Source organism: Corvus moneduloides, chromosome 12 (assembly GCF_009650955.1).
Source record: "Corvus moneduloides isolate bCorMon1 chromosome 12, bCorMon1.pri, whole genome shotgun sequence".
NCBI classification, from domain to species: domain Eukaryota; kingdom Metazoa; phylum Chordata; class Aves; order Passeriformes; family Corvidae; genus Corvus; species Corvus moneduloides.
Window position 1 is genome coordinate 21,067,116 of NC_045487.1, and position 68,337 is coordinate 21,135,452.

General features: G+C 51.8%; 4 protein-coding genes and 3 long non-coding RNA genes across 9 annotated transcripts; 4 read left to right on the forward strand and 3 right to left on the reverse strand.

Moving 5' to 3' along the window:
* The first annotated feature begins 11,932 nt into the window (after positions 1-11,932).
* NUDT7 (nudix hydrolase 7) lies at positions 11,933-18,764 on the forward strand. The gene is made up of 3 exons (XM_032121875.1): positions 11,933-12,224; positions 13,654-13,812; positions 15,705-18,764. Exons 1-3 carry the CDS (start codon positions 11,955-11,957, stop codon positions 16,086-16,088), a joined length of 813 nt encoding a protein of 270 aa, XP_031977766.1. The 5' UTR covers positions 11,933-11,954; the 3' UTR covers positions 16,089-18,764.
* A 5,265-nt stretch (positions 18,765-24,029) lies between these two features.
* Positions 24,030-29,753, reverse strand: LOC116449911 (endogenous retrovirus group K member 5 Gag polyprotein-like). Its single transcript, XM_032121874.1, has 2 exons — positions 28,034-29,753; positions 24,030-24,767 (listed from the first exon to the last, which is right to left on the reverse strand). The coding sequence occupies exon 1, from the start codon at positions 29,228-29,230 to the stop codon at positions 28,289-28,291; it is 942 nt and encodes a 313-aa protein (XP_031977765.1). The 5' UTR covers positions 29,231-29,753; the 3' UTR covers positions 24,030-24,767; positions 28,034-28,288.
* Positions 29,754-32,629: 2,876 nt separating this feature from the next.
* LOC116449919 lies at positions 32,630-33,417 on the forward strand. Its single transcript, XR_004242589.1, has 2 exons — positions 32,630-32,677; positions 33,040-33,417. It is a non-coding gene; the product is annotated as an uncharacterized LOC116449919 (long non-coding RNA).
* A 1,392-nt stretch (positions 33,418-34,809) lies between these two features.
* On the reverse strand, positions 34,810-37,880 carry LOC116449917. 2 transcript variants are annotated; one of them, XR_004242586.1, is made up of 2 exons: positions 37,812-37,880; positions 34,810-35,875 (listed from the first exon to the last, which is right to left on the reverse strand). It is a non-coding gene; the product is annotated as an uncharacterized LOC116449917 (long non-coding RNA). The 2 variants fall into 2 exon arrangements; XR_004242587.1 differs by lacking the exon at positions 37,812-37,880 and adding an exon at positions 37,572-37,721.
* Positions 37,881-39,252: 1,372 nt separating this feature from the next.
* Positions 39,253-53,392, reverse strand: LOC116450130 (serine/threonine-protein kinase pim-2-like). The gene is made up of 10 exons (XM_032122208.1): positions 53,210-53,392; positions 52,630-52,745; positions 43,407-43,623; positions 42,706-43,081; positions 42,327-42,548; positions 42,122-42,225; positions 41,980-42,030; positions 41,298-41,664; positions 40,719-40,895; positions 39,253-40,394 (listed from the first exon to the last, which is right to left on the reverse strand). Exons 1-10 carry the CDS (start codon positions 53,390-53,392, stop codon positions 40,291-40,293), a joined length of 1,917 nt encoding a protein of 638 aa, XP_031978099.1. The 3' UTR covers positions 39,253-40,290.
* A 2,707-nt stretch (positions 53,393-56,099) lies between these two features.
* Positions 56,100-60,351, forward strand: LOC116450131 (serine/threonine-protein kinase pim-2-like). Its single transcript, XM_032122209.1, has 8 exons — positions 56,100-56,447; positions 56,730-57,105; positions 57,191-57,484; positions 57,586-57,689; positions 57,781-57,831; positions 58,147-58,513; positions 58,916-59,092; positions 59,417-60,351. Exons 1-8 carry the CDS (start codon positions 56,100-56,102, stop codon positions 59,518-59,520), a joined length of 1,821 nt encoding a protein of 606 aa, XP_031978100.1. The 3' UTR covers positions 59,521-60,351.
* Positions 60,352-61,768: 1,417 nt separating this feature from the next.
* LOC116449916 lies at positions 61,769-65,000 on the forward strand. Of its 2 annotated transcripts, none has more exons than XR_004242584.1 (2): positions 61,769-61,998; positions 63,935-65,000. It is a non-coding gene; the product is annotated as an uncharacterized LOC116449916 (long non-coding RNA). The 2 variants fall into 2 exon arrangements; XR_004242585.1 differs by lacking the exon at positions 61,769-61,998 and adding an exon at positions 62,089-62,238.
* The last annotated feature ends 3,337 nt before the right edge of the window (positions 65,001-68,337 follow it).

The window sequence follows — 68,337 nt, forward strand, 5'->3', positions numbered from 1 at the left end:
GTTTTGCCTTCACCCTCCCTGCTATAAACAGGGAAGGACCTGCCTCTCAATATGAGTGGACAGTGCTTCCCCAAGGAATGAAAAACAGCCCCACCTTGTGTCAGATGTATGTTGATGCTGCACTGAAGCCAGTTCGAATGCAGTGGCCAAAACCCATCATTTATCACTACATGGATGATATCCTCGTCGCTCAGCCAAACCCAATCACCCCCCAACAAGAACTCCTGCTCACCAATCAGCTAAAACAGTATGGCTTGATTGTCGCGCCAGAAAAGGTTCAACGTACACTTGTTTGGAAGTACCTAGGGTGGAACATCACCGAAGCACAAATCAAGCCACAAAAGGTGACAATTCAGACCAATCTCAAGACCCTGCAAGATGCACAGAAACTCATGGGTGACTTGCAGTGGCTGCGACCAGTCGTAGGCATCAGTAATGAAGACCTAGAGATACTGAGACCCTTGCTGAAAGGGACTGATCCCTCTTCGCCAGTTCGGCCCACACCACAGCAAATTAATACTATCCAGTGTATCAGTACTGTTATTGCAGACAGAGCAGTTGATCGTATGGATGCTGATCTTCCAGTCGACTTTACTGTCCTCCACGGAGAGAGTCAACTTATTGGTGCACTGACTCAGTGCAAAAAGAAAAAGGGGGAGCAAGTTAGGGTGCTGGAGTGGATGTTCACAAGCCTACAGCCCAAAACAACATTGCAACAGAAAATCGATAATGTGGCAGAATTGATACAGAAAGGCCGCAATCGTATAATACAAGTCACTGGGCAAGAGCCAGGAACAATCTACTTGCCAATGAAAAGAAATGAGCTTGAGTGGTATCTGCAATATTCTCAAGCCTTGCAAATTAGCTTGTTAAGCAATGCCCAGCAAATTGAAGTACAACCACTCAAGGCCCCAATACTGAAATGGATGACACAGCATACATGGATTCAGATTCCCCAAAGGAGCAAACAACCACTACAAGAGGGAGTAACAGCGTTCACCGACGCCGGAAAGAAGTCCCGACGAGCAGCTGCGACGTGGCAGGTTCAAGGACAATGGTGTCACCAGTTACTAGAGGCTGAACCTGGAGACTCTTTGCAGACCCTTGAATTAGTCGCAGTGGTCTGGGTGTTCAAGCAATGGCTGACCATTAAGCTTAATGTAGTGACAGACTCATTATATATTGCTGGCATTGTAGAATGAATAGAGGATGCTAGGATAAAAGACATAAGCAACAGACAGCTGTTTGAACTACTGCGCCAGCTCCAAGCAGCCATTTGTCAGATATCGTGTGCCTATGCTATAATACACATTAGGAGTCATCAATGGACAGAGGGCCTGGGCGAAGGGAATGCCTATGCAGATCAGTTAGTTTCTGTGACAGTGCCATTAAGTGAATTTGCAAAAGCACGGGAAGCCCATAACACATTCCACCAGAATGCCAGAGGTCTTCATAGACAATTTGGCATCACCATGGAAGAAGCCAAAGGAATAGCACAGGCATGTCCTACATGTAGTCATCATGATCCAGGTCTCGGTGTTGGGGTTAATCCCTGAGGCTTAGGCCCGAATGAACTATGGCAAATGGATGTGACCCATGTTCCTGAGTTTGGCAGATTGAAATATGTGCATGTCACCATAGATGCAGCAAATTTATATGGGCATCAGCGCAGACAGGGGAAAAGGCCTCTCATGTGATTCGACATCTGACCAGCTGCTTCGCCGTGATGGGCGTACCAGAACAAATTAAGACAGACAGTGGTCCCACTTATACTAGTGAGCGGCTCCTCAAGTTCTGCCAGCAATGGAGTGTGCGGCACGTCACCGGAATCCCTCATGTACCCACAGGGCAAGCTATTGTAGAGCGAGCTAATCAAACGCTGAAATTATATCTAGCCAAGTTCAATGACATTCCAGATGTGCAGGAAAAAAATAACAAAAGCTTTGTATGTATTAAATTACTTGTGTTTGTTTGGAGATAGTGACGCTGCACCTGCTTACCTTCACAGTGGTATTGCAGAAGCAAGGAGGAAAGTAACCAAGCCTTTTTATGTGATGTATAGGCATCCAGCTACAGGGATCTGGCAAGGGCCCGCTGAGGTTCAATATTCAGGTAGGGGTTACATGTGTGTGCTTACCCCAGCAGGACCTCTGTGGGTACCCAGCCGTTGGACTCGTGCTGCAACAGAGCCTGCAGTGAACAGCGCCAACCCTGGATCCCGAAGCGCATCAACATGAGGAGGAAAGGCTGAGAAGGGCTGTTGTGCCCTATGTATATAGACTGCAAACCTTACTTGGGATAAGAGCTCACTTTCTATCACCAGAAAGATTAGTAGAGTTGCTTGCATATGATCCATTTGAGCCAGGTATAAATCCTGATCCCCGGTTTAGTAAAAAACAAAGAGATTGTTTTAGCTGTAGTAGTGTGAACTGTAGAGCTTGGGTTAAAATACTTTGTGGTTGTTGTAATAGAAGAATTTGGGTACACCAAAGAACCTTAGTCCCTTGCTGCACCAGCTGCTGGCACAACCGAGAGAATTGGTCCCAAGCCTTGGAAAATTACACTGGCTGCTTGGTCGAACAATCTTTGCCTCTAATTGAAAGCATAGCTACATGACGACGCTTGTTGATTGTGTGGCAGTATCAGCAAGGTATAAGGCAGTTAGAAGAGTTTAAAAGGACCTGCATATTAGACATACAGTGTGGAAAAGAAGTTAGCATTCCTGTCTCACATGAAGTGTTAGAAAATGAGTGGGATGCACAAAACCGCAGGTGGAAAAATATTAAGTTGTCTCGGTCTAATACTCATCATCGCTAATGCTTGCCTGGTACCCAGCTCCCAAGCATGGGTCCCAGTGCAGCCCAAGACTAATATTTGGGTTACTCTGGCTAACCTAACCAGAGTGCTATCTGCCTATCTCTTTCTTCTCCCGGGAATCCATTTTCCACTTGTTTAGTAGGGTTGCCAACAGATGTTTGGCCATGTCCGACCCATACCCCGACCTATAATGTGACTAATTCATTTGTCACAGTCAACAATTGGGATCGGTGGGTACCCTACTTACCTATTGCCCCTGCTGAACCGCAAGAGCTAGAGTTACTAGGATCTGTAAAAGCAGATGCCTGTGTTGTGTTTCATTGGACAAGTGAGTCATGCCAACAAGAAAACTGCAAGATGCCTCCCACTAATGTAAACTCCAGTCTACCAGCAATAGTTCCATTTGGTGCAATTACACTGCTACAAAGCTGTCTGTATCTACTAACTCTCCTTTAGCTTTGCCATCTGGTTGCTTTTTGATTTGCGGTGATCGAGCATGGTCAGGAATTCCTTCTCGCTTAAGAGGTGGACCGTGTACAATTGGCAGATTGTTGTTGCTAACACCAAATACATCAACGATATTGCAAATGACCCAACATCACCGGGTAAAGTGTATGGCTCATCAGTATCTCAGCTGAATGCCGAGATAATGTTAAATTCTGGTCCCCTGGAGCCATAAGTGCGTCTTTTTTAGCACCTGGAGTTGCTTCTGTCGGAGCCCTGAGTATATTAAACAATCTAGGCTGTTGGCTTGCTAAACAAACCAAAGCAACGTCAAAAGCATTATCAGAGCTTTTAGTAGATGTAGATTCAGTGAGGCATGCTACCTTGCAAAACCAAGCTGCAATTGACTTTCTGTTGTTAGCTCATGGTTGCAAAGATTTTGATGGAATGTGCTGTATGAATTTGTCTGATCACTCCCAATCGATTCACAAGCAGATGAGTTACGTCAATTAACCACCCAATTACAGAAAGAAGATGGTCTCGGCTTAGAAGGATGGTTAAAGTCACTAGGTTTAGGACCATGGCTAGTTTCACTTGTGCAGCATTTGATTACCGTAGGACTAGTAATATTATTAATAATAGTGTGCTTACCTTGCCTGTGCCAATGCTTGCAAAAGATGATATACAAAGTTACTACATCTGTAGCCAATCAAGTATTGCTTGTACAAAAAGAAAAAGGGAGAATTGTTGGAGAACAGTTAGAGGATCAGGGACATGGATTATTGATAAAACCAGATCAATAAAAAAGCCTGCAAGCAAAGGCCTGCACGAGAAAAAGCCTACATGAGAAAATGCCTGTGTGAGAAACAGGCCTGAGAACCAAAAAGGGAGTTTTTAGGAGGTACAGTGCTGTTCTGATAAAGATGTGCTGACCATGAGAAGGGAGGAAAATCTTTGATTTCTCAAGACAAAACATAAATAATAGAAGCTGGGCAAATGTAGTCTTTTATCTAACCCAATTATGTAGAAGTAAGAATGCGCTTTTGTAAGTTTAAACTAATTAAAGAACTGATAAGCTTGTATTTTCACACTATATAAGTGCCTCTGTATTGCTAATAAACGAAGCTTGCATTACCAATCACATTGATTGTCTGCATGTCTTCCCCCACTGGAATGTCAGCATTTGGGCATGTTTTATGTGACTTCTATCTCTTCTTTCCCCTTCTAGAATGATTCACCTACAGAAAAAACCCATTTTGTTGGAGAGGAACTATAGGAGAAAGGTTCATGAAGGATATCTGGACTTCAGGCAGCTCTCTTGAAAGCTATTTGTTGCATAGGCGAAGGTACAGCAGCTCAGGGAGTGGGTATCCAGAGCCAGCCCTACAGCTGCCAGCTCCAGGTGTAGGCATACCTGAAGCCACTTTCTGTTCAAGTTACAAAGCATCAGATACTTTTCTTTGCTGAGTATCTTAATACATAAGAACCAATAAGCACCTACACAATACCTTTACATTTGCCTATAGCCTATCATAGCTACTACCATCACCATATTATAGTCATTATTATCCAATCACAAGAGTATGTTACAATTTAAGCTTACAATGGAAAATTCTCAGACCTCTCTTCTTTTTGCTACATCAACATTTCTTGTTTGCCTGCGATAGCTCTTTTTGGTAAAAACATGTTTTCTATTTACTTATGCTCTTCTTGAGACTTACTTACTTGGTGAAAAACGTCTTTGTTTGTAGTCACATACCTTTGTCCATATCATAAAAGTCTCCTTCCAACTCATCTCCAACCTTTGCCTTCTCAGTTACTCAGAAATCAGTGTTTCAGCAAAACATCTTTTACTCTATATCAAAACTTGCTTTCATTTCTATCTCATCCTCAGTTTCTACATTCAGAGATCTTTCTGCCAAGCCTACATATCTGTGAAACTTTCTTACCAAACTTTCATCCTCCCCAACACATGACTTCTTCATTATATTTTTAATAAATTGTTAAGGCATCAAACTAACTGTCAGCTTGTTTTGGTTTGAAAGACAGATGTCTGTGGGAACTCCCTGGAATGGAGGTCCCATTCCCTCCAAATCATTATAACTTTGAAATTAAGAGGTTTTCAGGCAAAGATAAGGAAAAAAGAATACCAGTTCTTTACTAGTATGTGTAACAGTGCAAACAAAGAACAACATGGGCAGCAACAACAAACAGAAGCAGAACCCAGCATCAGCCTCTCCCGGCCGCAGCCCTTTCCCCTGGGTGCAGCTCCGCTCACGGCCGCCAGGGGCGCTGGTGGCTCCTGGCCAGGCAGGGCGGGTGCGATGGTTCCCCCGCGCCTGCAGGGGGCGCTGTGGCGCCAGCTCGGCCATCTTTCTCCTCATGGACAACAGCAGACACGCCAGCAGCAGGGATGGAAAAGGGGCTTGCTTTACAACTCACAGGGCAGCCAGTCCCGGTGCCCCTCCAAATAGCAAAATCAGCTGTAGCAGCAACCTTGGAAGCAGCAAGCTGGAACAGCAGGGACAAGTAAAATCCCAGAGTAGTAAACAAGATACATCAGAAACTCCACAGAAGTGCCACAGCGGTAGCTGGAACGGCAGGGCATGCTGGCAGGCAGGGGCTGCAGGGCCACAGTGTAGCAAAAAATGCCAGAGCAATAGCAGAGGCAGGGCGGGGCTGGGCAGTGGCTGGGAGAGGCTCCCCTGGAGGGGAAAAGGGCCCTGGGTTCCAGGGTTTCCCCCTGAGGCATCTGAGCAGATGGTGAAAGGGCCCCCGCAGTGAGGCGCAGTGTTAGAAAGGCTCCAGTACAATGGCCGCTACCACAAGCAGAGCTTCACCAGTAGTCGGGGTGCCAGGACAAGTTGTGCTTCCGTGCTGATCCCCTCTGAGGCGGCTTTAACTCCTTCATAGGCAGCCAAGATTTCCTTCTCTGTTGGGGTGTAGTTGGCTTCAGACCCTCTGTAGCTTTGGCTCCAGAATCCCAGTGGTTGGCCCCAAGTCTCACCAGGCACCTTCTGCCAGAGGCTCCAGGACAGACCATGGCTCCCGGCTGCAGAGTAGAGCACGTTCTTCACCTCTGGTCCTGTCCTGACTGGGCCAAGGGCTACGGCGTGAGTGCTCTCCTGTTTGATCTGGGCGACGGTTTGTTGCTGTTCGGGGCCCCAGTAGAAATGGTTCTTCTTGCGGGTAACCAGGTAGAGAGGACTCACGATCTGGCTGTACTCGGGAATGTGCATTCTCCAAAAACCTATGACACCTACGAAAGCTTGCATTTCCTTTTTGCTGGTTGGTGGAGACATCACAGTGATGTTATTGATGACCTCGGTGGGAATCTGACACCGTCAGTCTTGCCACTTTACCCCCAAGAACTGGATCTCTCGGGCAGGTCCCTTGACTCTGCTCTTTTTGATGGCAAAGCCAGTTTCCAGGAGAATCTGGATGATTTTCTCTCCCTTCTCAAATACCTCCGATGCTGTGTTCCCCCACACAATGACATCGTCGATGTACTGCAGATGTTCTGGAGCCTCACCCTTTTCCAGTGCAGTCTGGATCAGTCCATGGCAGATGGTGGGACTGTGCTTCCATCCCTGGGGCAGTCGGTTCCAGGTGTACTGCACGCCCCTCCAGGTGAAGGCAAACTGGGGCCTGCACTCTGCTGCCAGAGGAATGGAGAAGAATGCATTAGCAATGTCAGTAGTGGCGTACCACTTCGCTGCTTTGGACTCCAGCTCGTACTGGAGCTCCAGCATGTCCGGCATGGCAGCACTCAGCGGTGGAGTTACTTTCATTCAAGCCACAATAGTCCACAGTCAATCTCCATTTCCCGTCAGACTTCTGCAGAGACCAAATGGGGCTGTTGAAGGGTGAGTGGGTCTTGCTGACCACCCCTTGGCTCTCTAGCTCACAGATCATCTTGTAGATGGGGATCACAGGATCTCGATTAGTCTGATACTGCCAGCAGTGCACCATCGAGGTGGCAACTGGGACACATTGCTCTTCCACCTTCAGGAGCCCAACTGCAGTAGGATTTTCTGATAGTCCAGGCAAGGTCTTAATTGTCTAATGCCCTCTGCCTCCACAACAGTTATCCCAAACACCCGAGTCCTTTTGCATCTTGGTAATAGCCGTTCCAAAGGAAGTCTATGCCCAGAATACAAGAGGCCTCTGGGCCAGTCACAATCGGATGCTTTTGCCACTCCTTCCTAGTCAGGCTCACCTCAGCTTCCAACAGGGTCAACTGCTGCAATCCCTCTGTCACCCCAGCAGTGGTGCCCAGAAACAGGTTCTGCCCCCACATGTCCCGATGGCATTTGGGTAGACTGTGCACCAGTGTCGACTAAGGCTTCATATTTTTGTGACTCTGATGTGCCAGGCCATCGGATCCACACTGTCCAAAAGACCTGATTCTCCCGTGCCTCTTCCTGGCTAGAGGCAGGGCCCCTCTAGCCCTGGTTAGCATTCCCTCCCTGGGCGTACATTCTAGAGGTTCCTGCAAGGGGATCTGATGTATCATCCTCCCTTCTGTGATACCTGGCAGCTCGGTCACAGGAGGCTGAGGCTACCTTCACTTTAGCATAACTCCCTCGGTTACTTTTTACCTCCTTGAGGTCATGCACCTGTGCTGCCAGGACAGAAGTGGGTTTCCCATCCCACCTTCTCATGTTTTCCCCATGGTCACACAGGAAGAACAACAGGTCAGCTTGTCGGGTGTAGCTGGGGGATGTCGGGCTCTGACTTGGGGGCCTGTGACTTGCACTGCTGCCACACTGTTTGTCCTCACCTCCCCAATCTCCTCTTTAAACTCCTCTTTGAGGTCCCTAAACACAGCAGAGACATGAGCCTGCATCAGGCCATTGATCATACTCTCATAATTCCTGAGCCTGTTGGCGACGGAACCCGCTGTCTCTCAGTTGTCTTTGGCATTAATCATCGCAGTGAAGGTGGTGTATTTGGGTGGCCCTAGCTTTGCCAGGTTCCACAACATCTGCCCTGTGCACCTGACCTTGTCAGGGTCATTATCATGCTGTCTGCCCCTTCTGAAGAACGCCTCTAATTCTGCCACTTCTCTCAGCTTTTGGATCCCCTCCTCAAGTGTCTTCCAGCACATTCTATGATGGTACTCCTGCATTCTCTGTGAACAAACCTCTCTCTTACATTCATTAAAAGCCACTCCTAGAGAGAAAGGGGCCCTGGCTCCCTCACGAATATCTGATCCACACCTGGGTCCTGGGTCAAGGATCCCAGATACCTTGCCTCGCCACTATCCAGTTGCACACCTGTACCCATAAGGTCCCAAACCCAAAGTAACCACGTTGCAAAGCACCCCCACTGCTCCTTTCACCGATTATGGAGACTGTCGCACGACAGGGACTTGGTGATGATTTCAGGCTCCGGCTCCCCTCCTGGTTGTGACGGCCCTGGCTCCCCAGAATCATTAACTGGGCCTATTGATTTGGTCTTATACTTCCTCCTCTGCACAGGGGCGAGGGACTTAAGAGCTCCACTCCAAGCATACCTCCAGACAGTCCCTTAAGGAGGATACTCAGGGACAGGAGACAAGAGGAGCTGTCTTTCACCCAGGGGAAGGATCACAAAAAGATAATCCAGTGGGGCTGGTCCCCCTAAAATGGTGGATCCACATCGCAGGGCAGGTCCCTATGAAATGGCGGATCTGTGTGGTGGTCCCCACGAAATGGCAGGCCCATGCCGCGGCGTGGAGTGGTGGTGAGTTGCCACAGCCTTCCAGAAGCGTCCCCAGATTAGGGGAAGCCGCTTCAGCACAGGGCGCTAGGACGAAGGTGCAGCCACACACACTCTGGATGGAGCGGGGTGCACACACACACACATAGAAGCACAGTGACAGCTGGTTCATGGTGGCAAGAAGGGTCCTTCGTATGGGGTCTAGCTACGAGGTTTATTGAAGAGGGTCCAGGGATGAAGAACCAAGATGGAGGGCAGGGTACAGGCTTAAGTATGGGGTCTGGAGGGCGGGCAGAGCAACAGAGCCAATGGGCTGATTGCCAAGGGGCTGAGCAGGGGCAAAGGAGCCAGGAGGGGTACAGAGGAGGAAGGATTAAGGGAAGGGAGCCAATGGGGTGACAATCGAAATTTCTGGAGGGTGTACAAATAAGTAATAAAAGGGGTGGAGAACAACAAGCCAATCCCACAGGGGAAATCCATATAGTAACGTAGTAAGTGCAGGGTCTCCTGGGACCTCACCCTATGCTAGAGGGATGTCTCTGCCTGTGGGCTATCCTACCAACGTCCCTTCTTTGTTTTGGGTTTCACAGACCCATCAGTGGTAACCTCACAGGCCACAACAGGCCCATGTAGTGGAGCTGGTTTTACTGAAAGAAGAAGATGTCAAAATCAGGCAGACCAGCTGTCACACAAGACAAGGACTACAGAGCTAGCACAATTAAAGAGAGATGTCCAAAATTTTCCCTTCCCCCTTTCCAGTACCACCTTGGATCCTAACACAAGTATGTCTGTGTGTACCCTGAGAGAAATACCTATGCATGGAGCACAAGGAGGGGCAGGGTTTGTTAATGGACCTCTAAACAGTATTGAAGGAAGAGAATTTAAAAGGAAAATGAGTCATATACTAGAAGACCTCTTGGCACTAGCAGAATAACTGGATCGATTCTTAGGCCTGCGAAAAACAAGGTTCACTTTCCTGTTAGGATTTAGAAGTTGAATAAAGGACAGCAGGGGACAGAGACAATACAGCAAAATTCATGGTGACAGATGCTTTGGCACTCAGCCAAGAGCACACCTGCTATTGCGCAGACACCCTTTACATACCTGTCCCACTGCATCAACCTAATGCATATTCATAATCAATTATGCATATTCAAACTTCCCCCAAACTAGTTTACATGTTCCAGGAACTGTTCAGCATGGGTCCTCCTTAGATCTGCCTTTTTAGAGCATGCACATTTCTTGGCTGTGGTTTTAGTCAGTTTTTATCATCACCCTCAGCGTGGGCTTTGGTCTATGGTTTCTGCAGACGGTAGTTGCTGATAGTTGGCATGTCAGTAGCAGGGGTCTTCAACACATGTTGGTTGGATGTTATCCAACCAAGCAGACAGTTCAATTACCACAAGCAGAGCTATATTAGCTATTTTACTATTATGTCTAAGTTTAGTTAATGACAGAAATAAAGGCATTCGTTATTGTTACAAAACTACATCTTTGTAACAAAGCTACTTTAACATTATACATATAGCATCTATTTGTAGAAAGCCAATATTATAATATGCATCTATCACAATAACAAAGCTACTTTATACATATTGCATCTATTTTAACATTTGTAGAAAGCCAATATTATAATATGTATCACAATAACAAAGCTACTTTAACGTTGTACATATAGCATTCATTTTAACATTTGCAGAAAGCCAACATTACAATATGTATCTATCACAGGCCCAAGTATTTACACCTGGGAGGAAATGCAATCTATTTTAGGAACTCCATTTACCCCAGAGGAAAGATAAATGAGAAGAATTGCAGGAATAAGAATATGGGAGAGAGAAAATCCACCCAATATTCAAGGGCGAATATCGGTGAACAGAAAATCCCCATAGTAAGACCTAATTGGGATCAGAATATAATCGAGGGAAGGAATAATATGTCCAATGACAGAAGACTGGTGATAAGGGGAATTAAACAGGCAGCACCAAAAGGACAGAATCTTGAAAAGGTGTTTGAAAATAAACAGCAACGTGATGAGCCGCCCACTGCCTGGTTACAAAGGCTCCGGAAGAATACATAGCAGTATTCTGGAATGGATCTTGAAAGTGCTGCAGGCAGAGAACTATTAAAAGTATGTTTTGTAACCAAAGCGTGGCCAGACACAAAGAAGAAATTGGAAAACATAGAGCATTGGAGTGATTAAGAATTAAGTGAATTGTTGAGGGAAGCTCAGGAAGTTGATGTTAGAAGGGATGATGAAAAACAGAAAAATAAGACCAAGTTAATGGTAGCCACTGCAGAGCAAGTACTAAAATGGCAAACTGGAAAATGAGGCCGGGAGAGGCAGAGGAGTGCCCAAGGGAAGACTTCAGCCCAACGTTAGGAGAGCCCAGGGGACAGGGGACGACCACCTGGCAGACAGGTCTCAAGAAATGCCTTTATTGTGGAAAAGTGGGACATTTTAGAAGAGAATGCCCAGAAGTCATAGGTATAAAATGGAGCCATTTCAGTGGAGAACACGTGTGTATTCGGCTCTCAGCTCAGCTGCATCGTTACTAATGTTGTCTTTTGCTTCCACGACTTTGTCGCCATTTAATTGTATCTAAAAGTTAGTTCATTTCTAACACCACGGAGGTAGAACAAGGTGATCTTTAAGGTCCCTTCTATGCGCTACGGTTCTGTGACTGTTTGGGCAGGAATGCAGCACTTTCACGCTCCTTCTCCCACTGGCAGCTGCTTGGATCCCAGAGTTCAGCCGGGACCGGTCGGAATCGATGAAGCCGAGCAGCGCCAGCGCCGCACGTCCGGGGCACTGGGGCCCGGTGTCGGGCAGGCAGCGAGCGGCCCCGCGGCTCCCGGCACAGCGACGCGCCCGGCAGTGGGAAACGGAAAAGGAAAGGAAAATCGAACGAGGTCTGCGCCGATCAGCGGCGCCGCGCGTCGCTGCCGGGGCGGGGCCGAGCGGGGCGCAGCCGCAGCCGCTGACGGAGATGGCGGCGGAGCAGGAGGAGGAGCTGGGCCCTGGGCCCTGTCCCTGCCCGGGGGCCGCGGGGGATGAGCGGGGCACGGCCGGAGGGTGCCGGGGCTCCGCTCTGCCGGCTCCTAGGCAGGGGCTCACGGAGAGCGCCCGGCGCCGCCTGAGGGAGTTCGATGTCGGGGACAAGTTCTCCCGCTTGCCGCTGCCCAGAGCCGCCGTGCTGCTGCCGCTCATGGTGCGGGGGGGGCGGCTGCACCTGCTGCTCACCGTCCGGTCCGTGCAGGTACCGGGGGGGCTCCGAGGGGCGCGATCCTTCCCGGGAAGCCGTGGCTGTGCGCCCTCCCGGGACCTGCGCACCCTCATCCCGACCCTTGTTCCCAAGCGCACGGCCAGGTGTTTTCACACTGCCGTGATTCTGGTGTTCGCGTGCCAGGAACATGCCGGCTCCCCAGAAAGCCGTGACGGGAAATGGTGATTTCCAGAGTCGGCAGCGATTCTTTACTTACATGAGCAAAGTGACGATGCAGTGCAGCTGTTTTAAATGAGATTTTTCAGTCTGCAGTTACCATTACTCTTTTCTCCCTTTAATACCTAAAAGGCAACAACCTAAGGCTCCCAGAACTCTTTTGCCAGCATTTTGTTTCCTTTTACGACTCTTCTTTTCCATCCCTGTCTCCCATCAACTGTCTGTACTCAGAAATTACTTTTTTCTGTTGCTGGGTCTTGCTTTAAAAAAAACAAATAATCACAGTTACATAGCTGATAAGCTGATTGTAAATGTGCTTTTTACTGATCCTTGATGCACAAGCCTATTACTGGAATGAACTTAAAGGTATGTTAGCAATCATTCAGGGTTTGATACAATTAAACGGGGACACAGCCTTCGAAGCAGTGACCAGGAATTTGTAACGAGTCAGCTGAGTCAGGTGCGTGTCTCCCTCCCGCAGGCGAACACGCACACGCGCTTCCACGAAATCGCAATGTGTTACGCCCTCGCTCGGCCGGGGTGCTCCCAGTCCCCGTTCCCGTTGAATGGCTACTCGGGAGCTTACTCAGGCTCTGTCCCGACCGCCAACTCTTCTATCCCCTCCCCTCTCATCCTTCTTCCTGTTTTGGTCCTGTCTTCAACCGTGCCCCTCTGCCGGCTCTCAGCAACGCCCAAGAGATTAAACAAAACACATCCCGACTGTAGATAACAACAAATAGGAAACAGGAACAACAATTTTCATTCTTTTGCTCCATAATCTTTTTGGGCTGAAGCAAAACGTTATTTCATCTCTCACAGCTACATTATTTAATTGTGTCTTTCAGAAGTTTTTGCTCTTAGAGTATATTAATTTTGCTCTACAAGTTGTCCGTCTGCATTCATCTGTCAGTGGTTTACACAAACAAGATGGTGCAGAATGTAAGCTTTGCCGTACTAAAGCAGAAGCTCCAGTGTGAATTACACAAGGCTGTACAGGTGCAGCGTATTTCTGATAGCGAGGCTTTATGCCTTTATGCGAGGGGGATAGGCTCAGCATTCTCTGAGGCAGCTACTCTTGCTAAGGCACATTTCTTTTGGTCTGCAGAAACCTAAACCACCATGTCCGGCTTCTTTGACTGGAAAGATAAACATAAAGGGATGCCGCAATACCAGCCCGCATCTGTGTGGATCCAAGAAGAAACATAAACCTTGTTTCATTTAACAGTAGTACTCCTTTACATTCTAGCTGAGAAGATCACCAGGGGAAGTGTGTTTTCCAGGAGGTAAAAGTGAAGCCACTGATAAAGATGATATTGACACTGCTCTCCGAGAAGCTAAAGAAGAAGTGGGTCTCCAGCCAGAGAGGGTGGAAGTCATCTGTAGGCTGATGCCTGGCATCGATAAAGTAAGTCAGCATATCATTACAAAATAAGTTTGGGTAGTTTTCTTTTGTGAGGCTGGCAGTGACCTTTCCCAACAGATAACTGCCGAGAGGCGCCGCTCTCTCAAGTGCCCATGTGTCCAGCAGAGCCCAGGGAAAGGGTTCTTGCTCTGTGCTTGGCATTTGTGAGACCAGCTTTGGGGCGCCAGTTAGTGACGCTCTGGAGTACCATACAGGCAGTGCTGTGCTGGCGAGAGGTTAGCAGAGAGCCATGGGGATAGTCATGGGGTTACAGTGAGTGGATGACGAGCAAAGAGGCTGAGAGAGGTGCACTTGCTCTGCTCGAAAGCTACCAGGGGGATTTAGCTGCTTTCTTCTCCTGGGTGCTTGTAGAGAGGATACCAGAACTCATCTCGAGGCAATGGACACAGCAGCAACACGGACATTTTGATGAGATGCAGCGAACAAATACTCTTCACCATGAGGTTAGCCCAAAACTGGAGCAGATGTTCCTGACAGGCTGTAGAATCTCCATCCCTGGAGCTGTGCAGAGCTCACTCACCCAGGCAGGGCCCCAGCAGGCTGCTGTAGCCTCACAGGAGTCTCGTTCAGTGTCTGCTGACTCCAGGGCTGTGCAGACACAGAGGGACCGCCAGAGGGGATGTGCACCGGGATTGAGTGGAGACCTCCAGCAGGGAGACTCACAGAGGTGCCTTTGGAGTGTAGATCACCATTTGTAAATTAACAGGTTCTCAATTTCAGTAGCAGCATTCAGTATTACACAGGATCAGTTTTCCCTTAGAACAGAGGAATTGCTGTTTCTGAAGACTGTTTTTGTTCACCAGGTGACAGTTCATTACTGTGCCTCCTGTTTTTCTATCTGGTAGCAATATCCTCTCCCCATTAAAAAATGAAAGAACTACTTTAGAAATTGTATTGCAAAAAGCTTTCTTTAACTTCTTACATGATAATTTCTGCACAGCATGCCTTAAAGCCACGTAGTTCAGAGGCAGTGTGTAAAAAGGATCACATTTTCCATGCTTTTGAGCCAATTACCTCAGTCAGTAGGAAAGATTAACTGGGTTTAATTGGGACCACCAATATTGTACATGTCAGATGTTACTTTGTCTTCTTAATAGATATGTTCCTGGTGCTTCTGACTTGGATGGAGTCTTTCCAGGCTTGCATCAAATACCACAAACACTGCTTTGTTTTTCCTCCTTTTTGCAGAACGGTGGTCTTTGTTAGTGTGAATAAACAGAACTAGCAACGTAGCTTAAAGAATTTTGGCGTTGCCTTGATGCAAACAATGATTTCAGTAGATTTTGCCTTCCTGTGGAAGAAGGGATTACATTTAGAATTAAAATGTCCATAAATAAGGTGTTTCGAGAAGTGTTACATTTTATAGCTAAATGTGTTGCAGTAATATTTCCGTACCTATTCTGGTCCATGCGTCCATATTCTGGAAAATTCCTGTATCCTGGGAAAATAATACAGAAATAGGATGAAGGATGGGTGATATGGAAAATCTGGATTAAAATCAGAATTTTAAAAAGTAAATAAGGAAGACCCATGAGAAAGCATGCATGCTGTTTTACTTCTGTAGCAAACTGACAAGCCTTTCTAACTGCTGTATGATTGATTATACAGGATGAACAGAACATTTGTAAAATCATGTTTGACAAATACAAAAACATGATTTCCAATTTTTCGAGTCAAAGGAAATAGCTTGCCGTTAGGGGGACAAAACTGCATTGCAGTTAAGGATGGGTCATAGGCTTCTTGTACTAATTTTGTAACATCTGAAATGTTTTTTAAATAACAAACATTTTTACTTGGTACAAACGTAAGTGTTTGAGGGTTTTGTTGATTTTTAAAAATTTACTGATTTATTGGCTTTGTTTCTCTCTTTTTAGATGAATAACTTGGTGACACCAGTTGTAGGATTTATAGAGGATACATTCCAGGCCACTCCTAATCCAGATGAAGTGAGCGAGGTTTTTGTTGTGCCTTTGGAGTACTTTGTCAAGCCCTTAAAATACAAGACCTTCTCTTATAGAATGTCCTCGGGTTACTTAACTCGGATACACTGCTTTATATATGATGACCAGGAACATAAAAGGTCATTCAAGATCTGGGGACTGACTGCACACTTTGCTGTATTTCTTGCTCTTGTAATTTCTGGAGAGAGACCTACCTTTGAAGTGGATTATGATCTTGACAACTTAATTTCATCCTCCGAGAATAACTTCATTAATTTGTATGCATCTGTGTATGAAAGAAAGAAGAGTAATCTATGATAAATTGGTCTGGCAATTCATTTCTTTTGAAAGAGGAAAAAGGAGATTTGTTTATTCCCTTTGTACCTATTTTTTGAAAGTTACACTTGAATTCCTTCTGAATTGGGAACTCCAAGCTGGCGGTCCCTAACTAGACTAATAGAATTTTTAATCTGTTAAAAGAGAGTTGCAAAAAGCACACAGTATTTTTGGTGAAACAGACTTTTAAAAGGTCTGTTTCAGTTCCCTTTCGGTTTCAGTGCCCTTGTTCTGTGTGACCGGAGATACTTTCTGGGGTTTGCCTTGTATACAATGAGATAATGCTAGGTCGTATCATTTGTGTCTATTTGAGTTAACCTATGAAAACTTCTGGGGATCTGTCCGTCTCCTGCGTGTGCCACACATGGACAGCGCAATCTGTACAGTCTTGTGCGGTACCTTGAAGCACTTCCAGGAGGCACAATAAAAATACAAAAGGTTTCAGGTGTTTTCACAATCTCATTTTGTTTTGCTTGAGCTTGTGGAGGGAAGAGGGCAGGTTAACATGTGCAATGAATCTTGGTCAATTTAGCATTTCTCACAAGGAAATTCTATAGGCTGTGGAGAACTTAGGATACAGGCAACAGGACTGAACTTTGTCTGTCACCACCTTGTTATCAAACCTTACTCAGCTGCTGGCAGGAGTCCTCTCCAGGAAGGAAAAGTGGAGGTGAGGATTCATGAGGACAGAAGTGCTTATGTGTAGTTGACCAGGCATCCTGGCAATGCCAGACATGTGACGTTCCTTGGGCTGGAAATCCTTGTTCCCTCATTGCTGCTGAACTAGCATCTCATTCACAGTGGTCATGACCGTACTGGCACATGGTGACGTTTTTAAAAGCTCAGGTGATTTAGTCTGGATTTGAGATCTGCTGCACAGCTCCAGGTGTCAGCAGGCCTGAACAGCTGATCTGAATCCCATGGTGAGCTGAAAGCATTCGGTGTCTTGCAATCTTGTGCCCCAGTGCAAGGCTCAAGTAAGACAAAGAAGAACCCTTGGCTGTTCCTGTGGCTATTTGCACTTGTGCTGCCCCTGCTCCAGTCCCTAACAGGTGCAAGTGTGATAAAGAAAAGCTGATGGCAGTTCCTGTGCATGTGCTGTAACTGCCCTCAAACCTTTCTTATTCCTACATTGGCTCTCCTAGTTAATATTTGCTAATTGTTAATATCCTGCATTCCTTATGTTCAATACTAGTTGACTCCTTAAGTTAAAGGAAAGAAGACCTGGTTTTTTTGGCTGGGATGAAATCCTTGGAGAAGTAGCAGCCACATGTAGAAAGAAGAGCTTTATTTTTCAGTATTAAACACTTCTGTGAAATTATTAAAACATTTTTAAAAGCTTGACTTGAAACTCTTCATCGTATGAGGTGCAGGAAGGAAGAACTTTTAAATTAAAATAGAGCAAAGCAATTAGACCTTGGATTGGTAAACAAAACAGGTACCAGGAGACACAATTACTAACTAACAGTCCTCCTCTGCTCCCAGCTTTTCCACCTCTCAACCTGATCTGCACAGATACTGTGCAAACTGTACAGCTTCAAACCGCCGTTTGGTTTTAGTTCTCTGAACATTATTGTGTGGAACTGTAAGCACAGCAGCAGCAGTTCAGCTGTTGCTCCTTTTAGCAAATGTAAATAGTGTTCATTTATGAATCAAACCAAGCATTTGGACCAATTGAAAAACAGAAGTTAACAGAGGTCCAACCACAGAGTGATTTGCAGTAAAGCCACTGGGGCTTCATGCTTCTCTCTGTGCATCCTACACAACTTTATTGACATTAGTTTGGATATTTAGGAAGTACTTTTTTAACTCAAAACACTCATTCTTTATTTAGATATCCATCTGGGATGTGAGTGCCCAAAAAACTACTTTGAGCACAAAAATCGCTTAAGTGCTTGCTAGTAAAACTGCAGTTCTGCAAGTCGCACATTTACTAATGGGCTGTTCTTTCCTTGGGCAATCTTCAGGTAAAATTCTTCCACAGTTTTTGGGGCAGGAACTAGAACATGAATCTTCCAACCTGAGCACCCCTCCTAAGCAAAGTAAACTAAAAAGGGCTCTTTCTTACTAGTCTTGTGTTATACATGAATACTACTGAAATCTGTTTCTGCGCACTTTTATTTTGAATGTAGTGGTTTTAAAGGACTCCTGGACTTTGTATTATTGTTTGCAAAGGCATTTAGAGGTACAGTATGCTGATACAGCTTTACATCTGAAGAAGCCTTTTTTGTACCTATGTGTGTTGGGGTGGCTCAGCCCACTCTTGGGCTGAGACCATTGAATATCAGTCAAACCAGGGCCATCCACTGGGTGGATTTCCCCACCCAAGACAGTGGGTCGGAGGGCGGATCAGAGGATGTCACTGAAGGCTAGGTCGCCTCCCCTTGGGTGGTTCCTGGGTGCAAGTTACCTCCCTCGTTCTGAAAAGTTCTTCGCTGTTTGGTTGTTCATTGGTTCCCTGTTGTGACTCCTGTCTCCCTGTTTTCCCCATTGGTTATGGTCAAGTTGTATCCTCCCCTTTGACTGTACCCCATTGGTTACTTCCCTTTTCCCCGTCTCGTTTCCCCCCTCCCCCCCCCCATAAAAGGCTGTGCACAGTTCCCCTCGGGGCCCTCTGGTCCCTGGACCCTCCTGCTAATAAACTCACTGGAACCCACACCAGAGGCCCCTCGTGCCTTCTTTGCCTCCAGGCTAACGCAAGCCAAATCCAACGGCCACCTGACGTGCCTCCTCCGAAGAGGAGCCAGCACACGCGTCCATCTTGCGCCTTTTCCCACTGCGAAGTCGTCCAGCGAGGACGCTGTGGAGGCTAATGCTGCGTCCCCTCTGCCCGAGGGCACGCTGAAGCTCATGCTTACGAGTCTCAGGTTACGTTATATATGTATTTACGCTTCGCACTTTTTCATACCAACAAATCCCCAGAATTCTCCCCAGTTGAGAAAAGGTAAGAAAAATAAATTCCTGATTCCATTCTCTAGCTATGAAATAAAACATGCTTTTGTGACATCTAAATGCGTGCAAAGGCTTACAGCGAAACAAGAAAATTACTGGTAGAATACAAAACTAAAAGATAAGTAATGTAGTGTGGAATTGAATGGGAGGTTTTAGTCATTCTTTTAGTTAATGTGCAGGGATTCAGCATTTAGCATTTCTGTATTTTTGAGTCCTTGAATAATCAGACCCTTGCTATTTAACACGTGAGCATTTATCACATATACGTGTTTGATAAGTTGCTGGCTTACAATTGTTAGTGGTAGAATGAAAATCACTTCTAAGAGAGTATATATTCTAGTTTGCAGCACACTTGGGTCAGGAGAAACCAAAATGTGCTTTTCATTCCCAGCAGTTCTGTTTTGTGGAGAACTGCTGGAAACCAGCTCGTTTTGTCACTGCTGGAGGGAATGGCGGCGTGTACAGAACAAAAGGAGCAGCTGCCCGACAGTGCAAACTGTGGCAGCATGGAACAAGCCGCAGCTGAAGCGTGCTGCGATGGCCAGCCGCCACCGCCCACTCTGAGGGCGAGGGGCTCCTGCCACGAGCCCTGAAGGACCCGCCGTGCCCAATGGGCCGTTGCCACGGGGCTCGAGCAGGCGCGAAACTGTTGAGTTGCAGCTTAGGGAAGTTAGAGTTCCACCAAGTTCCAGTCCCATCCATGGGCTTGGGTGTACAGTGCTAGAGGGAGTATCAGCCACGTGGACCTACAGACCTTTTTCAGACGCTTCTTTCCTCTAACTGCCCTAATCCTTCAGAACTGTGTTCATCAGAATCTCCCCAGATATCCCCGTACCAGTCCTCTGGATCCACATCTGCTGTCACTATCCAGAAGTGGATAATCCTATTGTTTGGGGGTTTTTTTGGTTGTGACAGCTTTCTTTCAATCCTTTGTTCCAAGAAACATGTTTGCTCTCCTTCCCTGTTCGTTCTTTTAAGACATCTGTCTCCAGCTGTTTCTCTATTTCCAGTCTACTGAAATAAGCACAGTGTGCCTGTGCCTGTACCAGGCACGCTCCCAAGGTGGCACACGCGCTTTCTTTACCATCTCCTCTTCTGCCGTGGCGGCACTGCTGTGTCTCTCTACCACCTCCTCCAGGTCCAAGCCCTTCTCCTTCGCCCATTCCATCCCTAAAGGAGAAGGGGCACAGCCCTGATGTTGCAGTGGGGATCCTGCAACATGCATATATCACACCAGGAGTCCCGTGGAAAGGAAATAGATAGGACAGACAGATTCTTGATAGCTGTTTCAGAGAGATGTTTATTTCTCCAGCCGCATGGCCGGGGCTCTGCCCAGGAACTGTTCCAGTCACCGGGCCAAGGGTCCTTCTGCCCGCGCAGGGAACACAAACCAACCAATGGGAACGAGGCTGAGCAGGGGCAGGGAAACCCCGTGTCTGTCCCCTCAGGGCCCCTCTCCCAGGGCTCCATGGCAGGGGAGAGGAGACCCCAACATCTCACCCGTTTTATTTTAATAAAAGGAGAATGAAAACAACTGGATAAACGTAACAAGAACAGTTTCAAGACAAAACAAGCCACCCTCCTGAGTCTTTAAATGTCCAAACAGATTCTCTGGAACATCTTAGGGCTGACAGAAGGGAGACAGAAATCTCTGAGCATGCTTTGTGGGGAAACTGAGGCAGGAGAGGGTTTAACTTCTTCCCCTTTTCATCCCCCACTCGGCATTGGAAAGGGATTTTTGGGGAAACAATTGGCAAAAGCATGGTTTTGTGAGGGAAACCATGGATGAAAAAACGGATTAGGAATACACTGGGGGTAATAGGACATAGGGTAAAAGGGAAAGGTGGGATTAGGAAAGGGAGACTGTAGGGGGGGTTTACAATGGAGATATTGTCTAACATGACTACGATTTTTTGCATATATACTGCCTTTTACAGGAACACCATCAGGCCCAGTGACCTGCGATGCTTGTAACCCTTTTCTCCCTAGCACAATTTTAAATTCCACCACCTCTCCATCTCCCAAGCTTGGGATGCATTTTTCAGGGTTATTCTTTTTAATAGCAGTTCTATGCACGAATATGTCTTGCTGGTTGTCACACCTTGTTATAAAACCATAATTTTGCTTAACATTATACCATTTTACTATCCCTAAGATCTTAGTTACTATGATCTTTTCCTTTTTCCGAGTGGCTGCTGTTTTCTGTCTCGCTGCGTCTTTGCTCTCTCCTTCGGTCGCTCCCGTGTTGGAATTGTTGGAGCTGCTGGTGCCTGTGCACTCTTCCCGGGGTCGCGTTCGGGGCTGCGCGGGCCGGGCCGGGCCGCGCCGCTCAGTTCTCCGTGCGTCGCCTCCTCTGGTCGCAGCTTCGCTGCCGCTTCCAGGCGCTGTACCCACGTCTCGGCCGGGCCCCCGAGCGATGACCCCCCCGCGCCCTGCTCCAGCGCGCGTCTCAGCTGGGCGCGGCTCCGTTCCACCGCCGCCGCCGCCAGCCGCCGCCCGCGCGCCGCCCCACTCGGCCGGGCGTTCACGGGGCTCGCTCCACCACGCACTGCGCGGGGCCGGGCGGGCACCACCGGGTCCCGCCGCGCCTCGCTCCGCCACCGACACTGCGGCTCGCTTGGCTCCGCCCACACGCGGGAACTGCCTCGCTGCTGCTCGCAGAGCGCTCGGTGCACGTGGCCTGGGCCGCACGGTCCCTGCGCCAGGCTTCCCTTCGCCAGGACACAGCTGACATTGCTCAACAGTCTCGGTAACTAAATAATATTCACGAAAATATTCTTTCATCGGCATATATTTTGACTCCAGTATTAACTGTGTCCAAACGGTTTTCCAAAAGCCCTTGGTAAGAATTAAATCCCAAGAAACATAGAAAAAGTTCTTAAACAACCATGCCAGGAAGTGTTTCAGTTCTTTTTGAGCTTGAATCAAGCTAAAATTTACAAATCGTTGTTCAAGAATCTTTTCAAGTTTACGATAAATGTCCATATGCGGCTCTGAGAGCCAAGAGTCTTCCCACGGTTCCTCCATAGTTTAGATATGGAATAGCAAAGCAAAACCAAGAAGAGGAATCCAAAGTTTCCAGGGTTTACTCACACAAATCAGTCGCTTAGGGATCGGGGATCGTTCTGCTCACAATTCTCCACCATTATGTTGCAGTGGGGATACTACAACACGCATATATCAAACCAGGAGTCCCGTGGCAACGAAGTATATATGGACAGACAGATTCTTGATAGCTGTTTCAGAGAGATGTTTATTTCTCCAGCCGCATGGCCGGAGCTCTGCCCAGGAACTGTTAACAGTCACGGGACCAAGGGTCCTTTGCCCGCGCAGGGAAACACAAACCAACCAACGGGAACGAGGCTGAGCAGGGGCAGGGAAACCCCGTGTCTGTCCCCTCAGGGCCCCTCTCCCAGGGCTACATGGCAGGGGAGGGACCCCAACAGCAGCTGACTGTACTGGTAGCTGAAGTGAGTTTAACTGAGAACGAGTGGCAGAAACAAGCCCATAGCTTGACGTCCCAAGGACAGGCTCAGAGAGCCGATCAGTCCGTTCCGTGGGGTCCGACAGAGGCGGGGGCCCCGCGATGGGCGCCAAGCTGCCTCTGCGTCCCCTTGGAGTGGATCCCACTCAGCCCGGTCAGCTCCGGACGCAGTCGGCTGCGGGGGCCAGCCTCCGGACTCCGGGAGACCAGAGGTCTGGCTCGTGGGTCCTTCCACAGGACCGTGGCGATGGAGGCAAGCGGTGGAGGGAGGAGGCAGACTCAGATCTGGGTTAAATCTGGAAGTTTATTGAGCCCTCGGAGACGAGGTCCCACCTCCCAGGAACACCCAGCTCTGAGCGAGCTCCGAAGGCATCTGCAGGAGGATTTATGGGTGGGTGGTAACATGGGAGGGAACCAATCGGAGAAGGGAAAGGTGTGGTGAACAGGGTGAAAGGCGTATCAGGGAACCAACCATGGGAGAGGAAGGGAGGGATCTTTTTCCCTTAGCCAATCACATGATGCCCCTGCCAGAACTTTCTAGAAGCCTGGGAGGGGTGCCAGCACGATTGGCAAGGGCCAGGGAGGAGACAAAGGTGGGAAATGGGGTAATTGGCAGAAAATTGGGAGGATACAAACTGGGTAGATACAAAGGTACAAAACTCGAGGGGAGACCCGGACTGAACCAAAGCAAAACACACTCCCACATCTCCCCCTTTTTTGTTTTTTATGATGACTCAAATTCGGGTTGGGGACAATATTCAGAGTCTGGATATAAGTCCCCAAACCACTGCGACTCTGGGGCCATGGGCTCGTGCTCTGATTCCGGGAGAGCTTTGGCCTGGCCAATGTCCACGGGGGAGGGGGAGCTCGCAATCAATTTAAACAGCAGTCTTCTGAGAAGTCCGAACATAATCAGGGTAACCAAAAGGACGAAAAACAAAAGCAGTCCGGTCTGGAGAACAGACACTGCCCATCCTGATAGTCCCCATCCGTTGAGGATGCTGCCGAGCCAGTCACCCGTCTCACGTTGGATCTGCGATACCATGGCCTGCATCTTGTCGAGAGTCTTGTGGATGTTCTCCGCTCTAGATGACAAGTTTAGGCAGCACAGCCCTTCAAACTCCTCACACCGGTGGTCATGGAGGAGGAGTAGGAAGTCGATAGTGGCCCTGTTTTATAAGGTGGCTTGTCTGGTTATTTCCTCGTCTTTTAGGAGTTCACTCAGGGCACTTGAAGTAAGGTTCGCTTGTTTGACGACCCAACATTCCAAATGACCTAATGCCCCTAACGCTTTGGCTGCAGCCACCCACGGCAATAATGTGGTGATTGCAACCCCTTTTGGTCTGGCCCAATGAACAACTTCCGAGTCACAATTTTGGTCCAGATTTGAAAGTTCACGTTTTCGAATTGCCAATTCGGAAGTCCTGTTTCTTTTCCTTTCCCAATCATGCACTGGAGTTTGGCTGGGCGTCAACAGCGTCAAGCGGCCAATGGTACAAGGGCCTCCTAACAGGCGAGAAGGGATGCCTACCCACGCCCTGTCACCGCAGATGAGGAATAGTCCTCGGGGTAACCCTTTTGGGTGTGACCTATGTGGGTTGTCGGTGGTCACCCCGCTGACGGCCAGGCACCATTTGTCTGCCCCATAGTCACGACGGTTCGGGGCTATGTTTTTAAAAGCCTCCCGATCCGGGGACAACCCGAATTGAAATTGGACACAGTAGTGAGCCGGAGAGGATCCCAAGAGATCCAGCTCTTGGGGCTCACTACTAGTCTTCGGGAGCAGGGGCAGCCACTTTTCCAGGGGGTTATCGGTGTTGCGTTTCCCCCTGCGGTGCCAGCTGAAAGGAGGCCGTCTCCGATAGGGTACCCGGGGACGGTGCAGGTTGACAGGTGGCTTAGCGACAGTAGCCTTACTTGCGGGCGTCGTCAGAGCCTGCGTGGCTTTGAGCTTTTCAAGGAGAGATGTAAGCTCCTCTTGCCCAAGAGGGATCCCTACCAGACATGTAGCCATCGGGTTTTGGGCCGCGGCTGTGGACAAACATATGTGGTCCTGGCCCATGGTCCGTGCCAGGACCGACCATACGTTTGCTGCCGGCTGGGGAACGATCCACAGCGATACAGGCCAGGGAAGCAGCTGCAAGATGATGACCAGCTGCAGGCTTCTGGTGATGGCTCGGGCGGATGGTGCAGGATCCATCTCCGGTGTCTCCAACTAAAACAAACTTAGAGAGAACATTATTAAAACAAGGACCTATCTGGGGTAAAGTTGGGGTCCAGAGGGCATGGGGTCAGCCTACCCCGGTCTTAGGGGTTGCTTGACTTCCTTTTCCGGCGGGACGGGAGACACACGGTTTCACCCATCTCGATGGGATCCACCTAGGGCCCTTGGGGGTGGATACGCAAGTATATCCCTTCCCCCACGTGATTAACTTATGGGGGCCCTGTATCTCCCGAGTCTCCGGGTCTTTGATCCACACCGGAGACTTCTCCTTCATTTGCAGCTGCCGAGACCCTCCAAAGTGCCGCACAGTCGGTGGGTTCAGGTTCTCAAAGGCACAGTGCCCTTGAGAGCCTGGCAACCAGGGAGTCTAGTTTTTCTGGGGACCTTTGACGCTGTAACATCCTTTTGATGTTTTGATGAGCCCTTTCCACGATGGCTTGGCCTGTTGGGGAATAGGGGATGCCCGTTTTATGTTCTATTCCCCATTGCTGCAGGAAGCCCCTGAACTCCTTGGAGGAATATGCAGGGCCATTGTCTGTTTTAATGACCTTGGGGATGCCCAGGGTAGCGAATGCCTGCACTAAGTGCCTTCTGACATCGCTAACCTTTTCTCCTGCGTGGGCAGAAGCAAAGACGGCTCCGGAGAAGGTGTTCACTGACACATGTACATACTTCATCCTGCCGAATGAAACGACATGCGTCACGTCCATCTGCCACACCTCGCAACTGTTGAGTCCACGGGGATTAACGCCAGTGCCAATGGCGGGAAGAGCTAACTGATGACATTCTGGACTTGTGGCCACAATCGCCCTGGCCTGGTCATGCTTCAGGTTGAACTGCCAGACCAGGGCAGGGGCGCTTTGATGAAACTGCCGATGGCTGATTTTGGCCTGCTCAAATATATCCGGGAGCGGGGCCGTCATGGCTGGCGCAGCGAGGGCATCTGCCCTCCTGTTGCCCTCCGCGATGAACCCGGGCAGGTCCGTGTGTGACCTGACGTGCATCACGTAATAGGGTTGCTCTCGGTGGGAGACTAGATTGACCAATTTTGAGAGCAACTCATATAAAGCTGTGTTGGAGACCTCTTGCAAGATGGCATACTCGGCTCTGGAGACTACTCCTGCAACATACGCGGAGTCGGTAACTAAATTTAGGGGTTCGGGAAACCTTTCAAAAGCCCTGACGACTGCGTCTAACTCAGCGACTTGAGGTGATCCTTCCACCTCTTTAATATCCGCCTCCCACCGCTGAGTCTGGGGGTTTTTCCAAGTCATGACAGACTTGTGAGAAGCCCCAGACGCGTCAGTGAAAACGGTCAAGGCCTTTAAAGGTTCCTTACTCCGAACACTCTTTGTACTCAACTCAAATTGAATTTCCGAATTAAAAATTTTGTGGGCCGGCCTATGTAAAGAAATTTGCCCTGTGTAACCCTCCAGAGCAAATTGCAAGGCTTCACAATCCTGAAGCAGGCTCTCCAACATTGCTTTAGTAATTTGGCCCATCTGCATCCTGATGGGTACGTGGATGCAGTCAAAGTCACATCCCGATAATTCCCTGATCCGGACTCTAGCTTTCCGGATCAGTTCAGCCATCAGCTCTTGTGGCCGCGTCATCCTCTTGGACCTGTTATGACTGAGGAAGACCCACTCTATTATCAGGAGGGGGTCCCCCCGGTCCTGGTCCTTCTTGCTCTTCCTGTTGTCTTCCCATTGGAAGACGACCCCGTGTAGGTGCGGCAGATTGCCCAGGATGATGAATCTAAATGGCAAGTCAGGCCTGTACCTGCTTGCCTGCCTGGTGGACATCAGGTGTTGCACCTTCTCCAAGGCTGTCTGTGCCTCTGGGGTAAGCGTCCGGGGAGAACTAAGCTCCTCTCCCCCTTTCAACAAATCGAAAAGGGGGGCTAGGTCTTCATTAGACAGACCCAGCCACGGCCTTACCCGGTTTAAAGATCCACACAGTTTGTGGACATCCGCCAATGTCTTTATATTTGTTTGGATTGCCAATTTTTGTGGCACAATGGTCCGCTTGGTAATTTCAAGGCCCAGGTATTTCCAAGGTGGCATCCTTTGAATTTTATCTTGCTGGAGCTCGAACCCTGCAGCAACCAATGCTCCGATTGTCAGGTCAAGCACATTCGCCAGCATGTCATCATCAGGGGCACACACGAGGACATCATCCATGTAATGAAGGATGATGGCCTCCTTTGCGGCTGCGCGTACTGGGGCAAGCAAGCAAGAGACATACCATTGGCAGATGGTCGGGCTGTTCTTCATGCCCTGTGGCAGCACCTTCCAATGGTATCTCTTTCTTGGGGCTCCTCGGTTGATGACCGGAACCGAGAAGGCAAAACGTGGGGCATCGTCAGGGTGTAGAGGAATTTGGAAGAAACAATCCTTAATATCAATTACGGCCAAATTCCAGTTTTGGGGAAGCATCGTCGGGGACGGCATCCCTGGTTGGAGAGAGCCCGTGTCCTCAATCTCATTATTAATTTGGCGAAGGTCCTGGAGGAGCCGCCATTTGTCTTTGTTAGGTTTTTTAATTACAAAGACAAGGGAATTCCAAGGGCTGTTGGTCTCCACTATATTCCCCTTCTTAAGCTGCTCCTCCACGAGCTTCTCGAGCGCCTCCAATTTCTCGCCGTAGAGCGGCCACTGTTCTACCCAAACTGGGCAGTCCGTTTTCCAAGTCAATTTCTGGGTAGGGCGCTCCTCAGTGACCGCTGCGGAAAAATTCTGTGGGGGGTCGGGAATGTCAATAGTGACTCCCCACTGCTGCATAAGATCCCTCCCCAAGAGGGGTTCCTTGTAATCAAGTACGAACGGACGTATGTTGGCCAATTGTCCGCTCGGCCCCTTAATTTGTACGATGCTTCTAGATTGTTTTGCCAATTGTATGCCCCCAACACCTTGTACGTGCCCTGCCACGTTCTGCAGTTCCCAATGTGCCAGCCATTCCCGTGTGGGAATGATCGTCACATCCGCCCCTGTGTCCAGAAGCCCCTTGAGGTGAAGGACTTCTTCCCCTCTGTTGATTTTGCAGTCCACCCTCGGCTTCCCTGTTCCTATTACATGGGTGGCACACACTATTGGGTGTGGCCCTCCTGCAGGGATAGCCTGGGCGACCATCTGCCCTCTGGGCAGGAACAGAGGTGGACGGACACAGCGCAGCCAGAGAACGGGTCCTTCGGGACTAGATGTCATTAGCCCCGGAGCGACTTCGATCTCTGGTGGTGTGCAGTTAACATCTCCGACGATGACATACCTGTCTGGGCTCTGGTCTCTCGCCCCCAGCTCACCACCGGTGCTCACCGGTGCGGCGTGCCACTCGCTGTCCTTCAGGAGGAGCGGTGTCAACAGCTGCAACCTGAAAGAGTTGTCGGAGAAAGAAGTCAAGTCAGGCTAAATTGTCACATCCGGTAGATTTGTTTTATCACACCCTGCCCCCTCCCCAGCCCCTCCTCCCCCTCGCGTCCCGTCCCTTTTTCAGCTTCACGCGGGGCGGGCGCGCGCTCCCCACTCAGTTTTTTTGAGACTCGTTTACGAGTCCCCCCAACCCCTGCTCCTTCTTAAACTGATGGAATTCCCGCTTGAGCGGGCAGTCTTTGGTCCAGTGTCCAGGCTGGTTGCAGAGGAAGCAGGTGTTCCGGGTCTGCTGTTGTGGCTGCCTCCGGGCGTTCTTCGATGGAGGTCGGACGCCTTGGCCTGTGGTTCTCCTCTGGTCCGCAGCAGGGCGTGGTGTAGCTGCTCTCACAGAAGCCATTCCTCGGGGTCTTTGCTTGTCCGAGCCGGCAGGTTGCAGGTGCGGCGCTTTCGCAGCGCAGACTTCTAGCATGGCTTGTATTGTTGGCGGAGGGTCCAGAGGAAGGCTCAGGATGGCTGCTTTACATTGGGGGTTCGCGTTGGCCATTGCCATCTCCACGATGACCTCCTCTCTGGCCGCCGGCTGCCTGACCTGCAACTCTACGGCTCGGGTTAGTCTCTCTACAAATCTGAGGAATGATTCCGTGGGCTGCTGTCGGACCCGCGAGTAGCTCTCCACAGGCGCGTCCGGCCTCAGGTCAAGGAATGCCTTACCGGCTAGTTCCTTGACCCGCTGCAGCACCTCTAAAGGCAAACCCTGGGCCTGCTTCGGCACCAAAGCCCATTCCCCCTCGCCGCTCAGATGGTCCATTGTCAATGCCTGATTATCGGCATCAACGGCCGTATCGGATCCCTGCAATAGCACTGGAAGGAGTCGGCGGAGCTCCCTTTCCCATGCCAATTTCCAGAGCAGAAACTCTGCCGAGGAAAGTAAGCATGAGAAAAGTTGACGCAGATCAAAAGGCGTCGTTACCGCTCCGGAGAGATTTGCCTGTAAAAGGCCGCGAAAATATTTGCTCTCCCTCCCAAACTCCTTCTGCGCTTTGCAGAGCTCCTTAACTGTTTGATGGGAGAGGGGTTCCCAACTGGCATGGGTCATTCCCCCTCTCCGGGACCTCTGATAAATAACCGGAGCGACTGAAGGGATGGGGTCCAGTTCCGGGTTCCGGTCCTCAGGCCCCCCCCTTCCAGCCACTCACCATGGGAACCGGAGGGCCAGCCGTGGGAACCGGAGGTAGGGGCGTGGGAACCGGAAGCGGGAAGTGGGTGGCGACCGGACATGGACCTACGACAACCCCCCGGGGCGGAGCAAGGGGGCATACACCGAAGTGGGGTGGGAGGAGTAGCAAGGGCGGACCCAACTTGGGAGTAGGAGGGGTCAGGGTACAGGGAGGAGTTGGGATGGGAGGGGTTAGAAAGTGGGAGGAAAGGGTTTCAGGATGGGGAAGGAGAGGGGGGGCAAGAGGGGGTCTCTGCCATGCGGCGCCCGCCATCTTGTCCTCCTTGGGTAGGGAAGCCATTTTCTAAATCTTCGGTGAAGCTAAAGCGAACTCGGGGTCTTAGAACTGGGGAAGTCGGGGAACGGGGTGAGCCCCAGGCAGTCTGGCCAGGACTGTCCAGGCGGGGGGGACCGGGAATCCCGAGGAGAGCCAGGGAGTCGATAGCAACCCTGCGCAGCGTCGCGGTTTGCTCTCTTCAGGATGCCCGGTTTAGGGGACACGGGCTTAGGAGAAGACTTAGGGGTAGCAACTGGGGAACCCGGGGTTGGCTGTCCTTCCCTCTCCCTTTTTTTGTTTAAAGCAGACCGAATTTGTAAATATAATAAAGAAAACTTATCTAAATCCTTCTCTTTTGCCAATTGTGATTCTGCCAATTTTGCTCCCACGGCGTTCCAAAAGGGAACGCTTAAAACCGAATGTTGGGAGCAGTGAGGGAAGTGCAAGAACAGCCAGCGAACAAACCTTTTTAAACACCCCTTAGAAAAACATTTCCCCCCACCCTCTAGGAGTCCCACAACTTGGATATATACCCCCTTCTGTGCTGTGGACAGTTTAGCGCCCATATCCACAGCACAACGTCTGAAGCTGAAAGAATAAACCCTGGACACTAAATCCCAACCGGAGGCAAGTGACACACTCGCCCTGGGGCTGCGCAGCCTAGCGGCTCCTCAGGAGCCAGGGACCGTAAGTCCCAAAAAGCCTTTACCGGCTTTGAAGTAGATTCCCCCCCCCGGGGGAAAATACTTACCCCTCAGTGTCCAGGCGGGCTCCAGACGACCAATCCTCCACCGAGGACGACTCCGCTGGCGCAGGTGGAGCTACCGTCCTCTCCCCCAGGAGCACAGCTCCCTAAAACGGAGCGTGCTACAACTGGGGTAGCTTGACGTCCCAAGGACAGGCTCAGAGAGCCGACCAGTCCTTTCCGCGGGGTCCGATGGAGGCGGGGGCCCCGCGATGGGCGCCAAGCTGCCTCTGCGTCCCCTTGGAGTGGATCCCACTCAGCCCGGTCAGCTCCGGACGCAGTCGGCTGCGGGGGCCAGCCTCCGGACTCCGGGAGACCAGAGGTCTGGCTCGTGGGTCCTTCCACAGGACCGCGGCGATGGAGGCAAGCGGTGGAGGGAGGAGGCAGACTCAGATCTGGGTTAAATCTGGAAGTTTATTGAGCCCTCGGAGACGAGGTCCCACCTTCCAGGAACACCCAGCTCTGAGCGAGCTCCGAAGGCATCTGCAGGAGGATTTATGGGTGGGTGGTAACATGGGAGGGAACCAATCGGAGAAGGGAAGGGTGTGGTGAACAGGGTGAAAAGCGTATCAGGGAACCAACCATGGGAGAGGAAGGGAGGGATCTTTTTTCCCTAGCCAATCACATGATGCCCCTGCCAGAACTTTCTAGAAGCCTGGGAGGGGTGCCAGCATGATTGGCAAGGGCCAGGGAGGAGACAAAGGTGGGAAATGGGGTAACTGGCAGAAAACTGGGAGGATACAAACTGGGTAGATACAAAGGTACAAAACTCGAGGGGAGACCCGGACTGAACCAAAGCAAAACACACTCCCACAGGCCCCATGCATCCTCGGCATAGACTATCTCAGAAATGGATATCTCAAAGACCCAAAAGGACATTGTTGGGCTCTTGGAATAGCTGCTGTGGAGACAACTGGGTACCTTGCCTGGCCTCTCAGATGACCCCTCTGCCGTGGGACTGCTGAGAGTTGAAGAACAACAGGTGCCAATCACCAGAGCAACAGTGCACCGTCGACAATACCGCACCGACAGAGACTCTGTGGTTCCCGTCCATGAGATGATTCGTAAACTGGAGAGCCAAGGGATGGTCAGCAAGGCCCGCTCACCTTTCAACAGCCAGTGCGTAAGTCCAGTGGAGAATGGAGACATGGCACCCCTGAGAGGCTCGAGTCAAACAATGGGACTTATTTTAAGAACAGCCTCATAAACACCTGGGCCAGAGAACACGGTATTGAATGGATATATCATATCCCTTACCATGCACAAGCTGCCAGGAAAGTTGAATGCTGCAATGGACTACTTAAAACCACCCTGAAGGCACTTGGTGGGGGGACCTTCAAAAATTGGGAAGTGAACTTAGCAAAGGCCACTTGGAAGGTCAGTACCCGAGGGTCCATCAATCGAGCTGGTCCCGCCGAGTCTGAACCCTTGCACACAGTGGATGGAGATAGAGTCCCTGTGGTATGCATGAGAGGTATTTTAGGAAAGACTGTTTGGATTAATTCCACCTCAGGCAAAGGCACACCCATCTGTGGGATTGTCTTTGCTCAAGGACCTGGTTACACTTGGTGGGTAATGCAGAAAGATGGGGAAAGCTGTTGTGTACCACAAGGAGACCTAATCTTAAGTGAGAACTGTATGTAGGGTTTCATTGTATATATGTATGTGTGTGTGTGTGTGTAGAGTTTAAGGAAGGTATTGATTTGGGATGATACAGATGGTAACAGAATAAGGGGTGGATTATGTCCTGGGTTGCCGTGTATTCTATTACCATCCTCATGAGCTGTTGAAACCATGTGGGGCAGTGTTTCCTTGCCTCCTCCCCCCGGACTATCTTTCTGTTAATGGCACATCAACACCTGGCCTCATGACTCATCATCCCACTGTGAGATGCTCCACCCAGAGGGAGGAACCAAAGCATTCCATCCTAGATATAATCTGAGATTCTGAACAGCAGAGACAACCTTTCCACTGGATTTCCAGAGGACAGGAGCTACATAGCCACCACTGGACCTTCTGAGGAAGAGCAGACCCTTTCTACAGGATCACCACTTTCAAAGGACTGCAGCCACCATTCTACCGCACTGCTACCACCATCCTGATTAACAGGGTGTCAGGTTGTATCCTGACTCTGTCAGTTTAACCCAGTGTTTTCTGCCTTTACTTTTTTTCCTTTTCTTTCCCCATTAAATTGTTATTCTGACTTGGTGTCTCCCACTAGTTTGTTTTCAAACTAGTACACTGCCAGAGCCTCCGTGAGAGCTGCCGGAGCGCAGACGGAGGAAGGCCTTTGGACAGGTGCAAGGTATGAATGATGCACGGTCCCCAGTCGTGGTGTGAGCAGAAACATTTCTTCCAAGCATCTCTAGCTTTTAGAATAGTTTCAGGTTCGAATAGCGTGAGCCTGGACAGCCAACAGTCTAAATGTTCAGATGTCTGCTACCCAAAACTAGACATGAACAAGTCTCTCATAGAAACATCAGGCTTTTTCCCTAAGCCAAGTGCTGGGAGGGGAATTTCTTCTGCAAAACTACTGTGCTTCTGCTGCTTGTTCCAGTTTAGAAAGTTTCCTCCATCGGCCCTGCCTCTATGGAATAGTCCTTTCTCTTCTAACTAGAAGCTCCAGGTTCTCTTCTTACAAGTTGTCTTTGTTTTCTTTTCCCCCAGACAGGAGTCCCTGCTCCCCCAGAGCCACGTCGATCTGCAGAACCTGCTTGTGGCTGAGGATGCAGATGGCCAGGAAAGTCCTGGAAGTAAATGCAGAGGTCAGCCCAGTGCAAGATGATTTTTCCAGAGACAAGTGTCCCAGTAGCAAGAGTCTTGGAGCTACTAATTGTCAGCCCAGAGCTCCCATGGCACTCTGGCTGTTCCAAGGAGGGAACACTCCGTGCTTTGCAGCGGACATGATCCACATGAAACCAAGGAGGTTCCTCCATCTTCAGGAAGCTCCCCTGACATGGCTTCTGACTTCCAGGAAAGTGTTTACCCATGGCGGTCAGATCTCCTTAGGAGCATGTGTGTTAAATAAATTTGGATTTTCCCAGAGAACTGAGTGTTCCCACTGTTCTGGATTTGAGTGGGATTCCTTTCTTCCCAGGAACTGGCACAGCGCTGCGTTTGGATGCAGGATGGGAATGCTCTGGATCACGGGTGGATAGTTTGGTTGTTGCTAAGCAGGGCTTGCCCTCCTCAAGGACTCTGCAGGGTCCTAGAGGCCACTCCATGTCCCATACTCTGCTGTCGAGGAGGTGACAAAGAGCCTGGAGGGATCATGTCCAGGACAGCCGACCCAGACTGGCCAGAGGGATATTCCAGACCACAGGATGTCCTGCTAACAACTGGGGAAGCTGGTCAGGAGAGGCTGAACCCTGGTGGGATTGACTGGGCATCAGGCAGAGGGTGCTGAGCACTTGTGGTGGGGATCACTGCTCTGACCTGGGCTTTGGTCCTCTGGCTCATTTCTCCCCTTCTTGTTCTTCTTCCTCCTTCTTCTTGTTTGTCTGCACCTTCCTGGTTTTCTTCTCCTCCTTCTCCTCCTTCCAGGTCTTATTCTCAGTCTTTTTATTTCTCTTCTCTTTCTAATTTTTTTCCTCCTTTGTTTTTATTGCTCTTTTTTCCTTTTCTCTTTTTTCTTTTTCTGGAGCAGTAAATCAGGATGTTGATGGAGGTCTCTGGTTCTGTTCCCAACAGGGCAGCCATTTGGCGCAGCCCATGAACGCAGCGTTGGAGTCCATGGAGGTGTAGGACGGATCCTTGTTGTCCGCTTCCTTCCCTCCCCCACTCCCCACTGCCACCAGCTCCCCCTGGGCAATGAGGGGGCTCCCGGCTGAGCGAGGGCAGCGCGAACGTGCAGCAGCTCAAGGATCCGCTCCCTGGCACTTCCCGGGACAGGGCTGCCCTGGGCCTTGGCATGGACAGAGGGTCCCCCTTCTCTGCTCGGCGTGACCCTCCTGCCCCAGCCTCGCTCAGTTCGATTCATGTGCCTCCCGTGAGGGACACCCTCCACACAGATCCTGCTTCTGATTCCTTGGATCCACAGCACTGTTTTTCCTGGATTTTAGCCATGGCTTCCCCTGCGTAAGGGGCTGGGCTATGCAGGGGGGAGTGTGCTGGGCTTTCTCAGGACAGCGTTAATGGTTTCAGGTTCCCAAGAGCTCTTGTGTCTCCCTTTTCCCCACCAATATCCCTCTGTCCCCTCCTTCCTGACATTTGCTGCCATCACTTCATCCCCTGTCCCTGCCACTCCTTCCTCTGCAGCGGAGGTCCCCTCATGCTCTTTCCCTGCCCCAGCACGGGGGGCTGAGCCCGCTGGAGCGTGTCCAACTGCCCTAGAGTCCCTTTTGGCATCTGCACATCCCTGCACAGCTCCTTTGGATGCTGCTGTCCCCTGGGAAGGTGTCCTTGTCTATAACGAGGTGTGAAGTGAAACTATAGAGATGATTTAAAAACCTGATATTTTATTGAAAGCATTGCCCTTATAGTTCTCATAGAGACCACACAAAAACCAGTTTTCTCTCAGATTCTCATGGCTTTTTCAGCAAATTATATTAAATATATACCTTAATGAATGAGCCTAGGGCAAAGTGTTCATTTAGAATACAGAGGTTATTCTACAGTAGTTTCTCCTCTGAGCAGTCATCCAAGTCTCTGACTCTGGCAAAAGACTGACCATCCAGAAGAAAACACTGATCTTCCAATGGGAGAATTTGCACTCGGACAAGTTTTCCCAGAAGAATTATTTCAGCATATGTTTTCTCCAGCCAAGCAGTGCTTTGTTCTGCGGATCTCAGAAAACGCTACCACAGCTGTCAATACCGAGAGATTTGCAACTAGTGGTTGCAAGCAGCATTACCTAATGGCCCAGTGCAGGGGCGCAGAATTCAAATCTCCACCAAGCTGATCCACTACGCACCTTTGGAAATGTAATATCTGTGTAATAACAACACAGGAAGGTCAGGAACAGACAAAATAGCAAAACATGATACGAATGATAACACAGCTAAAGAAGTAAATGACTCCTAGTAAAAAATTCACTAGAGAAGCAAATGGACAGAAGTGCTTTTGCAGTAAATGACACTGTTTCAAGAAAATGTTGAAGAAAAAATATAGTCTTTAGCAAGGTACTTCTAAAATCAGCTTTCATCTTTGTTACAGAAACAAACCCATGAAAAATCTAATGGTTTCATGCAATACATGATTTCACATCTAAAGAAACCGTGCTGTCTTTACATTCCAGTGACATCGACACAAGGCTAAGTGCATCAAAATTTGAATTCTACCCTTTTCTTCTCAGGCACCGTGTTCCTTTTCCAGTACAAAAGCAACAAAGCGATTATAGGTAACAGTGGCAGAATACGCTGCGTTACTGTCACAGGGACTCCCGGCTTACTTCACCAGCTCCTCCTGTCTGCTGTTTGTTGCTGCCCACTGAAGAAGAGTCACATTTTCTTTGTCTGGTTGGCGAACATCGTATCCTGCTTCTACCAGTTCTGCCATTCCATACCTTAAATGAGAAAAAAAAAATCCATTTACTTATCGTTTCTTCAATATTCTCCAGTCTGGAGACAGTCGCATCCTAAAGAAAAAACACATCTCAGTAAGCATCACCCAGCAGTTCCTACTTGAGCAGATTCCACATTGCATTCAATGTAAATGTAAATTCAATGTAAAAAGAGTGGGGCTGTGCCTTGAGGAGTAGAATTTTCTACCTAAAGGAACCTGCTTGAAATGCTTTTATTTACAGTAGCAACTGTAAGTGATTTTTCTTCTTCCACTGTGTGAGAAACGAAGCCCACTCCTCTTTTTGGAGTTCTATAAACTTAATAAGGGACAAAAGGGGACAAAGGTCACTTAAAGCAAGAGCCCGCAGCGCTGGGTGTATGCTCATAGCCAGAGGCACAGCCACTTACACAAACTTCCCGCCTGTATGCTTTAACATCCTGCATATTAATAAACTACAATGCAGATGCATGGCTTTTCTCCGAGAACTAATTTACATTTTTTTAGAAGGGATTAACATAGTTCCTCCCCCGACCCGCCTTTCAGAGCATGGGTAGATGATCATGAGGGTCCTCAGGGGTCCTCTCCGATGAAGGCTCCCGTCCTCCTCATATCTTGAACTTTTCAACTTTGCCTTTAGAGCATGCTCAGTTATGGTGTTCCTGGGTCTTTCTGGATCCAACCGGTTTAAATTCTGTACTTTGTGGCTAATTGGTTTCACTGTTGCCAACTTCTCATTAGTACATCCTGCTGCTTCCTTTATCCAGCTATACTTGTCTATTTTTGCAATTATTCACTTGGCGAGTTTCCGTTTATTTGAGCATTAAGCGATGAATTAACCATACACTCGCTATTACATTGTATAAAAAAGTTATCATTCAAATTATATAGGTATAAAAAGTTATGATTCAGATGATATAGATATCTTATAAATCAAGCTGTATGAGTATCTTGTAACTTTGACCCCAGTTATAACATTAACTAGTTATTATCTGCATAACAAAGTTATTCTTAACATGTTGACACATAATATTTCCTAACATATTCTAATACATAATATTTCTTACATTTCACTACCCGCAAAAGCCAATGCTATAATAGCTGTTTAGCACAACTACAGGGAGAAAATGAAATGGACAATGTTTCCTTTGTAAAAATATCCAGCCTGGCTCACATCTGAGGACACTCCCATCTCTTGCAACACTTTGCACCCTCAGAACATGTATTTGTGTAACACGTGTAGCCGTGACAATATCACAGCTGCTGGGGTCTTCAGCGAAGGGATATGGGCCTGGGAGACCTTGCTCTCCATGGGCGCTCTGCCTGTTGTGCATATGGCGTCGATGAGGCCCGTGGCAATGGCTTTTACACTGTCAGTTAACAAAACAATTATTAACCACTGTTACTTATCGGCTGCACACCACACACACCTCCCTCTTTACCAGAAGCACTCACTGTGCGTGTCAGGTTCTGTTAATACAAACGAAGAGGTTAATTCAAAGCACAGGTAAAACCACCTGGCAAGAGACTAATCCTTTTATTTGCGGACGACAGCAGGGATGTGGTCAACGTGCATCAGGACAAATTACAGAGGCCTTCAGCAGCCTGCAGAGCTGGTTCCCGACACAGCAGCCTCACCCACAACAGCGCTGCCACACCAGAACCACAACCTACGGCCTTGCGGAGGGTTTTAAACGCACTTGGGAGCCACAGTGCCGCCCGTGCAGCCTCAAAGCCCGTGCGAGGGAACAGACGAGGCACACGCAGGGCAGGACACGGACGGCTCTTGCCCGGCAGCGCCCGCCACACCCCGGCGGCACCGCGGCCCGGCCCTCGCCGCCTGCCAGGGGCCCGCGGCCGCGCTCCGCACCCCCGGCCCGGGCAGCGCCGGCTCCCAGCCCCGCTCCAGCCCCGGCACTGCCCGCGGGCTCCCCGCTCACCGCCGGGCCGCTGCCCACCATCCCCGCGGCCCCACAGCTTCCTGCTCCCGCTTCCTGGGCACGGCTGCGGGGCGGGGCCGGGCACTCACGGCCCGGGCGGGGCGGGGACCGGGGAAGCCCAGGGGAGCCATTCCTGAGCTGCCCCGGCCGCTGCGGAGCCGCTTGGGCGGGCAGATCGGCAGCTCCCAGGCTTGTTGAGTTGTGCCTGAAATGGCTCCTTCCCTTTTACCGAGGCAGCCACAGCGAAAAGCTCTCTCGTTTTCGTACATGATCCCCCCGGGTTCTGTCAGACAAGGACCCTTTTCTGCTGGCGAATTTTTCAGGGGGTTGCGCCTCCGCAACTGGAAACGATCCCTTGGTGAAGGCTCTGGAGCACAAGTCTGATGAGGAGCGGCTGAGGGAGCTGGGGGGGCTCAGCCTGGAGAAAAGGAAGCCTCCAAGGGGGACCTTCTGGCTCTCCACAATTCCCTGAAAGGAGTAGTGCCACCTCCTTGCTGGCATGGTTGCCACAGGAGTTCAAGGCCATTTGGGAGCGTTTCCACCCGTAACCAAGCCCCAGTGTCCCCTCATAATGAGCACAGGGTGAGGGAGGAGTCGCCATTTTAGGGCAATCTGTGAGGGGCAAGTGGTCATCCCCCGAAGAAATGGGGATAACCTGGGAAAAAACCCACAGGTGTCAAACATCCACAAGCTTCCCAGGTGAGGTGGGACCCTGGCAGCCCCCAGAGCAATGCCATCTCTTCTGGCCTGAGGACAAACCCCGGCATGGGGTGACCGGAGACCACCAGCTCTCAATGGCTCTGGGCCTGGGCAGAGCAGGGCAGGGCCTGAGGTGTCCCGGGGCTGTGGAGGACATGGGGGCCTCCTGCTCCTGGAGGAAATGTGCCATGGCTCTTGGAGAACTGGAAGTCATCACTCACAGGTCATCAGAAAAGGGATAATTATCACCCCCAGCTCAGCCTCCAGACCAGGGCTGACACACAGGACTCTCGCCATCCCCTCACGGTGGGGTCCTGGCTGGAAGGATCACGGCTCAGGTCAGGCCTTCAGGTAGAGGCTTGGAGAGCCATTCAAGGCACAAGAGGGTCAGCAGCCCAAATAAAAGGGAAGAAAATTGAAAGAGCAGGCACATTTATGAATCGTGCTAAAACCGGGCCAGGAGACACTTCAGAGACAGAGTCAGAGAAGTGGGTATTTGCTTTACTCGGCGCGCCGGGTGTGTGGGGATCGCTCCTGCACACGCACACACCGGGGCTCCCTACAACACAGTATTATGGGTTAAATTATGAATATGCATCACATTCCTTGGGACAGGCATGGTTATACAAATTATTTCTTGGAAGTCATTAATAGAATTAGCATACGAGTCACGCATGCGCTGTGTGTCCTGGTGGTCGCGCTGAGGAAGGCCTCTCCTCTTCCTCGGGGGTCTTTCTGATGAAGACCAGTAGTCTTCCTCACAGTGCACTTTTCACCTTTCTCCCTGGGCATGCGTAGTCCTTTGAGGAATGATTCAGCGGTCTCTGAGATAATCCTTGAGCCCTCTATCTTGACAAGATTAGGGCGAATTCGGTTTCTTAGGTTTTGTAATTAACATCCGCTGTCTGAACTAACATTTGCTGTCTCCCAATTGTTAACTTGTGCTTACATGAGTTAGCTATTGACTGCCCCTTCCTCATTTATGAAAAAGTATGTTTTTTTCCCAAAGCCTGTATTGGTAGGTCAGGGCAGTAGACAGAAGGTGGCACAGGTTTGCAGCTGGCACCTGCCCACAGGGCCAGCGAAGGCACCTGGGTGCTTTCCTGTGGCTAAACTGGTTACTGCACTTTCCATTTCCATCAGTTGTTTTGAGGGTAGAGAAAGATATTTTGGGGGCTACAATGAGCCCAGCACCATGGGAGCAACTCCAGCATCTCAACATTTCCCGTGGGCTCCATGCCCATGGCTTACGAAGCTGCAGACCCAGCTGGTCAAAGGCCCAGCCCTGCCTCCCATTTCAGGGGAAGAAAGAGGAAGAGTTTTGTCAGGGCTCAACCTGAAATGACGTTTTGCCATTTCTGATTCTTCTCCCAGCATTGGAGAGGAGCAACATCTCTGTCCCTGCCACCCACTGGCCCTTGGAATGCACACATGAGCCCACGTATCACTTCTGGTGAACCCAAGTGGCCGCGTCAGTTGGAAAGGGCGGCTGTTGTTTCACTGTTGCATTTCTTGGCTTGTTACAGCCTCTCCTGCCTGTACTACAGCCTGTGCTTGAAGACACAAAACTGTCACGATGCCTGGAGGAAAGGCATCAAAAGCTTGACAAAGGCTGAAGGGAACACTGATTACCACTTTTCCCAAGAGGGTTCTTTAGCTGAAGTTGCTAAACGGGACCAGACTTGACACAACGGCATGGGTTTGTGGTTGTTTTATTTCTTGGGTCCTCAGGCCTGCATGGAACTCGGTAATCAGGTGCTGCAGAGGCTCCGGCAAGGCATCAAAGACGCCTGCCCCATACCCAAGGGTGGCGCAAGATCTCCTCCAGCGCTGGCCTGTCCGCGGGGTGCTTGGACAAACACCAGCGGATCAGATGTTGGCACTCTGGGGAGAGAAGCCAGAAAGCACCGGTCACTTGCAGAAGGCTCCTGCCCAGCTGCTCCCAGCGCCCACAGGGCCCGGGCCGTGCTGCGTGTGCTCAGAGCTGTGCCAGCCTCCCGGCCGACTCTGCCCTTTGCGGGACAGTGGCACGGCAGGACACGCGCCACCTCCTTCAGCCAAGCGGGCCACACCGACCCTGTTGTCACGGGCCGCCGCCTGCGGCCAGCCCTTGAGGGCAGATCGACCTCCCGCGGAGCTGCGTGAGGGCCACGCTGGGCTGCGCGGTGCCATCTACCAAAGCCTGCCTTCTTGAGGCCGGACACCAACCTGGAGAGACCTGCTGCCAGAAGAAGAGCTGCCCCGACACGATGTCACGGTCCTCCTGGAAGGGCATGTTCCCGCAGACCATGACGTACAGCAGCACGCCCAGGGACCAGATGGTTGCTGAATGGCCGTGGTAGCAGCCAAGGCAGATCCACTCGGGTGGGCTGTACGTGTGTGTTCCTAGAGGACACAGGCAGCGCTGTCCAGGCGCAGGCTGCTGGCTTCCAGAGCTGGGTGCCAGCCTCCTGGCGGAAGCAGGGGCTGCACCGGTGGCCACAACTTCCCCCCGGGGCCACCCGGCGTCCCCCAGCCAATTGGCCAAAGCCAGGAAACCATTCTGCAAGGCAAACAAGGCCAGCGGAGCAGCCCAAGCCCTTGCGGGCCTGCCAAGCCGAGCGGCCGGCGCCTGGCTTTTGCAGCCCCGCTCTGTCGGCAGGGCCGGCAGCCGGCTCCTGGGGCACAGCATCTGGCCCGTGCCAAAGGGCAGCCGGCAGCCGGCTGAATGCCGCACCCCGCAGCCCAGGAGGGAGCGGGGCCGTGCAGTGCCTGACACTGGGAGCAGGGCCCGGCCTGTGGGCTCACCAGCAAATCGCGTGAAGGCCTGCTCCTGGAGGAAGGTGCCGCAACCGAAGTCGATGAGCTTCAGGTCGCCACTCTCCGGGTCCACGAGGAGGTTCTCCGGCTTGATGTCCCGGTGCAGGACGCCGCAGGCGGTGCAGTGCCGCACGGCCTCCAGCACCTGGCAGAAAAGCCAGCGCGCCATCTCCTCGCACAGGAACCCCTGCTCCAGCAGGAAGGCCAGGAGATCCTGCGATGACTCCGGACGCTCCATCACCAGCAGGAAGCTGTCAGGCAGCTCAAACCAGTCGAGGAGCTGGATGATGTTGTGGCAGCCAGAGCCCACCTTCTCCATGAGCACGATCTCCATAGGAACACGGGTGCCGTCGGGCTGTGAGGAGGAGACAGTGCCTCCAGCAGGCCTGATGCTGCCCTGTGGCTCCGCTGCCCCGTGCCTGGCATACCCCAGTGCCCCCTTGGGCAGCCTCCCTGGTGCTTGGGCTTCCTCCCGCCCAGGGGATGCTTGGGGGGTGCCCCCCTGCCCGGCCCCACCTCCGGTGTTCGGCATCCCCGGGCCCGCCATGCTCCGGCTCGCACGCTGAGCCCACGCCCGCTCCCCCCGCCCTGCGCCGCCTCCCGCCCTCGGGGCCCGGCCTTATCCCTGCCCGCCGCGCCCCGCTCTGTCGCGGTGGCCCCGCTCACTCACCAGCTCGTACCACTGCAGGACGCTCTCCCGGGCCACGCGTTTGATGGCCACCTGCAAGCCCACGAGAGACGGGGCTGAGCTCAAGCCCTGCCCCGCCCCGCCCCTGGCCCTCCTCCCGCGCCCCGCCGTCCCGGCCACTTACCGGGCTCCCGTCCGAGAGGCGGATGCCCGAGAAAACGGTGCCGAAGCCACCGCTGCCCAGCTGCGGGCCCAGCTGGTACAGCTCCTGCAGCTTCTTCTTTTGCCCTGCGACCGAGACCGAGCCATCAGCCTTGCGCCCAGGGCCCCCCCGGCCAAGTGCCCGCGAGTGAAGCGGGCCGAGCCACCGCGGGCCACGTTGCTCTGACCTGCTTCCTGCTGCGCGCCGGGCAGCGGCCACCGCCTTGCAGCCGTCGGGCTGGCGAGCGGCAGAGCTGGGGCAGGGGAGCGCGCAGAGGCGGCTGCAGGAGCCGGAGGGCAGCGGGGCAGGGCGGCACCGTCGCTGTCCCCGGCGTCGTGGGCTGGACTCTGCTGTTGAGGACTGCCGGGGCTACAGCCCGAGGACTCGCACAGGGGGGTGTCAGGAGCAGCTGCAAACCAGAGAGGAGTTTTTTGAAGCCGTGGCCTCAGAAGCAATGGAAACAGCCAGGGACACGGCTGCTCTCACGGGCCTGGGCCCTGGCCTGGCCTGGGGATGCCCCTCAAGAGCCCCGAGGGAGCCTCAGACAGCTCCTCAGAAGATCTCACCTGCTACCAGAAAGGCCTTCCTGGTAGTCGGTGGCCGTCTCGGAGCAGCTTCCTGGAGATGGACGAGCCTCCTGGGTCTCTTGAGGGTCGTCTCCGCCACCAGGCATGGGCTGTTGCCAGCTGGCACAGCCGGCACAGCGTCCTGGGAGCTGTGGGCCGGCAACTGCTGGCTCCAGCTCACTTGCTGCTCCGCCACCTGCTCCTGAGAAGGCTCCCCTGGATCGGGCTGGGCTCCCACTTGGACTTCTGGGCTTTCCCTGGCCACGTCAGTTGTCAGGGTTGCGCCCGTGTTGTTGAAGTCCGTGAGTCCAAGGGAGCTGGGAGACCTGTCCACAGGCTCTGCACCTTCTGCAGGCTGACAGGTCTCACTGAGCGTCTGCGGGGGATAGAGGCTGTCAGAGATAGCCGAGGCTCGTGGCAGGATGGAGGATCTCTGACAGCCTGAGCTTCTTGCCTGTACGGTGGGTCTCTCATGGTGTGCCATCCTTGCAAGGGTTGAGGCTCTCCCAGGGATGGAGAATCTTGCTGGGAGCAGCCTCTTGAAGGGATGGAGGCTCCTGGAGGAGCTGGACGAGCCACAGCAGGGCAGGTGGCCTCGCTTCAGCAGCTCCTCCAGCTCTTTCCACAACGCCTGCCACATCCCAGAGTAGAGCGGCACCCATGTCCCATTGTGAGCCCAGAGCAGCAGCATCAGTTCCTGCAGCTCCTGGGCCACTGCCACGCAGGGGCCGCAGCTGCAGGGGCTGTGCAGGGGGCTCGCGGGAGCACGTGGCCGCTTGCGAGGGGTCGCCCGAGGCCTGGAGGACCTGGGAGCCACAGGGGCTCCTCGCTTCCTCCGTGAGCCTCTGGGCTGCACCCCGGGGCGCTTGCACCTCTTTGTTCTCCATGCCTGCCGCCTCCGTGGTTGCCAGTGGCCAACTGCCCACCAGACAGCCACAGTGGCCAGCAGCAGGAAAAGCACAATCACCAGGACGCCACCGTCACACATGGCTCCGGCACGTCCCATCGCGACTGCACTGGCAGCTGCAGGTGCTGGCCCGTGTTACACAGCGACTGCGTGGTGATGTCACAGTGCTGTGGGCCAGGACAGCCGTGTGACATCCCAGCCCTGCCTCTCGCCAGCGCTCAGCCCCTTTGTGCCGTCACAGCCCTGTGCCCACCTCAGGGATCAGCAGAACCAGCTCATCTCTGAAGATGCACATGGCCAGAAAAAGCCTGGCAGTAAGACCAGGAGCTCAGCCTGCTGCAGTGAATCATTCCCTGCAGCAAGTGGCACATCATGAAGAGTGCTGCTGCCACCAGTGTCAAGCCCATGGCTCCCAGGACACTGCAGCGGTACCACCTGGAAACACTCTCTGTGCCTTAGAAGATCTTCCAGAGCCAAAGGGAGTTGAAGTTCCTGTGTCTCTGGGGAGCTCTCCTGAACTGGCTGTCGAGGGCAGGAAGAGTTTTCTGTAACAGCTCACCGACTTCTGCGTTGCCTCTGTTCTAAATAAGTCAGGATTTCCCAAGGAGCGCTCATGGTGCTCCCACTGCTCTGGTTTTGACGGGCATAGGGCTCCTTTTTTCCCAATTGCTGACACACGCTGGGTTCAGATTCACGATGGGAATGCTGTGGATCAAACAGGGGTGGTTTGGTTTCTGCTGAGCAGGGCTTGCCCTCTTCAAGGACTTTGCAGTGTCCCTTGGTACAATGCATGTTTTCCACTGGGAAGGGAGGGAGGAGTGTTGAAGACAGAGGCAAAGAATGCATTAAACACCTGTGCTGTGTCCCTGTCCCTGTTTGTGAGGTGACCATCCACATCCTGGAAGGGGGACAATGTTATTTCTACAATGTTTTTTCCAATAATATATTTAAAAACACTCTTTTTATTGTGCCCCACATTTCTGGCCACCTTCCTCTCCAGCTGAGCTTTCGCTGCACCAAAGTTCTCCCTACAGTGGCAAGAAACATCTCTGTGGAAGGAATGAGAAGGAGGTGTCTTTACAAACTATCTGTGGGCATGATGGTAGATAAAGCCAGATACTGATAGGTGAAAGAAGCAAAGGGAGGAACCATAAATTCCATAGGAATTCCACTAATTGACACAGACTGTTACTCACTCAAGACTCTGCTGATCCCTGGATTTAGAGCAAAAGAACAGAGACACAATGAAAAGAATGAGGGTGGGGGGTACACATTAGAAAGGGGGTTTGTATTAAGCCATTCGGGAAGTCTGTACCTCTCAAGTACTTCAGCCAGTGGGGAAAGAGAGAGGGAAATACAGCTGGGAAATTAGGAGAAAAAGAAAGCTGTGTCCTCTAGCAATTTGAGAGATCCCATGGGAAATGCCCATGGCCTCTCCCTTTATTCAAATAAAGTTACAGGACTGCTCTGTCTCTTGCTTGGACATAAACCTGTGGTGTTTGTGGATTAATTTTCCTGACATCTGTATTCTTCTGCTGACCTTCCTTCCACTGGGCACACAGCTTCCTTTTCCATCCTCTTTCCCAGAGAAGATGCCTTCTGCCTCGCCTGCTTGGCCTCCGACATTTGGGAATCGCCTGCTCCTGTGCCCTTAGGAGGTGATGTTTCAAAATTGACCAGCACTGATGGACCCCAGCACCTGCAGAAACATTGTCCCTGGAGACCCTGCTTACCAGTTTCCTGAGCAGTCTGAAGTCTGCTCTCCTCATGCCCTGAGCTGAGGTTTTGCTGGCCCTTTTCCTCTTGTCAGAGGTTTGAAACTCGATTTATCTGTGGTTGCTGTGGCCAAGACGGCCGCCAGTCCCCACTTGGCTCAGGGCATGTGGGACTCAGACGGCGGCCTGGCTCCAGAGGGGCTGAGCTGGAGAGTCCTGGGCTGTGGGGGGCTCCCCCCTCACCTGGGAGGAGGCTCCCTGGGGAGGAAGAAGGGTCTGGCATGAGCCACAAGGCCCCTGGCCAAGGGACGGTAGCGGGGGACATGTCCGTAGCGGATGCTGTCTAGGAGGAGCTGTGGCAAGGAGTGGCTGTGGGGCTGGGGGTGTCACAGAGCTCAGAGAGGGTGTTCCCCCAGCCCAGCAGGCAGAAAGCCCCTGGCTCACAGCAGGAGCCAAGTTCCAGGTCACCAGGAACAGCCCCCTCCCTCACCAGTGCTCCCAGCCTCCCACAAAGGTTGGTTATACCCGTGGGTACTGCCAAGGTTCCCCATGGGAACAGGGCTGGACACCCTAAATAGGGGGGTCAACACCCCAGGGGCAAAGCCAGCGCAGGGGGGAATGAGTGGGATGAGTGTGAGAGGACCACCTCTACCCCTCCCATCCCGCACCAGGGAGCAGGGACCTTCCTGGGACAGCTCCAGGAGGATATTCAGGACCATCCTTGCCTGGGATAGGGGTGCCAAGGAGATCCAGGAGGGATCAGTGTCCAGCTCTGTGTCCTGGGACACCCTGCGCCCTGTTCCCCACAGCCCTGATTTTCAGGAAGGAGCCACAGGAGCCTCCTGGCCATTGATGGATTTTTCTTTCAGGAATTCACTGTGGAGCTCGTTTCTCTTTTTTTCCTCTTTCTGAGCTCCTATAAACACGGCATGGAGCTGGAAGGGGCGGGGCGGGGCGGAGAAGATCCAGCTGGGGAAGTCTTGAGGGGTTCTGTGTCTCTGGCACCCTGCTTTCCTCCTCTCCCTTTCGTGGAGGTGTGGGCTGGGAACAGAGCATCTTCCCCGGGTGGCCGCGGTGCCCCGGATCCCTGCCCTGAGTGGAGGGACAACACCGGGCGTCTCTGGCCTGCCCCACGCAGCCAGGGTGTCCCACAGAGCTCCTCCACACCCCTGCTCTTGGCCGCCAGGGGCCTAATTAGTGACGTATTAACGAGGGACGAACTAAGGGCGCTAATTAGGGAGGGGAGGGCGGGGAGGGGGCTTGGCCAGGACGATGGGCGTGGCCAGGGCCTCAGCGGCGCCGAGGGGGCGTGGTCGGAGGGGGGCGGGGCCAGCGCTGAGGGGAAAAGGGCGGGAAAAGGCTCGGTGCTGCTGAGGGGAAGCGTCGGGAAGGAGGGGACGGAGGGATATTGCTGGGAAAAACGGAGACACAAGAGCTCTTGGGAACCTGAAACCACTAACAGTGGTGGAGGGGAGCCCAACACACTCCTCCTATGTATCCCTCTCCTTTACACAGGGGAAGCCGTGGCTAAAATCCAGGAAAAACAGTGCTGTGGATCCAAGGAATCAGAAGCAGGATCTGTGTGGAGGGTGTCCCTCACGGGAGGCACATGAATCGAACTGAGCGAGGCTGGGGCAGGAGGGTCACGCCGAGCAGAGAAGGGGGACCCTCTGTCCATGCCAAGGCCCAGGGCAGCCCTGTCCCGGGAAGCGCGCAGGGAGCGGATCCTTGAGCTGCTGCACGTTCGCGCTGCCCTCGCTCAGCCGGGAGCCCCCTCATTGCCCAGGGGGAGCTGGTGGCAGTGGGGAGTGGGAGAGGGAAGGAAGCGGACAACAAGGATCCGTCCTATACCTCCATGGACTCCGATGCCGCGTTCATGGGCTGCGCCAAATGGCTGCCCTGTTGGGAACAGAACCAGAGACCTCCATCAACATCCTGATTTACTGCTCCAGAAAAAGAAAAATCCCGAACATTAATTCCAAGGGGGATAATTGAATATCTCCTCGGCATCTGGAGATCTATTACCTGAATCCAGTCATGAGTTTCCTTAACTCCTTCCATGAGTTAAACAGGAGGTGGGGTTAAACCCTTCCCCCCTTCTTAATTCTAAATCCTCCTGTTCCATGAGAGGCTCTTTTGGTCAACAAAGCCTTAACCTGATGTGAGGCTTAAGGGTTAGAGAGCCTCCTGCCATCCTCAGTTACCATGAAAGCCGTGGCTGCACAATTTTGCAAACAATGGGGCCACCCCTCACCGAGGGGTCTAACATTTCAGAAGAATGGGCCATCGGTCTTCAAGTACTGCCCCGTGGTGTTCTTGCACTAGAACTCCTCTGGCATGGTCCTGTTCAACATCCACATAAAATGCAAATACTTCTTCCCTGTCTGGAAGGGCTAGGGCAGGAGCCTCAGTTCATCTGCTTTTTAAAATTCTGCCAGGTTTTCACCTGGCAGGATAGCAGTGTTATAGGGAGACATCCGTGGCTCCAAAAGACCTGCCTTTAACAGGGACTCAGTAACAGGCTGTAACCCCTTCCTTCCCTCCTGAAAGAGGGTATTGCTTTTAAAACACCACTTGTCCTGGTGGTTTCAAAGTGATTTGGAGAGGTTCCATATCTAATTTTCCGCATTTCCCTGGGACTACCCACACTTCTGGGTCTACTTCAGCACAGGTGTGAGAAATGAGACAACTCTTAAAAAGATTAATTTATTGAAAACAGAAAAATTGAAAAATTACAGAAATTAGAAAAATATAAAAATTTGGGATCCTATGGCTCAGTAGATGGTATGCCCCAGGAGCGCAGGGATTTGAGATCTTCTGGCTGAGACAGCACTAGACCTCAGGTAGAGAAAAAGAACTTGCAGTGCTGGGCTAACTTTAAAAAAATTACTAAAAGCCCCTTAAAAGGGGTAAGGCTTTTAATGCCCAGCACCGATGTCTCCCACAGCTAGTCTGGAGAGAGCAAGAGGGGAAAAGAGAAAAGGCCCTGCCTTATTACAGCTGGTAGTGGGGTCCGAGGCTGTGACCCAGGAAGAGATGACCGGTCCAGGGAGATGGTCCCGAAAGGAATTGCCTTCCCGGGGTCCGGTGTCTTCCTCTCAGCTGCTGGCAGAGGAGCCCTTGCAGAAGCTGTCAGCTCTTTAGTGATATCAGCTCGTGATTCCAGCTCAGCTCTGCAGGGCAGCCTCCAGGCCAAGCCAGACCAGAGGGAGAGACGAGAAGGCCCATGTGGCTGGTTCCGCACGAAGGTAGCTTTATTGTGGGTCCCCTCCGGCGAAGGGAAGCCAGGGACGAGCTCTCTCCCTCCAGAGGCGAATTGGTCTTCTTTTATAGGGATACAGGGGATCAGCAAGGGGACCAATGGATTACAGAGGGTCTGGGATAGACCAATGGGTTACAGAATGATCTGCATAGGCCCCCCCAAAGGATTGTGGGTCTACCTTTCCTCGCCATGACCCAAAAGTCGTTTCCTTTCCAGGGAGTCCTGCTGGGCGATTGCAAAATCTTTTATCTCAGCAGACATCCCTCCAGGGCAGTGGCTGGGCATATCCCACAACTCCCCCTTCTGTATTTATTAAAAAAGCATTCCCAGCAACCTTTCTGCAGCAACGTAGGAGGCAAGAGAACATAAGTAACACAGTAATAATTACAATGAATACCCACAGAGCTCCCTTAATCAAAGATGCAATCCATCCTGTTATTCCCCATCGTCCAAAAAGGTCATTGACCCAGTCCAGGCTCTTTTCTACTTTTAGGTCCTTTACTAGTTCTTGTGGTTTCTGGATGTTTGCCTGGATGGATGTTGAAGAAAGATTGAAGCAGCACATCCCTTCAAAATCTTGGCAGCCATGTCCATGGGCTAGCAGTAGGTAGTCTATTGCTGCTCGATTCTGTAGGGTTGCGTGTCTGGTAGTCTCCTCATCTCTTAAAAGATCACTCAAGGCGGCAGATGTCGCATTGGCCTGTTTGCTTAGCCAACACCCTAGGTGATTGATATCCCCAAGGGCCTTGAGTGCAGCTAACCAAGGGGTGAACACGGAAGCTGCAACTTGTCCTGCCTTATTCCAATTGTAAATGTGGCTGTCACAACTTTCGTCAAACTCAGCAAAGGATCTCTTTTGATGTGTTGATGTGTCTGTTTGTCTCCAATTATGTAACAATGTAATATTTGGGGTGAGAGTAGAAAGTTTGCCAAGGCTACAGTGGCCTCCTTGGAGGCGTGAGGGGATCCCAGCCCATACTCTGTCACCACAGACAAGAAAGACTCCCCGGGGTAGCACTTTTGGGTGGAGAGTGGACACAGAGAGTACGTGGCTAGTGTAATTGCACCAATCTTGACTATTATAGGCTTTGTTAAATGGTGATATGTCTTTTCTGTATGTGTTTTTTGCTTGGTCAATCCCTGGCCAGTGTTGGCTTTGCAGTCTAAAATAAAATTTGACACAATATGTTGCTTTGGAGGACCCCAGCAGGTTTAATTCTTGGGGTTCATCTCGAGCATTTGGCAGAATCTTTGTCCACTCATCCCAAGTGTCTACCGGGTTGGGCCTCTTACCTGTGGTGCGGAGGAGCTCTGAGTTAGTGATGGGCCAATCATCTGCTACTAAAGGAATTCCTACCAGGCACGTAGAGAGTGGGTTGTCTACGCTGCCCATGGACAGGCACAGATTGTCTTGATTGAGTGTCTTTGCTAGGGTCACCCAAACATTATGGCTAGGCTGTGGGACAAGCCAGCTGAAGGCATGTGGTACGGCGAAGAACATCGAGGCAGTGGTGAGGACAGCATCAACGTAGACACATTTCATCTTTGGGCAGGGATGGGGCTTCTGAGAGGGAATACAAGCAAGATTTGTTAGCTTTGTGGTGAGAGGTGAGGTTTTGGGGTTTAGGGAAGTTTGACAAGGGTTGAGGGAAGGGGATATTTTGGGGTAGCAAGGGGTGATAACATATAAACTAGGGATCAGTTTTTCCAGGCTGTGTTTGGCCTACGGCTTGACTTTTTGCTGTAGCTTCTTGTTCAGCTTTCTGTTTTGTCTGCTGCCGTGTGGTGGGACGATCTTTTTCCTGGTTGGTGGGCATCCGGCGATGTTTTTGTCTCCATGCTGAGCTGGTCTGGTTTTGTGGAGGTCCTGTATTTGTCTCAGGAGAGTTCTTGTTGGTGTTTGTGGTAGCGGTGTTTGTGGTAGCAGTGTTTGTAGGGCCTAAGTATGGTTTAATACTTTTTCCTGGGAACCACTTTGGGCCAGATGGTAGCTGGACACAGGCGTAGCCTCTCCCCCAGGTAATCAATTGGAAAGGCCCAGAGACCTGGTGTGTTTCAGGGTCCTTCACCAGCACTGGTGGCTTCTCCGTGAGCTTAGCTTGGGTTGAATTTGAGAAGTGGTGGAGTATTGGGGGTCAGGCTCTGATGATGTACCATTTAGGAAGTTAATGACATAGAGAGCCTTACAGAGTCTTTCAACAGGAGACAAGATTTCTGTTTCTCTCCGTTGCTGGTTGAGGACTCTTTTGAGGGTTTGGTGGGTCCTTTCTACGATGGATTGTCCTGTGGGATTGCTAGGTATGCCTGTCTCGTGTTTTATTCCCCATTGGTTGAAGAAATCTTCTAACTTACGAGAAGTGTAGGCAGGCCCATTATCTGTTTTGATTTCTTCAGGGACTCCCAGGGTGGCGAAGGCAAGGAGAAAATGCTTGATGACGTGGATGGCACTTTCTCCTGCATGGGCTGATGCAAACACTGCCCCAGAAAATGTGTCAACTGACACGTGCACATATTTGGATCTCCCAAAGGATGGGAAGTGGGTTACATCAGTTTGCCACAATTGGCAGCTGTTCAGACCATGGGGGTTGACTCCGGTACCCATAGATGGTATTTGGTAGTTCTGGCAGTTCGGGCACGTTGCAATGATAGCTTTTGCTTGATCTTTTGAAAGCTTGAACATTCTGATGAGTGCAGGAATGTTTTGGTGAAAAAATGCATGTGACAACTTTGCCTGGGCAAAGATGTCAGGGATGTTTGCAGTCTCTGCTGGCATGGCCAGTGCATCTGCTCTCCTGTTCCCTTCGGCTATGGGACCAGGGAGGTCAGTGTGTGACCTCACGTGCATAATGTAGTAAGGCTGTTTTCTGTGCGAGATTAAATGGATTAATGTAGAAACCAATTGGTATAATTTTTGGTTGGAGACCTCCTTTAGAAAAGCATGTTCAGCCCTCATAGCTATGCCAGCGACATAAGCAGAATCTGTGACCAGATTAAAAGGTTCATCTTTAAACTTCTCAAAGGCTCTGACAACAGCTGCTAATTCAGCAATCTGTGGAGATCCCTCTACTATTTGGATATCAGATTCCCATTTCTGGGTATTGGGTTGTCTCCATGTCATGACAGACCGATGTGACGAACCATCGGTAAAGATGGTCAGAGCTTTAAGAGGTTTTCTACTTTGGATTAATTTTGGAATCAATTTAAAAGCTGCTTCACTGTAGAAAAGTCTATGTTTTGGCATGTGAACGGAAATTTGGCCTGTTTAGCTATCTAGGGCTAACTGGAGGCTCTCATTGGTCCGGAGCAACAGCCTCAGATCTTCAGTGGTCAATGGCAAGTATATGCATGTGAACTCACACCCTGCAAGAGAGCGGAGACGAGTTCTGGCCTTTTTTATTAAACGAGCCATTACTTCTTGGAAGGTGGTTAATGTCTTTGTAGGTTGATGGCTTGTGAAGACCCATTCAAGTATCAGCAAAGGGTCTCTGAGTTTAGGGTCCCATTGGAAGATCAGTCCATGGAAACAGGGAGCTTTACCCAAAACTGCAAACTGAAGAGGCAGGCTGGGTTCAACGCGATGGGCTTGGCGTGAAGACAGGGCTTCTTGAACTTTAGTGATGGTATCTCGGGCTTCAGGTGTGAGGATGCATGGAGAGTCCAAGTCTTTGCTGCCGTGGAGGAGGATGAAGAGGGGATCAAGGTCTTCATTTGTGACTCCCAGTAGGGGGCGTATCCAATTTATGGATCCACACAGGCTGTGTAAGTCCCTTAGGGTTTTAGGGTCCTTTTTGATGGAGAGTTGCTGGGGTACGATGGTTCTCTCACGGATCTGGAGGCCAAGGTAAGTCCATGGGCTGGAGTGCTGCACTTTGTCCTCACGAATCTCGAACCCTGCTTCTTCTATGGTTTCAATTGTCTTTTTAAGAGTTCTGTCCAAGTAAGTTTTTTCTGATGCACAGATTAGTATGTCATCCATATAGTGGTAAATGATTGCTTCTGGAAACAGGCTCCTGATGGGGGATAGAATGTGGGTGACGTACCACTGGCAGATGGTCGGGCTGTTCTTCATGCCTTGTGGGAGGACGAGCCAATGGTATCTTCTGAGTGGGGCTTCATCGTTAAGAGAGGGGATGGAGAAGGCGAACCGTGGTGCGTCCTGGGGATGGAGCGGGATGTTAAAGAAACAGTCTTTAATGTCTATGATGGCCAGCAGCCAGTCTCGGGGCAGCATTGATGGTGATGGCAGGCCGGGTTGGAGGGGGCCCATGTCTTCAATGACCTCATTGATCTTTCGTAGGTCATGGAGTAGTCTCCATTTGTTTGTGCCGGGCTTTTTCAGTACAAAGACAGGGGAATTCCAAGGACTTGTAGTCTCAGTGATATGACCTTTGGCAAGTTGCTCCTCCACCAGGGCTTCCAGTGCGCTGAGTTTTTCTTTATCAAGGGGCCACTGCCTTGTCCATTTTGGGTTGTCAGTCTTCCAGGTGAGCGGGGGGGTGGGGGTAGATGGCAGCGCGCGTTTCTCAGTGGCCCCAGTCAGAAATCCTGGCTGGGAATGGTAAGAGTGGCACCCCACTGGGATAGAAGGTCTCTGCCCCATAAGGTGATGGGGGCTCTTACCACGAATGGTCGGGTGGTCGCTATCTTGCCCTCAGGTCCTTCAATGACAACATTTCGTTTGCTCCTCATGGATACTGCAACTCCACCAATCCTGGAGATCATACCTGCCACTGGCTCCAGTTCCCAATTCCCTGGCCACTTGGAGCGGGCGATGATGGTCACGTCTGCTCCGGTGTCCAGCATCCCTGGGCAGTAGACCCTCTCTCCTTTACAGAACAAGCTGCACTCGATGGTCGGTTTGTTTGAGCCCACAATCTCTATCCACATTGCTGTAGGATTGAGGGGAAGCTGTTCTGGGCGGTTCTGTGGAAGTAAAAAGCTTGAGCAATCGGTGTTCCCTGTGGGAGAAAGAAAGGTGTGTCCGTGCAGCAAAGCTGGACAAGAATCTCTTGTCCAGGGTGCACTGTTTGTATCTCAGGTAATACAAAGGGTTGTTCTGGACCATGGATGGTATGGCTTAGGATAAGAATGTCCCATGGGCCATTCTGCAGTCCATACTTTCCTGTGGGAATACGATAAAAACGCTTGTCAACAAAGTTAAACGGCAGTGATGTTACCAGTTGGCGTCTCGTTCCGATCGGTAGCGCTCTGTGTGTTGGATCCTTCTCATGTGTTCTGGGATCGCCTGGGATGATGATGCCGGGCGAGGTCCAGCTGTCTGCTCTCGGCAGTCCGATGTGGAGTTCACAGCTGAGGCGGGGTAGTATGGCCTTTGATTTGTTGTCTGGGCACGGGGCCTTGACACTGCGCTCCGATAGAAGTTTTTTGGACGCTGCTGATGCTGTTGCTGTCTCTGGTGCCTTTGGTAGGCGGCACGATGGTCCTGGGTGGGTGACCTTTGTGGGCAGTCCTTTATAAAGTGTCCAAGTTCGCCACAATAGAAACAGCGGGCATTCTCCTTAGAGGATGCTGCAGCAAATGCTCCTCCTAGACAGCATCCGCTACGGACATGTCCCCTGCTACCGTCCCTTGGCCAGGGGCCTTGTGGCTCATGCCAGACCCTTCTTCCTCCCCAGGGAGCCTCCTCCCAGGTGAGGGGGGAGCCCCCCACAGCCCAGGACTCTCCAGCTCAGCCCCTCTGGAGCCAGGCCGCCGTCTGAGTCCCACATGCCCTGAGCCAAGTGGGGACTGGCGGCCGTCTTGGCCACAGCAACCACAGATAAATCGAGTTTCAAACCTCTGACAAGAGGAAAAGGGCCAGCAAAACCTCAGCTCAGGGCATGAGGAGAGCAGACTTCAGACTGCTCAGGAAACTGGTAAGCAGGGTCTCCAGGGACAATGTTTCTGCAGGTGCTGGGGTCCATCAGTGCTGGTCAATTTTGAAACATCACCTCCTAAGGGCACAGGAGCAGGCGATTCCCAAATGTCGGAGGCCAAGCAGGCGAGGCAGAAGGCATCTTCTCTGGGAAAGAGGATGGAAAAGGAAGCTGTGTGCCCAGTGGAAGGAAGGTCAGCAGAAGAATACAGATGTCAGGAAAATTAATCCACAAACACCACAGGTTTATGTCCAAGCAAGAGACAGAGCAGTCCTGTAACTTTATTTGAATAAAGGGAGAGGCCATGGGCATTTCCCATGGGATCTCTCAAATTGCTAGAGGACACAGCTTTCTTTTTCTCCTAATTTCCCAGCTGTATTTCCCTCTCTCTTTCCCCACTGGCTGAAGTACTTGAGAGGTACAGACTTCCCGAATGGCTTAATACAAACCCCCTTTCTAATGTGTACCCCCCACCCTCATTCTTTTCATTGTGTCTCTGTTCTTTTGCTCTAAATCCAGGGATCAGCAGAGTCTTGAGTGAGTAACAGTCTGTGTCAATTAGTGGAATTCCTATGGAATTTATGGTTCCTCCCTTTGCTTCTTTCACCTATCAGTATCTGGCTTTATCTACCATCATGCCCACAGATAGTTTGTAAAGACACCTCCTTCTCATTCCTTCCACAGAGATGTTTCTTGCCACTGTAGGGAGAACTTTGGTGCAGCGAAAGCTCAGCTGGAGAGGAAGGTGGCCAGAAATGTGGGGCACAATAAAAAGAGTGTTTTTAAATATATTATTGGAAAAAACATTGTAGAAATAACATTGTCCCCCTTCCAGGATGTGGATGGTCACCTCACAAACAGGGACAGGGACACAGCACAGGTGTTTAATGCATTCTTTGCCTCTGTCTTCAACACTCCTCCCTCCCTTCCCAGTGGAAAACATGCATTGTACCAAGGGACACTGCAAAGTCCTTGAAGAGGGCAAGCCCTGCTCAGCAGAAACCAAACCACCCCTGTTTGATCCACAGCATTCCCATCGTGAATCTGAACCCAGCGTGTGTCAGCAATTGGGAAAAAAGGAGCCCTATGCCCGTCAAAACCAGAGCAGTGGGAGCACCATGAGCGCTCCTTGGGAAATCCTGACTTATTTAGAACAGAGGCAACGCAGAAGTCGGTGAGCTGTTACAGAAAACTCTTCCTGCCCTCGACAGCCAGTTCAGGAGAGCTCCCCAGAGACACAGGAACTTCAACTCCCTTTGGCTCTGGAAGATCTTCTAAGGCACAGAGAGTGTTTCCAGGTGGTACCGCTGCAGTGTCCTGGGAGCCATGGGCTTGACACTGGTGGCAGCAGCACTCTTCATGATGTGCCACTTGCTGCAGGGAATGATTCACTGCAGCAGGCTGAGCTCCTGGTCTTACTGCCAGGCTTTTTCTGGCCATGTGCATCTTCAGAGATGAGCTGGTTCTGCTGATCCCTGAGGTGGGCACAGGGCTGTGACGGCACAAAGGGGCTGAGCGCTGGCGAGAGGCAGGGCTGGGATGTCACACGGCTGTCCTGGCCCACAGCACTGTGACATCACCACGCAGTCGCTGTGTAACACGGGCCAGCACCTGCAGCTGCCAGTGCAGTCGCGATGGGACGTGCCGGAGCCATGTGTGACGGTGGCGTCCTGGTGATTGTGCTTTTCCTGCTGCTGGCCACTGTGGCTGTCTGGTGGGCAGTTGGCCACTGGCAACCACGGAGGCGGCAGGCATGGAGAACAAAGAGGTGCAAGCGCCCCGGGGTGCAGCCCAGAGGCTCACGGAGGAAGCGAGGAGCCCCTGTGGCTCCCAGGTCCTCCAGGCCTCGGGCGACCCCTCGCAAGCGGCCACGTGCTCCCGCGAGCCCCCTGCACAGCCCCTGCAGCTGCGGCCCCTGCGTGGCCGTGGCCCAGGAGCTGCAGGAACTGATGCTGCTGCTCTGGGCTCACAATGGGACATGGGTGCCGCTCTACTCTGGGATGTGGCAGGCGTTGTGGAAAGAGCTGGAGGAGCTGCTGAAGCGAGGCCACCTGCCCTGCTGTGGCTCGTCCAGCTCCTCCAGGAGCCTCCATCCCTTCAAGAGGCTGCTCCCAGCAAGATTCTCCATCCCTGGGAGAGCCTCAACCCTTGCAAGGATGGCACACCATGAGAGACCCACCGTACAGGCAAGAAGCTCAGGCTGTCAGAGATCCTCCATCCTGCCACGAGCCTCGGCTATCTCTGACAGCCTCTATCCCCCGCAGACGCTCAGTGAGACCTGTCAGCCTGCAGAAGGTGCAGAGCCTGTGGACAGGTCTCCCAGCTCCCTTGGACTCACGGACTTCAACAACACGGGCGCAACCCTGACAACTGACGTGGCCAGGGAAAGCCCAGAAGTCCAAGTGGGAGCCCAGCCCGATCCAGGGGAGCCTTCTCAGGAGCAGGTGGCGGAGCAGCAAGTGAGCTGGAGCCAGCAGTTGCCGGCCCACAGCTCCCAGGACGCTGTGCCGGCTGTGCCAGCTGGCAACAGCCCATGCCTGGTGGCGGAGACGACCCTCAAGAGACCCAGGAGGCTCGTCCATCTCCAGGAAGCTGCTCCGAGACGGCCACCGACTACCAGGAAGGCCTTTCTGGTAGCAGGTGAGATCTTCTGAGGAGCTGTCTGAGGCTCCCTCGGGGCTCTTGAGGGGCATCCCCAGGCCAGGCCAGGGCCCAGGCCCGTGAGAGCAGCCGTGTCCCTGGCTGTTTCCATTGCTTCTGAGGCCACGGCTTCAAAAAACTCCTCTCTGGTTTGCAGCTGCTCCTGACACCCCCCTGTGCGAGTCCTCGGGCTGTAGCCCCGGCAGTCCTCAACAGCAGAGTCCAGCCCACGACGCCGGGGACAGCGACGGTGCCGCCCTGCCCCGCTGCCCTCCGGCTCCTGCAGCCGCCTCTGCGCGCTCCCCTGCCCCAGCTCTGCCGCTCGCCAGCCCGACGGCTGCAAGGCGGTGGCCGCTGCCCGGCGCGCAGCAGGAAGCAGGTCAGAGCAACGTGGCCCGCGGTGGCTCGGCCCGCTTCACTCGCGGGCACTTGGCCGGGGGGGCCCTGGGCGCAAGGCTGATGGCTCGGTCTCGGTCGCAGGGCAAAAGAAGAAGCTGCAGGAGCTGTACCAGCTGGGCCCGCAGCTGGGCAGCGGTGGCTTCGGCACCGTTTTCTCGGGCATCCGCCTCTCGGACGGGAGCCCGGTAAGTGGCCGGGACGGCGGGGCGCGGGAGGAGGGCCAGGGGCGGGGCGGGGCAGGGCTTGAGCTCAGCCCCGTCTCTCGTGGGCTTGCAGGTGGCCATCAAACGCGTGGCCCGGGAGAGCGTCCTGCAGTGGTACGAGCTGGTGAGTGAGCGGGGCCACCGCGACAGAGCGGGGCGCGGCGGGCAGGGATAAGGCCGGGCCCCGAGGGCGGGAGGCGGCGCAGGGCGGGGGGAGCGGGCGTGGGCTCAGCGTGCGAGCCGGAGCATGGCGGGCCCGGGGATGCCGAACACCGGAGGTGGGGCCGGGCAGGGGGGCACCCCCCAAGCATCCCCTGGGCGGGAGGAAGCCCAAGCACCAGGGAGGCTGCCCAAGGGGGCACTGGGGTATGCCAGGCACGGGGCAGCGGAGCCACAGGGCAGCATCAGGCCTGCTGGAGGCACTGTCTCCTCCTCACAGCCCGACGGCACCCGTGTTCCTATGGAGATCGTGCTCATGGAGAAGGTGGGCTCTGGCTGCCACAACATCATCCAGCTCCTCGACTGGTTTGAGCTGCCTGACAGCTTCCTGCTGGTGATGGAGCGTCCGGAGTCATCGCAGGATCTCCTGGCCTTCCTGCTGGAGCAGGGGTTCCTGTGCGAGGAGATGGCGCGCTGGCTTTTCTGCCAGGTGCTGGAGGCCGTGCGGCACTGCACCGCCTGCGGCGTCCTGCACCGGGACATCAAGCCGGAGAACCTCCTCGTGGACCCGGAGAGTGGCGACCTGAAGCTCATCGACTTCGGTTGCGGCACCTTCCTCCAGGAGCAGGCCTTCACGCGATTTGCTGGTGAGCCCACAGGCCGGGCCCTGCTCCCAGTGTCAGGCACTGCACGGCCCCGCTCCCTCCTGGGCTGCGGGGTGCGGCATTCAGCCGGCTGCCGGCTGCCCTTTGGCACGGGCCAGATGCTGTGCCCCAGGAGCCGGCTGCCGGCCCTGCCGACAGAGCGGGGCTGCAAAAGCCAGGCGCCGGCCGCTCGGCTTGGCAGGCCCGCAAGGGCTTGGGCTGCTCCGCTGGCCTTGTTTGCCTTGCAGAATGGTTTCCTGGCTTTGGCCAATTGGCTGGGGGACGCCGGGTGGCCCCGGGGGGAAGTTGTGGCCACCGGTGCAGCCCCTGCTTCCGCCAGGAGGCTGGCACCCAGCTCTGGAAGCCAGCAGCCTGCGCCTGGACAGCGCTGCCTGTGTCCTCTAGGAACACACACGTACAGCCCACCCGAGTGGATCTGCCTTGGCTGCTACCACGGCCATTCAGCAACCATCTGGTCCCTGGGCGTGCTGCTGTACGTCATGGTCTGCGGGAACATGCCCTTCCAGGAGGACCGTGACATCGTGTCGGGGCAGCTCTTCTTCTGGCAGCAGGTCTCTCCAGGTTGGTGTCCGGCCTCAAGAAGGCAGGCTTTGGTAGATGGCACCGCGCAGCCCAGCGTGGCCCTCACGCAGCTCCGCGGGAGGTCGATCTGCCCTCAAGGGCTGGCCGCAGGCGGCGGCCCGTGACAACAGGGTCGGTGTGGCCCGCTTGGCTGAAGGAGGTGGCGCGTGTCCTGCCGTGCCACTGTCCCGCAAAGGGCAGAGTCGGCCGGGAGGCTGGCACAGCTCTGAGCACACGCAGCACGGCCCGGGCCCTGTGGGCGCTGGGAGCAGCTGGGCAGGAGCCTTCTGCAAGTGACCGGTGCTTTCTGGCTTCTCTCCCCAGAGTGCCAACATCTGATCCGCTGGTGTTTGTCCAAGCACCCCGCGGACAGGCCAGCGCTGGAGGAGATCTTGCGCCACCCTTGGGTATGGGGCAGGCGTCTTTGATGCCTTGCCGGAGCCTCTGCAGCACCTGATTACCGAGTTCCATGCAGGCCTGAGGACCCAAGAAATAAAACAACCACAAACCCATGCCGTTGTGTCAAGTCTGGTCCCGTTTAGCAACTTCAGCTAAAGAACCCTCTTGGGAAAAGTGGTAATCAGTGTTCCCTTCAGCCTTTGTCAAGCTTTTGATGCCTTTCCTCCAGGCATCGTGACAGTTTTGTGTCTTCAAGCACAGGCTGTAGTACAGGCAGGAGAGGCTGTAACAAGCCAAGAAATGCAACAGTGAAACAACAGCCGCCCTTTCCAACTGACGCGGCCACTTGGGTTCACCAGAAGTGATACGTGGGCTCATGTGTGCATTCCAAGGGCCAGTGGGTGGCAGGGACAGAGATGTTGCTCCTCTCCAATGCTGGGAGAAGAATCAGAAATGGCAAAACGTCATTTCAGGTTGAGCCCTGACAAAACTCTTCCTCTTTCTTCCCCTGAAATGGGAGGCAGGGCTGGGCCTTTGACCAGCTGGGTCTGCAGCTTCGTAAGCCATGGGCATGGAGCCCACGGGAAATGTTGAGATGCTGGAGTTGCTCCCATGGTGCTGGGCTCATTGTAGCCCCCAAAATATCTTTCTCTACCCTCAAAACAACTGATGGAAATGGAAAGTGCAGTAACCAGTTTAGCCACAGGAAAGCACCCAGGTGCCTTCGCTGGCCCTGTGGGCAGGTGCCAGCTGCAAACCTGTGCCACCTTCTGTCTACTGCCCTGACCTACCAATACAGGCTTTGGGAAAAAAACATACTTTTTCATAAATGAGGAAGGGGCAGTCAATAGCTAACTCATGTAAGCACAAGTTAACAATTGGGAGACAGCAAATGTTAGTTCAGACAGCGGATGTTAATTACAAAACCTAAGAAACCGAATTCGCCCTAATCTTGTCAAGATAGAGGGCTCAAGGATTATCTCAGAGACCGCTGAATCATTCCTCAAAGGACTACGCATGCCCAGGGAGAAAGGTGAAAAGTGCACTGTGAGGAAGACTACTGGTCTTCATCAGAAAGACCCCCGAGGAAGAGGAGAGGCCTTCCTCAGCGCGACCACCAGGACACACAGCGCATGCGTGACTCGTATGCTAATTCTATTAATGACTTCCAAGAAATAATTTGTATAACCATGCCTGTCCCAAGGAATGTGATGCATATTCATAATTTAACCCATAATACTGTGTTGTAGGGAGCCCCGGTGTGTGCGTGTGCAGGAGCGATCCCCACACACCCGGCGCGCCGAGTAAAGCAAATACCCACTTCTCTGACTCTGTCTCTGAAGTGTCTCCTGGCCCGGTTTTAGCACGATTCATAAATGTGCCTGCTCTTTCAATTTTCTTCCCTTTTATTTGGGCTGCTGACCCTCTTGTGCCTTGAATGGCTCTCCAAGCCTCTACCTGAAGGCCTGACCTGAGCCGTGATCCTTCCAGCCAGGACCCCACCGTGAGGGGATGGCGAGAGTCCTGTGTGTCAGCCCTGGTCTGGAGGCTGAGCTGGGGGTGATAATTATCCCTTTTCTGATGACCTGTGAGTGATGACTTCCAGTTCTCCAAGAGCCATGGCACATTTCCTCCAGGAGCAGGAGGCCCCCATGTCCTCCACAGCCCCGGGACACCTCAGGCCCTGCCCTGCTCTGCCCAGGCCCAGAGCCATTGAGAGCTGGTGGTCTCCGGTCACCCCATGCCGGGGTTTGTCCTCAGGCCAGAAGAGATGGCATTGCTCTGGGGGCTGCCAGGGTCCCACCTCACCTGGGAAGCTTGTGGATGTTTGACACCTGTGGGTTTTTTCCCAGGTTATCCCCATTTCTTCGGGGGATGACCACTTGCCCCTCACAGATTGCCCTAAAATGGCGACTCCTCCCTCACCCTGTGCTCATTATGAGGGGACACTGGGGCTTGGTTACGGGTGGAAACGCTCCCAAATGGCCTTGAACTCCTGTGGCAACCATGCCAGCAAGGAGGTGGCACTACTCCTTTCAGGGAATTGTGGAGAGCCAGAAGGTCCCCCTTGGAGGCTTCCTTTTCTCCAGGCTGAGCCCCCCCAGCTCCCTCAGCCGCTCCTCATCAGACTTGTGCTCCAGAGCCTTCACCAAGGGATCGTTTCCAGTTGCGGAGGCGCAACCCCCTGAAAAATTCGCCAGCAGAAAAGGGTCCTTGTCTGACAGAACCCGGGGGGATCATGTACGAAAACGAGAGAGCTTTTCGCTGTGGCTGCCTCGGTAAAAGGGAAGGAGCCATTTCAGGCACAACTCAACAAGCCTGGGAGCTGCCGATCTGCCCGCCCAAGCGGCTCCGCAGCGGCCGGGGCAGCTCAGGAATGGCTCCCCTGGGCTTCCCCGGTCCCGCCCCGCCCGGGCCGTGAGTGCCCGGCCCCGCCCCGCAGCCGTGCCCAGGAAGCGGGAGCAGGAAGCTGTGGGGCCGCGGGGATGGTGGGCAGCGGCCCGGCGGTGAGCGGGGAGCCCGCGGGCAGTGCCGGGGCTGGAGCGGGGCTGGGAGCCGGCGCTGCCCGGGCCGGGGGTGCGGAGCGCGGCCGCGGGCCCCTGGCAGGCGGCGAGGGCCGGGCCGCGGTGCCGCCGGGGTGTGGCGGGCGCTGCCGGGCAAGAGCCGTCCGTGTCCTGCCCTGCGTGTGCCTCGTCTGTTCCCTCGCACGGGCTTTGAGGCTGCACGGGCGGCACTGTGGCTCCCAAGTGCGTTTAAAACCCTCCGCAAGGCCGTAGGTTGTGGTTCTGGTGTGGCAGCGCTGTTGTGGGTGAGGCTGCTGTGTCGGGAACCAGCTCTGCAGGCTGCTGAAGGCCTCTGTAATTTGTCCTGATGCACGTTGACCACATCCCTGCTGTCGTCCGCAAATAAAAGGATTAGTCTCTTGCCAGGTGGTTTTACCTGTGCTTTGAATTAACCTCTTCGTTTGTATTAACAGAACCTGACACGCACAGTGAGTGCTTCTGGTAAAGAGGGAGGTGTGTGTGGTGTGCAGCCGATAAGTAACAGTGGTTAATAATTGTTTTGTTAACTGACAGTGTAAAAGCCATTGCCACGGGCCTCATCGACGCCATATGCACAACAGGCAGAGCGCCCATGGAGAGCAAGGTCTCCCAGGCCCATATCCCTTCGCTGAAGACCCCAGCAGCTGTGATATTGTCACGGCTACACGTGTTACACAAATACATGTTCTGAGGGTGCAAAGTGTTGCAAGAGATGGGAGTGTCCTCAGATGTGAGCCAGGCTGGATATTTTTACAAAGGAAACATTGTCCATTTCATTTTCTCCCTGTAGTTGTGCTAAACAGCTATTATAGCATTGGCTTTTGCGGGTAGTGAAATGTAAGAAATATTATGTATTAGAATATGTTAGGAAATATTATGTGTCAACATGTTAAGAATAACTTTGTTATGCAGATAATAACTAGTTAATGTTATAACTGGGGTCAAAGTTACAAGATACTCATACAGCTTGATTTATAAGATATCTATATCATCTGAATCATAACTTTTTATACCTATATAATTTGAATGATAACTTTTTTATACAATGTAATAGCGAGTGTATGGTTAATTCATCGCTTAATGCTCAAATAAACGGAAACTCGCCAAGTGAATAATTGCAAAAATAGACAAGTATAGCTGGATAAAGGAAGCAGCAGGATGTACTAATGAGAAGTTGGCAACAGTGAAACCAATTAGCCACAAAGTACAGAATTTAAACCGGTTGGATCCAGAAAGACCCAGGAACACCATAACTGAGCATGCTCTAAAGGCAAAGTTGAAAAGTTCAAGATATGAGGAGGACGGGAGCCTTCATCGGAGAGGACCCCTGAGGACCCTCATGATCATCTACCCATGCTCTGAAAGGCGGGTCGGGGGAGGAACTATGTTAATCCCTTCTAAAAAAATGTAAATTAGTTCTCGGAGAAAAGCCATGCATCTGCATTGTAGTTTATTAATATGCAGGATGTTAAAGCATACAGGCGGGAAGTTTGTGTAAGTGGCTGTGCCTCTGGCTATGAGCATACACCCAGCGCTGCGGGCTCTTGCTTTAAGTGACCTTTGTCCCCTTTTGTCCCTTATTAAGTTTATAGAACTCCAAAAAGAGGAGTGGGCTTCGTTTCTCACACAGTGGAAGAAGAAAAATCACTTACAGTTGCTACTGTAAATAAAAGCATTTCAAGCAGGTTCCTTTAGGTAGAAAATTCTACTCCTCAAGGCACAGCCCCACTCTTTTTACATTGAATTTACATTTACATTGAATGCAATGTGGAATCTGCTCAAGTAGGAACTGCTGGGTGATGCTTACTGAGATGTGTTTTTTCTTTAGGATGCGACTGTCTCCAGACTGGAGAATATTGAAGAAACGATAAGTAAATGGATTTTTTTTTTCTCATTTAAGGTATGGAATGGCAGAACTGGTAGAAGCAGGATACGATGTTCGCCAACCAGACAAAGAAAATGTGACTCTTCTTCAGTGGGCAGCAACAAACAGCAGACAGGAGGAGCTGGTGAAGTAAGCCGGGAGTCCCTGTGACAGTAACGCAGCGTATTCTGCCACTGTTACCTATAATCGCTTTGTTGCTTTTGTACTGGAAAAGGAACACGGTGCCTGAGAAGAAAAGGGTAGAATTCAAATTTTGATGCACTTAGCCTTGTGTCGATGTCACTGGAATGTAAAGACAGCACGGTTTCTTTAGATGTGAAATCATGTATTGCATGAAACCATTAGATTTTTCATGGGTTTGTTTCTGTAACAAAGATGAAAGCTGATTTTAGAAGTACCTTGCTAAAGACTATATTTTTTCTTCAACATTTTCTTGAAACAGTGTCATTTACTGCAAAAGCACTTCTGTCCATTTGCTTCTCTAGTGAATTTTTTACTAGGAGTCATTTACTTCTTTAGCTGTGTTATCATTCGTATCATGTTTTGCTATTTTGTCTGTTCCTGACCTTCCTGTGTTGTTATTACACAGATATTACATTTCCAAAGGTGCGTAGTGGATCAGCTTGGTGGAGATTTGAATTCTGCGCCCCTGCACTGGGCCATTAGGTAATGCTGCTTGCAACCACTAGTTGCAAATCTCTCGGTATTGACAGCTGTGGTAGCGTTTTCTGAGATCCGCAGAACAAAGCACTGCTTGGCTGGAGAAAACATATGCTGAAATAATTCTTCTGGGAAAACTTGTCCGAGTGCAAATTCTCCCATTGGAAGATCAGTGTTTTCTTCTGGATGGTCAGTCTTTTGCCAGAGTCAGAGACTTGGATGACTGCTCAGAGGAGAAACTACTGTAGAATAACCTCTGTATTCTAAATGAACACTTTGCCCTAGGCTCATTCATTAAGGTATATATTTAATATAATTTGCTGAAAAAGCCATGAGAATCTGAGAGAAAACTGGTTTTTGTGTGGTCTCTATGAGAACTATAAGGGCAATGCTTTCAATAAAATATCAGGTTTTTAAATCATCTCTATAGTTTCACTTCACACCTCGTTATAGACAAGGACACCTTCCCAGGGGACAGCAGCATCCAAAGGAGCTGTGCAGGGATGTGCAGATGCCAAAAGGGACTCTAGGGCAGTTGGACACGCTCCAGCGGGCTCAGCCCCCCGTGCTGGGGCAGGGAAAGAGCATGAGGGGACCTCCGCTGCAGAGGAAGGAGTGGCAGGGACAGGGGATGAAGTGATGGCAGCAAATGTCAGGAAGGAGGGGACAGAGGGATATTGGTGGGGAAAAGGGAGACACAAGAGCTCTTGGGAACCTGAAACCATTAACGCTGTCCTGAGAAAGCCCAGCACACTCCCCCCTGCATAGCCCAGCCCCTTACGCAGGGGAAGCCATGGCTAAAATCCAGGAAAAACAGTGCTGTGGATCCAAGGAATCAGAAGCAGGATCTGTGTGGAGGGTGTCCCTCACGGGAGGCACATGAATCGAACTGAGCGAGGCTGGGGCAGGAGGGTCACGCCGAGCAGAGAAGGGGGACCCTCTGTCCATGCCAAGGCCCAGGGCAGCCCTGTCCCGGGAAGTGCCAGGGAGCGGATCCTTGAGCTGCTGCACGTTCGCGCTGCCCTCGCTCAGCCGGGAGCCCCCTCATTGCCCAGGGGGAGCTGGTGGCAGTGGGGAGTGGGGGAGGGAAGGAAGCGGACAACAAGGATCCGTCCTACACCTCCATGGACTCCAACGCTGCGTTCATGGGCTGCGCCAAATGGCTGCCCTGTTGGGAACAGAACCAGAGACCTCCATCAACATCCTGATTTACTGCTCCAGAAAAAGAAAAAAGAGAAAAGGAAAAAAGAGCAATAAAAACAAAGGAGGAAAAAAATTAGAAAGAGAAGAGAAATAAAAAGACTGAGAATAAGACCTGGAAGGAGGAGAAGGAGGAGAAGAAAACCAGGAAGGTGCAGACAAACAAGAAGAAGGAGGAAGAAGAACAAGAAGGGGAGAAATGAGCCAGAGGACCAAAGCCCAGGTCAGAGCAGTGATCCCCACCACAAGTGCTCAGCACCCTCTGCCTGATGCCCAGTCAATCCCACCAGGGTTCAGCCTCTCCTGACCAGCTTCCCCAGTTGTTAGCAGGACATCCTGTGGTCTGGAATATCCCTCTGGCCAGTCTGGGTCGGCTGTCCTGGACATGATCCCTCCAGGCTCTTTGTCACCTCCTCGACAGCAGAGTATGGGACATGGAGTGGCCTCTAGGACCCTGCAGAGTCCTTGAGGAGGGCAAGCCCTGCTTAGCAACAACCAAACTATCCACCCGTGATCCAGAGCATTCCCATCCTGCATCCAAACGCAGCGCTGTGCCAGTTCCTGGGAAGAAAGGAATCCCACTCAAATCCAGAACAGTGGGAACACTCAGTTCTCTGGGAAAATCCAAATTTATTTAACACACATGCTCCTAAGGAGATCTGACCGCCATGGGTAAACACTTTCCTGGAAGTCAGAAGCCATGTCAGGGGAGCTTCCTGAAGATGGAGGAACCTCCTTGGTTTCATGTGGATCATGTCCGCTGCAAAGCACGGAGTGTTCCCTCCTTGGAACAGCCAGAGTGCCATGGGAGCTCTGGGCTGACAATTAGTAGCTCCAAGACTCTTGCTACTGGGACACTTGTCTCTGGAAAAATCATCTTGCACTGGGCTGACCTCTGCATTTACTTCCAGGACTTTCCTGGCCATCTGCATCCTCAGCCACAAGCAGGTTCTGCAGATCGACGTGGCTCTGGGGGAGCAGGGACTCCTGTCTGGGGGAAAAGAAAACAAAGACAACTTGTAAGAAGAGAACCTGGAGCTTCTAGTTAGAAGAGAAAGGACTATTCCATAGAGGCAGGGCCGATGGAGGAAACTTTCTAAACTGGAACAAGCAGCAGAAGCACAGTAGTTTTGCAGAAGAAATTCCCCTCCCAGCACTTGGCTTAGGGAAAAAGCCTGATGTTTCTATGAGAGACTTGTTCATGTCTAGTTTTGGGTAGCAGACATCTGAACATTTAGACTGTTGGCTGTCCAGGCTCACGCTATTCGAACCTGAAACTATTCTAAAAGCTAGAGATGCTTGGAAGAAATGTTTCTGCTCACACCACGACTGGGGACCGTGCATCATTCATACCTTGCACCTGTCCAAAGGCCTTCCTCCGTCTGCGCTCCGGCAGCTCTCACGGAGGCTCTGGCAGTGTACTAGTTTGAAAACAAACTAGTGGGAGACACCAAGTCAGAATAACAATTTAATGGGGAAAGAAAAGGAAAAAAAGTAAAGGCAGAAAACACTGGGTTAAACTGACAGAGTCAGGATACAACCTGACACCCTGTTAATCAGGATGGTGGTAGCAGTGCGGTAGAATGGTGGCTGCAGTCCTTTGAAAGTGGTGATCCTGTAGAAAGGGTCTGCTCTTCCTCAGAAGGTCCAGTGGTGGCTATGTAGCTCCTGTCCTCTGGAAATCCAGTGGAAAGGTTGTCTCTGCTGTTCAGAATCTCAGATTATATCTAGGATGGAATGCTTTGGTTCCTCCCTCTGGGTGGAGCATCTCACAGTGGGATGATGAGTCATGAGGCCAGGTGTTGATGTGCCATTAACAGAAAGATAGTCCGGGGGGAGGAGGCAAGGAAACACTGCCCCACATGGTTTCAACAGCTCATGAGGATGGTAATAGAATACACGGCAACCCAGGACATAATCCACCCCTTATTCTGTTACCATCTGTATCATCCCAAATCAATACCTTCCTTAAACTCTACACACACACACACACATACATATATACAATGAAACCCTACATACAGTTCTCACTTAAGATTAGGTCTCCTTGTGGTACACAACAGCTTTCCCCATCTTTCTGCATTACCCACCAAGTGTAACCAGGTCCTTGAGCAAAGACAATCCCACAGATGGGTGTGCCTTTGCCTGAGGTGGAATTAATCCAAACAGTCTTTCCTAAAATACCTCTCATGCATACCACAGGGACTCTATCTCCATCCACTGTGTGCAAGGGTTCAGACTCGGCGGGACCAGCTCGATTGATGGACCCTCGGGTACTGACCTTCCAAGTGGCCTTTGCTAAGTTCACTTCCCAATTTTTGAAGGTCCCCCCACCAAGTGCCTTCAGGGTGGTTTTAAGTAGTCCATTGCAGCATTCAACTTTCCTGGCAGCTTGTGCATGGTAAGGGATATGATATATCCATTCAATACCGTGTTCTCTGGCCCAGGTGTTTATGAGGCTGTTCTTAAAATAAGTCCCATTGTTTGACTCGAGCCTCTCAGGGGTGCCATGTCTCCATTCTCCACTGGACTTACGCACTGGCTGTTGAAAGGTGAGC

Coding starts and splice junctions, on each gene's coding strand:
- NUDT7 (XM_032121875.1), top strand. CDS start 11,955: ATGGCGGCGGAGCAGGAGGAGGAGCTGGGCCCTGGGCCCTGTCCCTGC. Junction 12,225..13,653: donor TCACCGTCCGGTCCGTGCAG/GTACCGGGGGGG, acceptor TTTACATTCTAG/CTGAGAAGATCACCAGGGGA. Junction 13,813..15,704: donor TGATGCCTGGCATCGATAAA/GTAAGTCAGCAT, acceptor CTCTCTTTTTAG/ATGAATAACTTGGTGACACC.
- LOC116449911 (XM_032121874.1), bottom strand. CDS start 29,230: ATGACCCATGCCAGTTGGGAACCCCTCTCCCATCAAACAGTTAAGGAG.
- LOC116450131 (XM_032122209.1), top strand. CDS start 56,100: ATGGGACGTGCCGGAGCCATGTGTGACGGTGGCGTCCTGGTGATTGTG. Junction 57,485..57,585: donor CGGCGCGCAGCAGGAAGCAG/GTCAGAGCAACG, acceptor TCTCGGTCGCAG/GGCAAAAGAAGAAGCTGCAG. Junction 58,514..58,915: donor GGCCTTCACGCGATTTGCTG/GTGAGCCCACAG, acceptor TGTGTCCTCTAG/GAACACACACGTACAGCCCA.
- LOC116450130 (XM_032122208.1), bottom strand. CDS start 53,392: ATGCTGGACACCGGAGCAGACGTGACCATCATCGCCCGCTCCAAGTGG. Junction 42,549..42,705: donor GAAGGCCTTTCTGGTAGCAG/GTGAGATCTTCT, acceptor TCTGGTTTGCAG/CTGCTCCTGACACCCCCCTG. Junction 41,665..41,979: donor TCCTGCAGTGGTACGAGCTG/GTGAGTGAGCGG, acceptor TCCTCCTCACAG/CCCGACGGCACCCGTGTTCC.